The following is a 72,089-nucleotide window of genomic DNA, read 5'->3' as shown; positions in this document are numbered from 1 at the left end:
CCTCTAGAAACCTTGAACACCGAATCCTAGTGTCTTCCTTCCAAGACTATTGTCAAGAACTGCTTTCTTGACTTCTTGTTGCTGCAAAGATCCAATCTTCCAACAGGTAGTGGTGGCAGCTGAAGGAGGAGAAGTCCAGGGACGAAGAGGGCAGAATTGTCTCTTCACTCTGGAGTCTGTGAGAGATCAAATCTCAGATTGCAGGATGTGTTTCTTGCTTACTCAAACCCCCTACTTCAAAATCTGATATTTCTGCTAGGGTTTTCACCTCTTTCTTCTTGATTAAGAAACCTCCCAATATTTTGGGAGTTATCCCAATCCAAATCAGTATTTGGATAGAGGTTAATCTTAATCCTATCTGCAGATTAAGTTAGTTAACTCCTGATCTTATCAGGAGGTTACCAGATTCAAATCTAATTTGAATTTTGTCACTTAGAGTGGATAAGGTCAAAGACCCAATCCTTTTACTAACACTAATCTCAGATTCATCCTATGAACTGGTGATCATATCAGCCCAGTTCGAAATGGGCTTTTGGCCCATTAAGTGTTCAATGTTTAACTAGTTTCCAACCTGCTGCCTAGTTGGGCTTCTTTGTATGGCACGGGACCCAAGCATTGATCTACACACTAGCCACATGGGTTCGGCCTAGCCTTTATTACAAGGCCTAGCCGAATTCACTAAAAGACTCTGTGACCCCCTTGAGCCCATCACATGGACCCTATGGGCCCAACACTTACATTAAGTGGTCCCTGGGCCAAGCCATCTTATAAAAACCCAGGGACTATGGGCAGGTGCAAGATTAGCCCATCAGGTATTATCCTAAATGGTCTTACACTTACCTCTCAGCCCTTGAAGATCAAGCATTGTCTGACAAGAGAAGACCTCTCTCTCGGCTGCAAGGAACAGTGCCGCACTCTCTACTCACATGGATCTCGGGAATTGAAACCTTTTGCAAATCTTTTGAAACTGTACATATACATATATATATATAAATATATATCTTATTTTGCAAAACAAAATTCCAACGATTGAAATCAACTGCCGACAGTTTGGTTTCCAACAGAGAGAGTGCATTACCGATCATTACCATTGTCCGACAAAGGGGCTGATCCTGTCACTATGACCACTCACTCAGATGAATTCTCAGATGATGTGTGGCTCATTGTGACACTAGCAAGTGCACTAGCCGTTCAAGTAATAAAGTAGTGAGTGAAGTATCGTTCCCATGAGGATTTAGGAAACAATTACCAATACTAAATTGAGCACTTCTTATCTGATCAACAAATAAATCAAAACTCTAATGAAAGCTAAGAAATCCTAAATTAAAATCTATCTAAATCATTGGCCCAATTGCCTTCAATTCAGGTTAGAAGAGTAAGCAGTAAATGTCAATCTCAGAATTCAGCAATCTATCAATTTGGATCATTCGAATGAATCATGATTGAGCCTTGGTTTGGTGAAACCCCAAGGTCATGAACAGCCTCTCTCAAGTGCATGTTCATCCTATGCATGAGTGATGGTTCTTCTATCTCTAGCAAGAATCTAATCCCCATGCATGCATTTCTTCAAACACTTCTAAGGCATCAATTCAAATCTGAATTGATCACCAACTGAATTGTGCAAGTTATCTCTAACCTTGCACTCAATTCAGTTCTTGAATAGTAGATCTGAATTCCTAGAGTCTCTCTCAAGCACTCTAGGAATTCCAAGCTGTAGATTAATTCGCCCAATCTGAAAATTGCAGATCTGAATTCTCTTTCAAGCAATTCAGATCTTGCAATCTCAGATCTGAGAATTCAGATCTGAGTTTTGAAGGTTAGTTGGCCGAATTAATCTACAATCACACCCTTATTCAAGAAACTTCAAATACAATGCATGACCATTTGAATGAATCAAAAAGAATTAGATTGCTGAACTGAAATTTTACAAGCTGAAATACATCAAGGAAGAATGGAAACAAGGAGAAAGAAGAAAGAACATATAACTAAGAAACTGAATTCAAATCAAAAGAGAATGAAACTACAAATGATTTATTACAGAAGATCTTTGAATCACAAACTCTCAATTCGAACTCACCTTCTTCTTCTAGCTTGCTTGTCTTGAACTTCCTTCAGCCCTTCTTCTTCTTCTTCCTTGCGCCTAGCCTTCTTCTCTTCTCTTCTCTCAAGGTGGCCGAACCTCTAAGAGTGGGAGAGCCTTCCTCTCAAGCAATTGAACCCCTTTCTCCCCTCCTAGAGGCCTCCTTATATAGTTTTTCAAGGGGGCTCTTGCCCCTTCTTGAAGCCTCTAGAATGGGGTGTATTACACCCCTCATGAACCTTCTAGAGTGCTCCCTCCTTCTCTTCAAGAAACATCTAGGAGTTGCCGCCCCTAGCTCCCTTTGGGCTGCTATTTGGGCTACATCTTAGCTTGCTTTTGAGCTCATGTGGGCTACACTCTAGGCTGTTATTTGGGCTAAAAATGGGCCTTCCTTGCTGGGCCGAATTCTACTCATAGCTAGGCTTTATTTTCTTGGGTTTTCTCAAGGAATTCACTTGCTCTTTTTGGGCCGAAGTGCTCTCTCTTGCTTCCACGACCGGGCTGGAATGAAATTGGTCTTTTTGAACATTCTTTTCTTGCCTTTTTCCTTCCTTTTCTTGGATTGATTATCCCTGAACTTATTTTTAGCATTAAGCTAAATTAAGGCAAAAATTAATAAAACCGGCATAAAAATCCATACTAAAGTCCTCAAAAATTATAGATAAATTGTAAGTTCATCAAATACCCCCACACTTATGCTTTTGCTTGTCCTCAAGCAAAGACATCAGCCATAAACTTAACATTCCCCCCTTCTGTTCTCACCATTTACCTGGTGAACTTTTTAAGATAGAAATGCATTGAGTAGTCGGGGAACTTTTGTAAGTGCTCAACTCTTATTCTTGTAAATTACCATTTAAGATATGTATCAGATCCGAGGAAAAGAGAATATGAATTTCATCATAGTCTAGCCTTCACTCCTAATTCATATATAAATCAGCTCCTTAATTGTCAAGGTTAATAATCAAATTTCACTAAGTTTCACATCTGTAACTAAATCACAATGAGAGTTCAACTTTAGAGTGCCCCTTTGAACCTCGGTTGTCACCACAATTACTTATTTCTAAGGGTGAGTGCATCTTATGCTCCATCTCACCCTTTTCTTTTTTTTTTTTTTTTTTTTTTCGGTGTGAGTGCATTTTATGCTCCATCTCACACACTTTTCTCTCTCTTTTCTTTTCTTCTTTTTTTTTTTTTTTTTTGGTGTGAGTGCATCTTATGCTCCATCTCACACTAGTCACTTACTTGAGGTAGGACTCATGTTCTGAGCTGCTAGTTTTACTATTCAACTCAGAATAGCGGAGTCAATTTGGGCTTTTGTCCTTCTTTGCAATTATTGAACCTCAAGAATTAGCACTTCAGATGTGCATTAGCTCTCTTGACCATTAACAATGAAATCAAGGGCTTCCATACACATGAAGGAAGTTAGGGCTAGTCATGCTGAAAGGCATATTCAGCTCCCCTTTTCTCATGCATATATCAAATTGGGTCATTCACAAGAATAAAAACTTAACAAGTACATCAGTCTCCCTCAACTCATTGAATTCCGTCTTAAAAAAAATCATCAAATAAATAGTAATGAACTTGAGGGGTTCAAGTCTTTTTTTTTTTTTGGTTATGTCATTGCCTGCATATGTGTGTTGGGGTGCATGGTTTCAGCCCCCATACCCTAGCCTCGGGCTCACTCCCCCACACTTAAGATGAACATTGTCCTCAATGTTCCTATTGTTAGGGGATCACAAAAAAAAAAAAACAACAAGAGAAATACCAAGTAAAGAGAAGGGTGTATAGAGGACTTCCTGAAGATTAATTTCCAGATATGCAAGAGTTCTTTTGGTGGGAGCCTCTTCTGCTAGAATTTACTTGCAAGAGAGATCAAGAGCTTTGTTCTAACTAAAAATAATTTAAACCAAATAATAAAAAGACTACTATACACAATTCCAAACAATGTAAATAATTTAACCAGTCTATAATACACAACAGAAACTTACAAGGCCAAGAAGTTTGAATTCTATCTAACAAAATAAATAAATAAATAAATTTTAAAAAAAACAAGATCAAAAGCCAATATAAATATCTCTTGGAATCTGATATGCAAGTGATAAACAAGTGATTTACAAGATTGAAACTAGCCTAGAAGTCTAAGAGTTCTTGAAATCAGCACACTACCAAAGTTATTTGATTTTTTTTTTTTTTTTTTTTTGGTTAGAACTTGACTTTTGAGAACAGTCACTTACAAAAACTCCAAACCTAATATCAATAAGTAGGTCTAAAATCTGTTGCAGTTAGGTCTGAAATAAGTTTGATCCCAAGAACTTAAGACTTCTCTTTCAAGTCCCAACTTAAATGTCTTGTATGCCTCAGACCTGAAATCAGATCTGCAATTTTATAATGAAAGCAGCCTTGATTCAGATCTGAATACCATTACATCAAAAATATGAAGCTCTTTTTGGACCTCACAAACATCAGTCCTAATCCAATACAACCAATTTAGATTGGGTGCAAGTGATTTAAAAGATAACAAAACATCAAGTTCACAAAAATTTCAGATTATGTACTAATACTGCTTCTGATTCTCATGCACTTCAGAACTGATTTTTACCATTCATGGCTTAAATTTTCATCAATGAGGCAAGTCTGATGCATCAAATTGTGAATTGGGTGCTGTCACTACCCGAATTCACATCAAAATAGAGTGGGTTCAGGTCTGAGTTTAGATGAACTCAGATCTGAACCTAGCACAATGCAGTCCTGCAACCGGCTGAACACAGATCTGAACTTCAAATCTGAGTTTCAGATTTGAAAACTCACATGCTATTTTTTCATTGTTTTCTTTTTCTTTTCTTTATCTATTTTTTTTTTCTTTTTTTTTTAATAAATCTAAAACAAAATACAGCAATGCAACCAAAATCTTTTTGGATGAGTGCAGGTCTGATTAATGAATGCAATTCAGATCTGAACTCATTTTTAATTTTTTTTTTTTTTCGGTTGAGTGCTGCAATTCTACTATAGCAGATCTGAGTGCCGAATGCAACTCAGATCTGCAACACTCATGATTTTGTGATTTTTTTTTCTTTTAGAGGGTAATAACTTCAAGATAGAAAGCAAAACAGGTCCCCTTTTATTAAAATTAAACTGAAACAAGGAAAATAAAGTAATCTACTAAAGAGAAAAGAAGCATAACTACAGTAATACAGTAGTTGCATTCAAAGCAAAAATGAAAAACTAAGCAAATTAAACCAACTATGAATGCAATGCTGAAGAACTACATCTACCAGCTACACTAAATCAACAAACAAATATGAAGTAGATCATCAATGGGAAAGAGAGCTCACTAGATCAGCAGTGGAGTTTCATGCTAATTGCTGTACTGTAGCAGCCATGCTACAGCTCTGAATGCTAGTGGAATGCACTGCTGCTTTTATTGAATATGTGAGGCATCACAATTATTCAATCCAAACACACATCCTCAGCAAATTTAGATTGGGTACAAGTGGGTAAAGCCAAGAATTCAGTCCACCCAGAATTCATAGTATGCTCTGTATCAGTTCAGTCCTCACATCATATCAACTGCATTTCAGATTTGAATTTCTCTCATTCTTTGCTATCCATTCACCCTTGAGGCAGGTTGGATGTATCATAGGGTGGATTGGGGTAGTGATGGCACCCAATTCACCTCAAACTTGCATCGGTTCAGATCTGAGTTCAGAGGAATTCAGATCTGAACTGAGCAGATCTGTAACAGCAGAATTCAGATCTGAACTCAAGTCTGAGTTTGGATCTGAATTCTCAATTGCCTTACCTTCAGTTATTGCTACCAAATTGTTTTTGGGGAATAGCAGAAGTGCCCTAGGGTGAATTGGGGTGGTGATGACACCCAATTCCCCTCAAAATTTCATCAGTTCAGGTCTGAGTTCAGAGGAACTCAGATCTGAACTGTTGCAGATCTGCAATAGCAGAATTCATATCTGAACTCAGATCTGAGTTCTGATCCAAATTCTCAATTGCTCCTCTGGTTGTTCAAAAGATCTCCCCCTTTTTTTTTCATTTGTTTTTTTTTCTTTTTGTAATGAAAGAAAAGAATAATAAAATCTGAAACACAAGCGACTCTTTTCGGCTGAGTGCAGCAGATCTGAAATCTGCTGATCTGAGTGCCGAATGCAACTCAGATCTGCAACACTCATGTTTATGTGAATTTTTTTCTTTTTTTTTTTTCTTTTTGAAGGGAACAACACCAAGATTGAATAGAAATCAAATATGCCTTTATTAAAATGAAACTGAAACCAGAAAAAGAAAGTAATCTACTTAAGAAAGAAGAAACATAACTACAGTAGTACAGTAGTTGCATTCAAAACTAAAATGTAAAGTTAAGCAAATTAAACCAACTATGAATGCAATGCTGAATGATACCAGATTAAGAATGCTCAATGTTTCCTAATATTGTTTCTCTAATTCCCCGGCAACGGCGCCAAAAACTTGATGTGTGGCTCATTGTGACACTAGCAAGTGCACTAGCCGTTCAAGTAATAAAGTAGTGAGTGAAGTATCGTTCCCACGAGGATTTAGGAAACAATTACCAATACTAAATTGAGCACTTCTTATCTGATCAACAAATAAATCAAAACTCTAATGAAAGCTAAGAAATCCTAAATTAAAATCTATCTAAATCATTGGCCCAATTGCCTTCAATTCAGGTTAGAAGAGTAAGCAGTAAATGTCAATCTCAGAATTCAGCAATCTATCAATTTGGATCATTCGAATGAATCATGATTGAGCCTTGGTTTGGTGAAACCCCAAGGTCATGAACAGCCTCTCTCAAGTGCATGTTCATCCTATGCATGAGTGATGGTTCTTCTATCTCTAGCAAGAATCTAATCCCCATGCATGCATTTCTTCAAACACTTCTAAGGCATCAATTCAAATCTGAATTGATCACCAACTGAATTGTGCAAGTTATATCTAACCTTGCACTCAATTCAGTTCTTGAATAGTAGATCTGAATTCCTAGAGTCTCTCTCAAGCACTCTAGGAATTCCAAGCTGTAGATTAATTCGCCCAATCTGAAAATTGCAGATCTGAATTCTCTTTCAAGCAATTCAGATCTTGCAATCTCAGATCTGAGAATTCAGATCTGAGTTTTGAAGGTTAGTTGGCCGAATTAATCTACAATCACACCCTTATTCAAGAAACTTCAAATACAATGCATGACCATTTAAATGAATCAAAAAGAATTAGATTGCTGAACTGAAATTTTACAAGCTGAAATACATCAAGGAAGAATGGAAACAAGGAGAAAGAAGAAAGAACATATAACTAAGAAACTGAATTCAAATCAAAAGAGAATGAAACTACAAATGATTTATTACAGAAGATCTTTGAATCACAAACTCTCAATTCGAACTCACCTTCTTCTTCTAGCTTGCTTGTCTTGAACTTCCTTCAGCCCTTCTTCTTCTTCTTCCTTGCACCTAACCTTCTTCTCTTCTCTTCTCTCAAGGTGGCCGAACCTCTAAGAGTGGGAGAGCCTTCCTCTCAAGCAATTGAACCCCTTTCTCCCCTCCTAGAGGCCTCCTTATATAGTTTTTCAAGGGGGCTCTTGCCCCTTCTTGAAGCCTCTAGAATGGGGTGTATTACACCCCTCATGAACCTTCTAGAGTGCTCCCTCCTTCTCTTCAAGAAACATCTAGGAGTTGCCGCCCCTAGCTCCCTTTGGGCTGCTATTTGGGCTACATCTTAGCTTGCTTTTGAGCTCATGTGGGCTACACTCTAGGCTGTTATTTGGGCTAAAAATGGGCCTTCCTTGCTGGGCCGAATTCTACTCATAGCTAGGCTTTATTTTCTTGGGTTTTCTCAAGGAATTCACTTGCTCTTTTTGGGCCGAAGTGCTCTCTCTTGCTTCCACGACCGGGCTGGACTGAAATTGGTCTTTTTGAATATTCTTTTCTTGCCTTTTTCCTTCCTTTTCTTGGATTGATTATCCCTGAACTTATTCTTAGCATTAAGCTAAATTAAGGCAAAAATTAATAAAACCGGCATAAAAATCCATGCTAAAGTCCTCAAAAATTATAGATAAATTGTAAGTTCATCATCAGACTACCCCAACATGTCCAGGTTTTGACCCCCACTAAGGATCTCACCGATTGACACATCAAAGACAGCCCGATCTGACACCTGGTGATGTGACATAATCGAGTCTAGGGGTCAGGTGTAACTTTTCAGTTTTTCCCATCTATCTCCAAGGTCTAGGGCAATACTGGAAATCTGGTCCGGTTCAAGGGTTTAAGCAATCCCATACTACATGTGCCTTGGGTCTTACCCTGATGGCCGAAACAAACCATCCCAACACTTGGTGGCACACCAGTATCAACCTTGGAAGGATAAATCTCCCCAGACTTATCCAATGGCTGTGAACATTTAAAACTAACACAAGTTTCTATTAGTGTCCAATTTTAGGGTGTTACACAGAATTATACCCAACAACATGAATCCAACATGCACTTTAATTTATTTTCACTAAATAACAAAAATACATCAAATCCAATTGAAGCTAAGGGCATACAAGACTGTTTAATAGAATGCACATTGTTATTTAGCCATGGTGTGCGCAAGAGCCACTAATGAGTCATCTTGGGCCAAGTGCTTATGGCCCATGGTCGCAGCACATCAAACATCCACACATCACATGATATGGAAGAATTGATCCCATCAATCACTAGATGTAAAGCTCAATAATCAGCCCAACAAAAACACAACATTAACAATTAATATCATCTAGGTATATGGGCTGAATAGCAGTCAGCAGTTCGGCCCATATAGCTTTTTCTCACAAAATTGGCTTTTGTAGTTTTAACCTTTTAAAATTGGGCTTTACTGGTTGGGCCGAATTAATCCCTGCATTGAACATCCGATTTGGGCCTGATAGTGTGAGAAAACTGGACAGAAATCACTTCCCTTTCGAATCCTAGGTTCGGTCCAAGCAAATTTGGTCCAATCTTGTCCGAGATGGTCCGAAACAGATTTTCAATTCAAGAATTAATTAAAAATAGATCTGAAAATAATATTTCTGATTTTTAGACAATCATAAATCAGATATGGACTGTTTGCACCACCTGCAAAACAGAGGTTAGTCACAAGGGTTGTAGTTTCATAAACTGCAAAACACAGAATGTCATCCCTCCATCTGCAAATCTCCAGCGTCGTCGTCTTCTTCAATCAAGAAAATAAAATAAAATAGAAATCCTATTTTTATTAATTAATTACATCCTTGATTGAATCCTATACATTCATTCTAGAAAAATAAAATAAAAATAATTATTTTACAGACCAAATTGAATAGAAATTACAAAAGGAATGCACAGACAATTTGCGCCAACTCTGCACTTCGATCTCCAGGTACGAACAGTCCATTAAATCAAGAAATAAATCAAGAATCATTCTAAATAAATTTTAGATTTAAATAAAATTAATTTCAGATCAATCGCCCTCAACAAGAAACAGTTTCTTGAAATAAAACAGCAAACAGCACAACACCCGGATAGAACAGCTTCTACCGAATTGCGTTGGTTCAGATCTGAATTCTAGGTTCAAGATTTGAACCTGTGGCTCTGATACCACTGAAAGGGATGGTAGAATCCATCGTATGGACTCCAAAACAGTTGCAGAATAGGTGGGAAAATTTCAAAAATTTTCTACCTGCCTTTCAACTGGGAATCGTTTTCCCTAATTTTAGATTCAAGATTCAATGATCCTATTTGAACCAAAACCGAATCAGATCTGAACCAAAAGTGAAGGAGAATTACACCTGATCCAGAGAAAAAAATTCTCCCAAAGTTGGTGTTCACGCCAAAAGAAGGAACCAAGATTTGCTCCTGCTGAAGTTGACACAACAACTGTGGAACAGAACTAGCAGGGTGCATCTTACACACTGAATCCTTCACAAGAATCCTTTAGATGACAATGAGCACCAAACCGAATCAGCCTTTCAATAAAGACTGATATCAAGAACTCTTCTTGATCTTCCTCTGACAAAGAAAATGAACTGTGACAGGTGGTGGCGGCTGCAACAGGAGGGGGCTAGAGAAACAGATGGCGAACTGCTTTTCTTTTCTCTAGGGTTTCTAAGATCCTATCTCACAAAACTGTAGAGAGTGTTCTGTCTCCCTAGGGTTCAAATTCATGTAATTTGATTAGGGTTTCTCCTAGTTGCTTAATGATTAATAAAGGATTTCCTGATCATATCAGGATTTTCCCCTTATCCAAATCTGTATTTGGATTAGGACTCTTCTTAATCCTATCTACAGATTAGATAAGCTTTTGGGCTCATCCTAATCTCAAATCCGCCCCTTAATAATGACTGATCAAATCAACCCAGTTCGAAATGGGATTTAGGCCCAATAAGATTATGTGCTCAAAAGTCTTCCAAACTGCTGCCCAATTGGGCTTTTTTGTATGGCGTGGGACACAAGCATTGATCTACACACCAGCCACATGGGTTTGGCCCAGCCTCTGTTACAAGGCCTGGCCGAATTCACTGGAGAGCCCAGTAAACCCCCTGAGCCCATCAAATGAACCATAATCGGGTTTAGGAGTCAGGTGTAACTTTCCAGTTTTGCCCATCAATCTCCAAGATCCAGGGTAATACTGGAAATCTGGTTCAACTCAAGGGTTCAATTAATCCTACATTACATGTGCCTTGGGTTTCACCCTGGCGGTTGAGACAAGCCACCCCAACTATTGGCAACACACTAGTGTCAATTTTGGCAGGATAAATCTCCCCAGGCTTATCCAACGGCTATGAACGTTTAAAGCCAACACAAGTCTCATTAAGTGTCCAATTTTAGCGTCTTATACAGAAGTATACCATACAACATGAATCAAACATGTACTTTATTTATTTGCATTAAATATCAAAAGTACATCAAAACTTATTGAAGCTAAGGGCATACAAAAACTATCCAACAAGAGTAAGGATGTTTGAATCGCCATGGATGATGTCCATGGTGAAGATAAGGTGGTCAAAGGAGATATGGGGTACTGAAGGGCTGCATAGACGACGCCTTCAGGAGCTCTATCCCAGAGCTATTAGGCAGTGATACGAGATGGTGGTGTCAAGGACGCGGAGGGTGGAGAGGGAGGGGTTATGAGTGAAGCATATGGGCTTACAAAGTTGGTCTGAGGACATGGAGGAGGTGGTCTGAAAACATGGAGACGGACCACAACTTGTAGACACATGACATCATGGCTAGAGTCTTGGGGTCAAGGTAGTGAGCAACAAGGAGTAGGACTTCCCTTGGAGGAATAAGGTTCGAGAGTTTGTGAGATGCAAACATGTTCACTTCCATTTTCCTTCTCTTCTTCTGGTGTGTTCACTTGATTAGGGGGTGAGCAGTGCACAAGCCAGAAGTACACACGAGGAATTTTGGTCGGTTGTCTCTGTTCATCGTTCGATGGCCAGTGGGGGTCTTCGTCATTAGTCTGGGCGGCTTCCAACTGACGTGCGTCGTTGGTAGGGTGACTATGCATGAGAAGGGATTGTGACGTAAGGTTTCAACAGAAGCAACCAAAACCCGGATTGTGTAGACTGATGTTTCAGAACCGTTGCTTTTAAATGATTCTACAAGCCTTGCCATCATCAATAGCTTCCACGACGGCACTACATGCACTAAAGCCTCTGCTGTCTGTCGGAGTCTCGGATTCTATACCCTCCGGAGGACCTAATCTGAGGTTTAAATCTATATAAAACCCCCGCTTGGTTGAGAACAAAGCCCTACTCTTTTCCGTGGAACCATTGGCCTCATGCTCTAATCCATCGTGGAATTGAGGATTCAATGACAAAGGAGTTATGCGGAGATTTTCTAGCTTAAATAGGTTTTAAGAGAAAAAGTGCAAGAAAAAGAAAATAGAAAAAGTTTAATGGGGTATTTTGGTAATTTTATGCTTTCTATCATCTGATTTAACAACTAAGGGGGTCTTTGTCTAACGGCTAAAGTTTAGGGGGTTTTTGTCGCAAAAAAAATGGTACAGGGGGGACTTTGTCACTACCCCCATAGTACAAGAGGGGTCTTTGTAATTTATCCAAAAATATAACAAAAAATAAGGATAAAACAGAATAAATAAGCGACAAATCCAATTAATGACCAATACATAAAGATAAAAAAAAAGTTCAAGAAAATAATTGGAAATGGCAAAAATAATTGATAAAAATAGATAATTGATAAGAATAAAAGATAAAAAAATGACAATAAAATGAGGTAAAAACTGCGTTGTCTTCAGGAATACACTGCACCATCTTCAATAGAGGTTGGTTTTAGGACTAATTTGAGTGTGAATTTACACTTTGGGATCTGTATTTGTAGCATCCGTATCTATTATACATTTTCCTCTTTGATTGGTTTCAAATTTGATCCAATTTTGTACAAGACCGATCTTGAAAAATGCAATTTCTCAAAATATAGGGAATTTCATTCTCAAAATGATTAGAAAATTTTTAAAATTTCATCCAACTATCTAGTATGATTTAGCCATCCATATGATAAATCATAACCCTTCATAACAGTATAATATTATTACTATTTCGCTGAACGGCAAGTAAATCGACCTTCCTTCAACCAGCAACAAAACTCGACTTTCCTTCAGACAACGAACATAGGAAGCTTTGAGAAATCGAAACGAGGAAAACTCAATGACCAGATTAATTTCAAAGAGAGCTTCCAAGGCTATAACGGATATAATGATAATATTTTTATTCTGATGTGGGGGAACTGAAACAAATTTTCAATTTATTGACTGGGGATGGCATGGGTTTCATATTCCATACTAGGCTCATAGAAATTTCGATTTCTGAAGGGGAGCTGACCGAAGAAACCCCTTTATCTAAAGCATAGTAAATCATCCACTCACCATAGTGCAAGTTGATTTGTGATAAGATGAACTAGATATAACTCAAAAAAATGATTGAATTGGACTTAGATGAGCGTCGTTTTACTAGAAATGTCATAAAACTCTTTCTTCAATTTTTTTAATAAAACCCACGCATCGGATAGGTTCCAACTAGTATTGCAAAAAGAGAATAGAAAAATATCCAAACTTAATTTAATCCAAGTAAACTTTTTTCAGGACCATATCCTTAACGGTCAACACATGGAAAGACAAGTCACCCAACAACCGTCAACTAAACAGGACTTGTGGTTGGTGCTATACCAAAATCAGTTTACCACAATGAAGTAAAACATTGAGCGCATGCTAACATCCCTACAACAAGAGAAAATTTATTTCAGTATATTATGCCCTTACCCCAACCAGAACCTACCTAGAAAGATGAAAATGTCGAAGTTTCACAAGTACGATGGATCCCAAGAGCAACCTCTATTGCAGAGATATTTCAATTTGGACCAGATGAGTGGTATATATATCAGGCCGGGCCCAAAAATTTCTGGGCCTGATGCAGGCCCAAGCCTGTGTCAGGTCTGCAAACAAAACATAGGCCCAAGCTTAAAAATTTTCAGTCCAGGCTAGAAATGACCACCTCTAACTGCAACTAGAATGGGAATGAATTCACAATGACCAACTGTAAAGTGGCATTTTATTCACAACTTATAGGGGTGTATACAGTTCAAGTTCTAAACAACAGTTCCATCTCAGAACGTACAATGGTCTGATCATAAAGATACAACGCTTGTCAATCTCCTAAAGATAATTGCAAGCTCAAGAACAGATCATGGATCAGTTGGTCTGCTGGGAAAAGGAAGAGTAAAATATGACTAAAACAATGATAGAGAGAAGAAATAGAAGACCTGAGGGAATTAATTTACGAGTGGCCACCAACCGTATACCTGAAATGGGGGAAAGGCAAATTAGTTAACAAGTAGAACACATAAAAGAAATGATATTAAATCAGTTCAAATCTATGAAATATAGGACAGCTCAAATAGCAAAGAAACTAAAACAGGTTGAAAGATACCAAATTAAATAAGCAATTATAAATCAAAAGGGTTGTATCCAAATTGGGCTTACCTTGCTACGTTACACACAATGTTAACAATGGTTTACCCTCCGTTGGCTTGCTTTGACTTACTTTGCTAGCAGATCACATAGAAAGAATGCTAAGTAAAGATATTCCTAGTAACTTTATACCCTCAAATTGTTTCTGTGTTCTATTAACAAATTTTGTGACATTCACTAAGAACTTTCCCTCAACCTTCTGTTTCTCTCTTATTTTACACCAAACCAAACACAGCCTGAGGTTAACAACACTAACAGGTCTCACATCAAGAATGGGATTTTCCAAATGGAGTATTTGTGACTTTAATTTTTCCAAGATAAAAACTAATCTTGTACTTTATCTGTCTTATTGTTGAAATCTTTGTTTGGCATTACTAACACGTAAATTCAACTTTCTTTTATTTTTCGTACTATTTCTTCATACCAAATTATCTTTTAATAATAACTCCTATATTACACTACATTCACATTTGCCTACCATAACCAGACACAGCTAACAAAAAGAAAGATTTCAGAAGAAAAGAAGAAGAGAGGGAGAAAAGAAGAAGCAGACGAAGGGTTTGTAGAAAAGAGAGAGAGGGTCAATCATAATGATCTGCCGACCCACTCTTAATATTTATATATGTTGACTAATTGTAAAAGGGCTGAATTGCCCTTATTGCTTATATGGCAAATAAACTAATAAAAAAGATGAAATAACAAGCTGTAACAACAAACCGAAATAACTACCAACTAACACTGACACAGCTAACAAAAAAAATATGATATGCTGCCATACGAACACAGTGGGGACCACAGCAGTGGGGTCCACATAAGTGTTCTCTACAAAACCTAATTTTGGTTGAGAAATGAAGATAGATAACAAAATTCCAAACCGGTATGTGGACCTGATCAAGGATATATACAAGGGGGAACAACCAATGTTAGAACACCTGTGGAGAGACATCAGAATTTACAATTAAAATGGATCTTTACCAAGGCTAGCACTTACTCCTTATTTATTTGCACTAATCATACATGAATTGACTAAACATGTCTAGGAGAAGGTCCCATGTTACTTGTTTGTTGATGACATTGAATTAATCAATGAAACTAAAAAGGAATTAGATGCAAAATTATTTCATGGACAAATACCTTAGAAAAAAGAATGTTTTAAAATAAGTATGACCAAAATAATATATGTTATTTAAATTTAGTAATAATAATAGGAGTGCAAATTAGGGTACACTTAGAATTGGAGACTAGAAGATAACTCAATGTGACATTTTCCATTACCTTGGTTCAACAGTTCATAACAAGGGAGAGACTGAGGATGCCACCCATAGAATTAGAGCAGTATGAGCAAAATGAAGGAGTGCATGAAGAGTCCTATGTGATAGGCGAATACCACTCAGGTTAAAAGAGAAACTCTATAAAACAGTTGTAAGACCAGCAATGTTGCACGAGGCAAAGTATGGGGCAGTCGAGAAAGAAACCTGTCCAAAAAATGAGTGTGGCAGAAATGCACATGCTGAGATGGATGAGTGAAACAAACTAGAAAGGACAGCATAAAAAATGAAGTCATTCAAAGGAACATAATAGTAGCTCCAATAGGTGAAAAAATGAGAGAAAGTAAACTAAGAGGGTTTTGTCACGTGCCTAGAAGACCATCTGCAGCACCTATAAGAAGAAATGATACGTTGCAAGTTAATGGGGCTGGAAGGGCTAGCAACAAAGCCAAAAGGAAAAACAGAACAGAATGGAATGGAAAAACTAGATTCATGTAACCAACTCCATATAGTAGGAAACTTGGAACTAGGCTTAGATGATGATGAAATGGAGACAGAATTCTCCATCTTTTTTGGATGTTTCATGGTAACCAAGCATAGATTTCGTCTTCAGGAATAGACCATATAGAAGCATTTAGGGTGGCAAACAGAGACAAATTTAACAATGGATATGGCACTGAACAGAACAGAATGGAAAAACAGGATTCATGTAACCAACCCCATATAGTTGGAAACTTGGAACTAGGCTTAGATGATGATGAAATGGAGACAGAATTCTTCATCTTTTTTAGATGTTTCATGGTAACCAAGCATAAACTTTGTCTTCAGGAATAGACCATGTAGAAGCATTTAGGGTGGCAAACAGAGACAATTTAAATTTCTCTGTATCTCCCGGTTTTTACTTTTGTACTAGTTCTTGTTTTAAGTCTATAGCAAAGTTCTGGTTTACTAGCTTAGCTTGGCAGAAAACTTTTGATCTCTGTTTCTCTAGATCAGCAGTACTGGTTTGTCCTCAGTCTTTTATGATTTAATCATCATCATCTAAGCTTTATTCCAATTATATGGTATCAGCTACATGAATCCTTTTTCACCATTCCATTCTGTTCAGTGCCATATTCATCATTAAATTTGGGTGCTTATTTCATGATTTAATAGCACTAGCAATCTCCTCCTTTCTGAGGATCACAAATAATATTGGTAGAATCAATTGCTGCCCTGCTTGATGGTGAAAATTGTTATTCTTTCAGGAGTTCCGCATTTGTATATTTGTTCAAGGGACTATCTGGGATTATCGACATTTGACGGATCTATCTTGTATAATAATCTGGATTCTCAATTTGGTGAAACATCAAATTGTACCAAGTCTTGGAGAAAACAAAATTATCAATAAGATGTGGCAGTATTTGAAAGAAATTACTCAAAAAGCAACCAATTTCCTTAATTTCAGTTGAAATATGAAGTCTTGAAATATTGAAAAGGCAATGATGTTGATCATATTACTATGGTTTTATGGCTTTATGGTCTGAATTCAGAACAAGGCACAGATTGTATTAATAATATTTCTGCTCCTGCTTTTGTGGAGGTGGTGCAAGAAAGGAAATGGAATCATGTAATATACTCTCATGAATTTGCAGCCTGTGTTCGAAACAGCCAGGCAAACAAAGTCACTGGGAAATCATTCTGTATATTGATATATCTGCCACATGCTTTGAGAGAAAACATGGCTGCATACCTAGAGCTTGCACCACATGATGTAAGTCACTATTGGTGCAAAAGTGGCATTTACAGAGGCTGCCTTAATGACATTAGGCACTCAAGACAAAAGGAAAATCACATAACCAAAGCCAAATTCAATGCCATAAGTATAGCGAGTTTGAGCATTTGGTCTCAATACTGGAAGCAGAATTTTGTAACTACTGCAAGACACGCAAGCACATTATCTCAGAATGTTGACTTTTGGCTAAGAATAGAGAAAAGATGTTCAATATCTTAAGTTTGAATCATATGGACATCTTTATAATTGCTGATCATTAGGTTAAATATTAATGAGATGGCTAAAGCCCCATTATTTTTGGCTCACACAAGTACTCCTTTCCTCTAACTTGTTTGCCAACAAGTCTGCTTGGTATTAGAAGCAGATTTAGGAGGAACTACACTTATTTCTAGTCATTGTGTGAAGTGAATCCCCTGCTGACATCAGCAGGCTGTATGGGCAGCCAGTAGGTTCTAGAGAAAAAGAAAACTAGATTCTTATAGAAAAAGGAAAAGAAGCTACAATTTAACAAAAAATATCCATACATTCTTAGTAAGAAAATAAGAAAGAACCCGAAACAGAAACACTAGGGAAAATAAAAGGATAAGAAGGGAGTTGAACGAGAAGGGAGCTGAATGAGTTTCTCCTCATGCCTACACTCCTCCTGAGGAGAAACAGGAAAGAAAGGCTCATCCCCAAAGGAAGAAACATCCATGGAGACATAGAATTTCCGAGAAACAGGATCAAAACAATGGTATCCCTTTTGAGTGAAGGAGTAACCAAGGAATAGCACAAGAATCCAATTTCCCACAGGCGGGAGACAAATTTTGGACAAAGCACCGACAACCAAATACACGAGGAGGAATGGAAAGAAGGGGGGCCTTAAGAAAGAGAAGCTGATGTGGGGCTTTGTACTCTAACCAACAAAAGGGCATACGATAAGGAGGTAAGTAGAACAAAGAATAGCCTCAAGCCAAAAACGTTTGAGGACATTCATATGGAGTAGTAAACCCCGAGCCACTTCAAGGAGATGTCGGTTCTTCCATTCAGCCACACCATTTTGTTGTGGTGTTCGAGCACAAGAACTATGGTGAAGTGAACCACGCGAAGCAAAGAGCTCCGTGAGATCACTATGAAAAAACTCTTTCGCATTGTCTAACTGAAAATTTTGGATTTCAGTCTGAAATTGAGTGAAGACCATCCGTTGAAAATCTCGGATAATTTTTGGTACTTCCTCCCTGATTCGCATAGGATATACCCAAGCATATCTAGAGTAATCATCAATGAGGGTAATAAAATACTTGTAACCACTCTCAAATAGTACAGTAATAGGGCCCCATACATCAAAATGAACAATGTGAAAAGGAAATTCAGATTTACTATTTTTTTGAAGAAAATGAGTTCTACAATGTTTACTTAACTGACACGTTTGACAAGAGAAATCTGAAACGGACATTGACTTAAACAGTTTTGAAAGCACAACTTTTAAAGACTCAAAAGACAAATGACCAAGGCGACAATGCCATAAATAAACTTGACTCTTATAGGATTGACTCATAGACTTTGTAACATGAAGACCAGCCTTATTCTCCAGCATGTAAAGTCCATCAACCATACGTCTCCTACCAATCGTCCTCCCCGAGGCCAGATCCTGAATCACACAATGAGAAGGGAAAAAGGTCACTGCGCAGTTTAAGGAATTAGTAACATTACTAACAGAGAACAAATTAATGGAAAATTTTGGAACATGTAGGACATCAGAGAGGGTAAGGCCAAGGGGAAGAGAGATCGTTCCTTGACCAACTATGGAAGTGTATGATCCATCAGCTAGTCTCACCTTGTCTCTTCCAGAAAGAAGGTGATAGGTTTGAAAGTAAGAGGACGTACCAGTCATGTGTTTTGACGCTCTAGAATCAATGATCCATGGAGAGTCAAGGGTGTGAGAAGCAACATGGAAAACTATGGCAGAGTTACCTGACGTAGATGCAAATGAGGTTGAGGGAGGAGCATCCACATCCATCTGATGAATTGCTCTACCATAGAGCTCTAAATGGTCACGGAAGGAATTCATAATATCCTCCCTTGGGTCAAATCCAGAGAGATGTGTCTGAGTCACAGTAGGGATGGAGGGTTGATTCTCCCGAGTAGCCATGTTGGTCATGTTGTATTTCTTTGTACCTTGTTGTCCGGACCTTTTATTCACGTCTGAACCTTGCTTCTTATTCAGATCTTGAACCCATTTTGGTTTCCCATGAAGTTCCCAACAGTTATCTTTGGTGTGTCGGGGTTTTTGGCAATGAGTGCACCACAATTTGTCCTTACCTTTTGTTTTTTTCTAGAGATCTCCTTTCCTGGAAGAAGATCCCATAGTAGTAGAGACACCCCCTTTTGCTGCCAACACAACTGCATCCCCACCAGGGTTGTTCATCAAATTCCTTCTGCTCTCTTCAGATTGTACAAGAGCATAAACTTCCTGAACTGATGGAAGATCCTTAGAACTAAGAATCTGGACTCTGATAGATTCATACATAGGATTCAAACCATGTAAGAAGGCAAATACTCTTTGCTGGGAGGCAAGTTTCTTGTATAGTTTTGCATCCTTGTCACACTCCCAATCCACATTCTAGTAATGGTCCAACTCCTTCCAGACAGAAGTCAAGTCAGAGTAATATACTGATAAACACCTCTCCCCCTGTCTACAAGTAGACGATTCTGCCTGTAATTTATAGATCTTGGCATAGTGTCGCAGTTCTGAATAAGTAGATTTTGCATGTTCCCAGATCTCATTTGCAGTTTCAGTCCACATGAAACTCTTCCTTATTTGAGGTTGCATGGAGACTAAGAGCCAAGACGTAACCATACTGTTCTCCTGATTCCATCTATCATATTCAGCACTCCCAGAGTGTGGTTCTTTAATTCTCCCATTAATATAGCCTATCTTCCCCCTTGCAGTGATGCATAGCTTGATCCCTCTTGACCACTCTAGGTAATTTAAACAATCAAGCAGGACAACAGCCATAGGAAAGGATAGGTCACCACCCCCACTCATTCCATTCAGAATTGAAGAAACTCCAGATGTGGCTGAATCTTCACCACTCATGATTTCAGGTTTAAAAAACAGCACCCAAAGAATGAGCACTGCCTCACAGAGACAGTCACTAAAAAGACTGCCTCACAGAGACAGTTACAGAAGGCACCAGGCACTTCCTGACCTTCAGTCCACTAAAAAGACTGCTAGTGCAGCACACAAACAGGTCCCTATGACCTACGGTTTCACAGGGATCCAAGAACAAACACTGCTGTTGCAGCACATAAACATGTCTGTATGACCTACGGTTTTACAGGGATCCAAAATGCAAGCACTATTGTTGCAGCACATAAACAGGTCTGTATGACCTACGGTTTTACAGAGATCATACGACCCCACAACAAAATGGAAGGAGCAAGGTGAAGTTCACCACACAGACCTGGTACAGTGCCAACTTCAGGGCAGCCGAACAGTCAATGAGAGCAAAGTAAAAAGAAAGAGCCACTTCAGTTCATCAACAGGGTAGCCGAACAGTAGTGACACAAAAAAGAACACTTCAGTCGAATACCAGGGCACCCGAACAGCAGATGAACAGTAGATAATACCTTCTTGAACATCAGATGATAGCCTCTCTATAAACCAGAACTTTCTCTATGCTGGAAGTTGAAAAGTCAAGCAGACTTCTTTGAACATCAGATAGAAAACTCTCTATAAACCATAACTTTTTTCTACACTAGAAGATGAAAAGTCAGACAGGCTTCTACTTGCTTAAGGTCGAACAGCAGATGGATACAGCTGGGAGATAAAGAGACTGATTGCTCGACATTGGAAGATGAACAAATCAGATTCCTAATAAGATTATGAGAGAACTGATCTAATCTGCAGATAAGATAACGACTTATCCTTATCTCTTAAAGAGAACTCCTTATCCAAATACAGATTTGGATTAGGAAACTCCTAATGAGATTAGGAGTTCTCTTTAAGCCTATAAAAGGAGGAGGGGGCGAACCATTCAGTTCATCCCAAGCATCCCAAATTCCAGATATCAGATCTCAGTTTACACTCACCCTTCAGGCCTAGACGACTTGCTCTGATACCATGTTGAACAAGAGAAGAGAAAGAGAGGAGAGGCGAGAGGACTGAGAGCCCAAAAGAATACTGTAGGCGTGTGCAGTATGTTATTATTTATACTAGGATGGTCATACAACATAAAAAATGAAGAAATTACAAAAGTACCATTGCGGTACTAAACATATGTGTACAACAACATCTGTCAACATGGATCAACCCAAAAACCAACTAAATCGAGTAGGTAATTATAACAAGCAGCCTGAGACTTCCTTTAATCGAAGCCTGGGGTGATCAAGATATACAAGGGAGCAACGGCAACCAAGACCAATGTGCCAAAGTCAAGCAATACAAAGGGAGGGGCAAGAGGGTGGTGTCGAAGGACATTGATGGAAGCTCAACAACCTCAAGTTTAGAAGATAGACATTGGGTACTTGGGTCTTCGAACGCTCTGGAGAACCAAGAAATTCCTAGCCAAATTTCTCAGAAACAAGGAGCCATTGTGGCAGTGGAAGGTAGTGACACTCTGGCCCTGGTTTAACAACTGACAGAGGAAATTGAAGAGGTGCAATCCTTCTACATGATTCAACAGAAGCTCAACATCAGCGGGTTGTGCAAGTGTCAACAAGGGAAACAGAGGTGGAGAAAAGCATCATGGACACAACCACAGAAACCTCAATCAAGAACAAAGAATCGGAGCAAGGATTTGATACCCAACCCAAAACAAGCCAAGACCTTGTGAAGTAGAGAAAGATATGATGTCCAATTGGATTCTTTCAAAGCTTCTAAATTTTGGGGAGTTTTTAGGGGTTTCCTTTGAGGTCCTAAAGAATGAAACAAAGGTGCTTCTAATGGCCATAGAGCAAAGAGAATTGGAAGAGAGAGGTCGAGCCGATGCAAGAACTAGAAAATTTCCTAAGGAGACTAATAGGGAGGTATACAAACTTACCTACGGCTTCAATAATAGTAATAAGAGGGTGAAAGAGAGGAGGGGAAGAAGGAAATATGCCAAATGAGGGGGCTGACCTGAAATTAATGACACAGAACGTCAAAGGGCTCTACTTGAGGAGACTGTAAGCAGTCTCCTAATAATATGCTTATATAGGAGTCCACATTAAATCGTGAGGATGCATCTCTAATCAAGAGTATTTGAGGGGAGGGGGTGGAGGTTGTAACTGGAAGAGTCTGGAAGCAGTGGGAACTGCAGGAAGTATAATAGTTATTTGGAAGGCCAGTTCCCTAAGTAGCCAAAACTCTTGGGTGGACAATTTCTTAGTAAATATTAAAGTGGTGATATATGGGAGTTTCAAATCACAAATAAAAGGAGTCTATGGACCAAATGGAGACACCATTAGACCCCAGTTTTGGAGTCCGTTGGACGGTATAAGGCTGAGATGGCAAGGCCCGTGGTGCATCAGGGGGGACTTTACCACCAGAAATCAGTGTTTTAAAAGATGCACAAAAAAAAATCTCAAGGGGCAATATGTGCCCCTGCAAGGCAAAGCACATACCTTTTCAAAGCAAGGTGCTAATAAAGAAAAAGAAATGCCAAAAAAACAAAAATGCAAAATAAATAATATTAATTAAAAATATTAACTTAAATTTTAAAATAATATTTTTAAAAGCTATTATCTAAATTTAAATACATAAAAAAAAGACGTAAAACATATTCAAACGAAATTTTAAAAATAAAATCATACATATAAGATATATTCAAGCATGTAAAACCCTCAATCTCTTTTTCCCAATTGCATTATTTCAAACAGCTAATGTGATGTAAAATATTTTGCATTCCTGATTGTATGACCCATTTTGTGAAGGGATAGGATATCCATTACATGGACGCCCAAAGATTGAGGAATAAGGGGGTGAATTTCAAAAATTTTTCTCTCCCTTCAAAAGGAGTAGGAAGGGATTATACCTGATATGAAGAAACAGTAGGAAGGGATTATACCTGATATAAAGAAACAGTAGGAAGGGATTATACCTGATATGAAGAACCAGTATCTCCCAGTGGAGGTGTTCACGCCCAATGAAGGATCCAAAATCTGCTCCCACTGAAGATGGCGTAGAGCAGGGTGGAGTAGAATCAGCAGTGTTCTTCCAAAAGAACTTGACCCTTCGCAAGAATCAACTGGATGGCTTGTAAATACAGCTCCAACCAATCTTTTCTCCAAAAGATTGGTATCAAGATCGAATCTTGATTGCTCCTGTAGAGAGGAGGAGATCGAACTACTAGAAGCGGCAGCTGTAGGAAGGAGGCGGCAAAAGAGTATTCGCAGGGAGCAGAATTCTCTCTTCTTGTGATTTGAGCTCTAAAGACAGGAGTTCTGTATTGCTTGTCTAAAGGCTGCCGCCCCCTCCTTTTATAATCTTAAAGGGATCAGCTCCTAATCCCATTAGGAGTTTGTGATCCAAATCATATTTGGATTAGAAGTCCCTTTAAGTGATAAGAGATAACCCTTATCTTATCTGCAGATCAAATCAGCCATCTCTTAATCTAATTACGAGGCTTTTAGATCTAAATCTTATTTAGATCTTGGACTCTTTAAGTGGATAGGGTCTGTGCCCAATCCTATCAACTGATCCATCTCAAAATTCGCCCCTTTAAGTGACTAATCAAATTAGCCCAGTTCGAAATGGGCTTAAGGCCCATTTAAGGTTTGTATTCACTTAGCCTTCCAAACTGCTGCCCAGTTGGGTTTCCTTGTATGGCATGGGACCCAAACATTGATCTACACATCAGCCACATGGGTTCAGCCCAGCCTTTGTTACAAGGCCAGGCCAAATACGTTGTAATGAACAGCGCACCCCGTGAAACCCATCTCATGGGCTCTATGGGCCCAACACTTACCCTAAGTGGTCCCTGGGCCAAGCCACCTTGTAACACCCAGGGACTGTGGGCAAATGCAAGATTAGCCCATCAGGTATTATCCTCAATGGTCTTACACTTAACCTCTCAGCCCATAATGATCATACACAGCCCGACAAGAGAGGACCTCTCCCTCAACTGCAAGGAACAGTGTTGCACTCTCTGCTTATATGGATCCCGGGAATTAAAACCTTTTGCAAACCTTTTAGAAATCATTAAATATATACTTTTATATCTCATATAAAATATATTTTGCAAAACAAATCTCAACGATTGAAATCGGCTGCCGACAGTCTTGATTTCTATCAGTGAGAGTGCATCCCCGATCATTACCTTTGTCCGACAAAGGGGCTAATCTTGTCACTATGATCACCCACTCAGATGAATTCTCAGACTGTCCCAACATACCCAGGTTTTGACCCCCGCTAAGGATCTCACTAAATGGTATATCAAAGACAGCCCAATCTGACACCTAGTGCAGTATCATAATCGAGTCTAGGGGTCGAGTGTAACTTTCCAGTTTTGCCCATCAATCTCTAAGGTCCAGGGCAATACTGGAAATCAGATCCAGTTCATAGATTCAATTAATCCCACACTGTCTGTGCCTAGGGTCTCACCCTAGTAGCTGAGACAAGCCACCCCAACCGACTTGGTGGCACCACAGCGTCAGCCTTGTCAAGATAGGTCTCCCCAGACCGACCCACTGGCTGCGAACATTCTAAACTAACACGAGTCTCATTAAGTGTCCAGTTTAAGGGTATTACACAGAAACATACCAAGGAAACATGAATCAAATATGCACTTTCATTCATTTACAATAAACTCATAAAGTACATCATTTTGATTGAAGCTAAGGGCATACAAAACTGTCTAACATTTTGTACCAAGCCCTTTGAGACAAGACTAAAGAAGCCCATGTTGGATCGTAAATTCTTAATCCCCACACAAAAAAATGATTTTATACTTTTAATTGCCTTTTAAGAATATGTTTTATTAGGATCAATGAATGAAAAACATTAGAAATAGTGGGTTCTGGGAGCTTTGGTGAGGAAGTAAAGTGAGTGAAATGCTCAGCTAGGGGCTAAATGCTCAGCCTACTTAGGACTGCCTCTAGGGGCTAAATACTCAGCTAGGGCTACATGGGATTTGGTGCATGAGAGAATAGCAAGAAAGCCGGCCACATGGAAGACAAAGTATCTTTCCACGGGAGCAAAAGCATCTGTACTGAAGAGTGCTCTATCTCGGCTACCTACTTTCCATATGTCTCTTTTACCCATTCCAACATATGTGGCTGATAGGCTAGAGAGACTTCCAAGTGAATTGAAAGGAGGGGAGGGGGGGGGGAGGGGGGGGGGGGAGGGGGAGGGCAAGACTCATCCGGTTGATTAAGGGCAAGTTTGTAAACCTCAAAAGAAGAGAGAGGGTTGGAGGTTAAAAACTTTAATTGGAAATGGTTTTGGAGATTCTGAAAGAATGGTAGGATCCATCTAATGAACGCCAAAAGATGTGCGGAATGGGGGCGAATTTCAAAAAAAAAATTTCGTACCTTCTTCCAATTGGGAATCATATTCCCTAAATTTAGAATACATTATTCAAGGATCCTACTTGAACCATAAACAAACCAGATCTGAACCAAAAGGAAACAGGAAGGATTATACCTGATCCGGAGAAATAATATCTCCCAAAGTTGGTGTTCACGCCCAAAGAAGTAACCAAGATCCGCTCCTGCTGAAGATGACACAATTGTGGATGGAACGGAACCAGCAGGGTGCGTCCTACACACTGGATTCTTCACAAGAACCCTCTGAAAACCTTGAACACCGAATCCTAGTGTCTTTCTTGCAATACTATTGTCAAGAACTGCTTTCATGACTTTCTGTTGCTGCAAAGATCCAATCTTCCAACAAGTAGTGGCGGCGAGTGAAGGAGGAGAAGTCCAGGGACGAAGAGAGCAGAATTGTCTCTTTCCCTGGAGTCTGTGAGAGACCAAATCTCAGATTGCAGGATGTGTTTCTTGCTTACTCAAACCCCCTAGTTCGAAATCTGATATTTCTGCTAGGGTTTTCTCCTCTTTCTTCTTGATTAAGAAACCTCCCAATATTTTGGGAATTATCCCAATCCAAATTAATATTTGGATAGAGGTTAATCTTAATCCTATCTGCAGATTAAGTTAGTTAACTCCTGATCTTATCAGGAGGTTACCATATTCAAATCTAATTTGAATTTGGTCTCTTAGAGTGGATAAGGTCAAAGACCCAATCCTTTTACTAACACTAATCTCAGATTCGCCCTATGAACTGGTGATCATATCAGCACAGTTCGAACTGGTGATCATATTTTGCAAAACAAAATTCCAACGATTGAAATCAACTGCCGGCAGTTTCGTTTCCATCAAAGTGTGCATTACCGATCATTACCATTGTCCGACAAAGGGGCCGATCCTGTCACTATGACCACTCACTCAGATGAATTCTCAGACTGCTCCAACATGTCCAGGTTTTGACCCCCACTAAGGATCTCACTGATTGACACATCAAAGACAGCCCGATCCGACACCTAGTGATGTGTCATAATCAAGTCTAGGGGTCAGGTGTAACTTTCCAGTTTTGCCCATCTGTCTCCAAGGTCTAGGGCAATACTGGAAATCTGGTCCGGTTCAAGGGTTCAAGCAATCCCATACTGCATGTGCCTTGGGTCTTACCCTGATGGCCGAAGCAAGCCATCCCAACACTTGGTGGCACACCAGTATCAGCCTTGGTAGGATAAATCTCCCCAGACTTATCCAATGGCTGTGAACATTTAAAACTAACACAAGTTTCTATAAGTGTCCAGTTTTAGGGTGTTACACAGAATTATATCAAACAACATGAATCAAACATGCACTTTAATTTATTTCCACTAAATAACAAAAGTACATCAAATCCGATTGAAGCTAAGGGCATACAAGACTATCTAACAGATTCAGCTCTTAGACCAATGGGCTGTGGAGATGGATCATCCAAGAAAATCTTGAGTAAGAAACTTCAATTGGGACATAGGAATAGAAAATGGACCTTATGGGTGCTCCACATGAGGGGCCTGGACTAGAGAGATTCCAAGAGAAGTTTCGGTAAGGGCCAACTCTTAAAGTTGATTTTGGAGACAGAATTAGTTTTCACAGAAATAGCTATTGCAGAAGGAAGAACTCTGATGGATAGGCTCCCATGTCTTTTCATTCTGGCTGATAATTAGGTGGCAAGCAGGGCAGACTTGTATGAGATCATGAGTGGCAGGGTCATTTTGGTGTCCCTACCATAGGAGGAACTTAAATGACTGGGAAATAGATAACTTAGAATCCATGATTAGATTGTCGAATTGTAACCATCCCCAACCAAGAGCTATGGAAGATAGAATATGGAGATGGGACATGCCAGGTAATTTTACAGTCAAGTCCTTTTACAAGAAGCTGAGTAATTCATTGGAGATGGAATTTCCTCATAAGAAGGTTTGGATTCCATACATATTGAAGGTAGCCTTTTTGTTATGGACTGCAGTGCAAGACAAATATCTACAAGAGATGGTTTGGTGAGAAGGGGTATTCAGATTACTCATTTAGATGTGTGAGGTGTGAGGTTGACAGGGAAACAGTAACTAACCTGTTCCTTCACTACCCATTGATTAGGGAGGTAAACACTTTTTTTCTATGGAGGATTTAAGCTCTGTAATGTTATCCAAAGTCTTTGAGGAAACATTTTCTGAGATGGACAGTGAAAGGACTAAACAATAGAGGCAACATCTTGTGAAAGATGACCACAGTTGTTGTGCCTTTGTGCATTTGGAGGGAAATAAACCAAAGGATTTTCAAAAACAGACAATGTGATCTAGTGACTCTAATTAGCAGGGTTGTGGGGTTGATCCACATCTGTGGCTCATCATACATGTTTTGAATTTAAATACTTTGTTAGACAGTTATGCCCTTAGCTCCAATCAGATTGATGTACCTTTTGACATTTATTGTAAATGAATAAAGTGCATAATTGATTCATGTCATTGTGGTGTGTTTCTGTGTAATAACCTTAAACTGGACACTTATGAGACTCGTGTTATTTTAGAATCTTCATAGTCGTTGGATACATCTAGGAAGATTTATCCTGCCAAGGCTGACACTGATGTACCGCCAAGTTGGTCGGGGTGGCTTGTCTCAACTGCCAGGTGAGACTTGAGGTACATGTAGTGTGGGTTTTCTTAAAGCCATGAACCGGACCAAAATCCCAATATTGCCTTGGACCTTGGAGATAGATGGGCAAAACTAGAATATTGCAACTGACCCCTAGACTCGATTATGGTATTGCACTAGGTGTCAGATCGGGCTGTCTTTGATATACCAATCAGTGAGATCCTTAGAGGGGGTCAAAACCTGGGTATGTTGAGACGGTCCGAGAATTCATCTGAGTGGGTGATCATAGTGACAGGATCAGCTCCTTTGTCGAACAAAGTGAATGATCGGGGATGCACTCTCTCTAATGGAAACCTAAATTGCCGACAATTGATTTCAACCATTGAAATTTGTTTTTGCAAAATATATTTATATAAAGATATATGTATATATTATTGTTTCAAAATGTTTGCAAAAGGTTTTAATTCCCGGGATCCATGTGAGTAGAAATTGCAGCACTGTACCTTGTTGCCGAGGGAGAGGTCCTCTCTTATTGGGCAGTGTTTGATCATTATGGGTTGAGAGGTTAAGTGTAAGACCATTGAGGGTAATACTTGATGGGCTAATCTTGCACCTACCCACAGTCCTTGGGTTTTCATAAGGTGGCTGGACCCAATGACCATTTAGTGTAAATGTTGTGCCCATTAAAAGCCCATGCTAATGAACTCAGGGGTTCACCGTCTCCTACAGTGAATTTGGCCAGGCCTTGTAACAAAGGTTGGGCTGAACCATGTGGATAATGTGTAGATCAGATCAAGGTTTGGGTCCCATGCTATATAAAGAAAGCCAAATAGGCAGTAGGTTAAGCGGTTAAGTGAGCACATAAACTTAATGGGCCTAAAGCCCAATTTCGAACTAGATTAATTAAATAGAGGCAAATCTAGGTTTGGATCAGTAGATAAGGATAAGAAGATAAGTCTTATCCACTTAAAAAGTCCAGATCTAAATAAAGATTTGGATCAAGAAACTCCTAATCAGATTAGGAGGTTGTCTCTTCAAGGCTATAAATAAGAGAAAAAGGCGGACATGCAAAAAAACAGACAATATACATCAATCTGCAAAGTTCTTCCCTATTCTTCCAGCCCCTACCCAGTTTGATCTCCACTTGTGGGAGTGATCAAGAATTGTTCTTGATTTTGCTTTTTGGTAGAAAAAGCAATCTGAAGTCGGGCTCACCAGCCCTCTACCCCATTTTTGCTGAAGAGCCATCCTGCTGATTCTGCTTCATCTCACACTGCGTCATTTTCAGTGGAAGTAGTTTTAAGTTTTCCCCTTGGGCATGAACACCTTCATTGGGAGTTACTGTTACTCCGTATCAGGTATATCCCTCTTGTTAGACAGTGTATGCCCTTAGCTCCAATCAGAATGATGTACATTATGACATTTAATGTAAGTGAATAAAATACATATTTGATTCGTGTTATTATGCTATGTTTCTGTGTAATACCCTTAAACTGGGCATATATGAGACTCGTGTTAGTTTAGAATCTTCACAGCCTGCCAAGGCTGACACTAATGTGCCGCCAAGTTGGTTGGGGTGGCTTGTCTCAACCGCCAGGGTGAGACCTGAGGTACATGCAGTTTGGGTTTTCCTGAAACCCTGAATCGGACCAAAATTCCAGTATGAAGATAGATGGGCAAAACTGGAATATTATACTTGACCACTAGACTTGCTTATGGTACTGCACTAGGTGTCGGATTGTGATGTCTTTGATGTGCCAAAACCTGGGTATGCTGGGACAATCTGAGAATTCATCTGAGTGGGTGATCATAGTGACAGGATCAGCCCCTTTGTCGAACAAAGTGAATGATTGGAGATGCACTCTCTGATGGAAACCAAAACTGTCGGCAATCGATTTCAACCGTTGAAATTTGTTTTGCAAAATATATTAATATATATATATAATATATATTATGGTTTCAAAATATTTGCAAAAGGTTTTAATTCCCGGGATCCATGTGAGTAGAAATTGCAGCACTGTACCTTGCAGCTAAGGGAGAGGTCCTCTCTTGTTGGGCAGTGTTTGATCATTATGGGCTGAGAGGTTAAGTGTAAGACCACTAAGGGTAATACCTGATGAGATAATTTTGCATCTGCCCACAATCCTTGGGTTTTCATAAAGTGGTTGGACCCAATGACCATTTAGTGTAAATGTTGGGCCCATTAAGAGCCCATGCTGATAGACTCAAGGGTTCACTGTCTCCTACATTCAATTCAGCCAGGCCTTGTAACAAAGGCTGGGTTGAACCCATGTGGCTAATGTGTATATCAATGTTTGGGTCCCACGCTATACAATGAGAGCCAACTAGGTAACAGGTTAAGAGGTTAAGTGAGCATATAAACTTAATGGGCCTAAAGCCCAATTTCGAATCGAGTTAATTAGATTAATTAAATAGGGGGGCGATTCTGAGATTTGGATCAGCTGATCTTTAGGAAGGTTGATCTTTATCTGCAAATAAGATAAGGGATTATCCTTATCTCATAAAGACAGTCCAGATCCAAATAAAAGATTTGGATTAGGAAAGTCCTAATGAGATTAGGAGAACCTCTCCTTAAAGAAGAGACAAAAAGATAATAAGAATGGGATGATTTTTTATGCTTCTGTACATCAAAATTTATAGCTCTCTCTAAGATACAAATTGGGTAATAAATCTCCCTAAATAAAGGAAAAAATAAATTTGATTTCTAAAAATATTTGTATAGCTCACAAATCTCTCAACTACCTAAAATAGCACATAATATAATACATAATTACCAAAATCTTCCAACACTCCCCCTCAAGCTAGCATGAATGTATCACTAATGGCGAGCTTGCTAACTAAGTTCTCATACTGCGCCCTAGGAAGCCATTCGGTGAGAATGTCTACTACTTGGCTCGTGGTGGGTATGTAGGACACGCATATCACACCATTGTCCATCTTCTCCTTGATGAAATGTTTATCCACTTCTACATGCTTTGTTCTGTCATGTAGAACTGGATTATGAACTATGGAAATAGCTGCCTTGTTATCACAATAGACTTTAATAGGTGTTGGTGTAGGAACCTTCAACTCTTCTAGGAGCCTTTCGATCCATAACACTTCACAAAAGCCATGTACAACAGAGCGGAATTCTGCCTCTGCACTACTCCTTGCTACAACACTCTGTTTTTTGCTCCTCCAGGTGACCAAATTCCCTCCTACCAAAGTGCAGACCGGAAGTAGATCTTCTATCATTTATATTACCTGCCCAATCTGCGCCTGTGTAGGCTTCGGCTTGGAGATGACCCCTATTTTTGAACAAGAGTCCTTTCCCCAGAGTTCCTTTCAGGTATCTCAAAATCCTGAACACAGCTTCAAAGTGAGTAGGTTCAGGTGAATGTATAAACTAACTTACTACACTTATTGCAAAGGCTATGTCAGGTCTTGTGTGCGACAAATAGATTAGTCTTCCAACTAATCATTTATAACTTCTCGATCAACCACCTCATTTGTTGTTGTTGCTTTTAACTTCATATTTGGGTCCATTGGAGTTTCTGCAGCTTTACAACCTGTCATCCTTGTCTCCTTGAGCAAATCAAGAATGTATTTGCGTTGGTTGATAAAGATTCCCTCCTTGGACCTTGCAAATTCAATTCCGAGAAAATATTTAAGTTTTCCCAGGTCTTTAATGTCAAATTCAGCCTCAAGCTTATTCTTCAACTTGTTGATTTCAAATAAATCATCTCCAGTCATGATAATATCGTCTACATACACTATCAAAATAGCTATTTTACCTTCGGTGGAGTGCTTGAAAAATAAAGTATGATCAGCTTGACATTGTGAGAAGTCGTGCCACCTCACTACATCCCCAAATCGTTCAAACCAAGCTCTTGGTGATTGCTTTAGCCCATATTGGGATTTCCAAGACTTTTTCAAATCCCGGTGGTAGGTCCATATATACTTCTTCCTTTAGGTCTCCATTCAAAAAGGCATTCTTGACATCGAACTGACAAAGTGGCCAGTTAAAATTAACTGCGAGAGAAAGAAGTATTCTGATAGAGTTAATTTTAGCAACGGGAGCAAAAGTCTCTTGGTAGTCTATACCATGAGTTTGGGTAAATCCTTTTGCTACGAGTCTTGTTTTGTATCTCTCCACACTTCCATCAGCCTTGCACTTCACTGTAAACACCCATTTGCACCCGATTGTCTTCTTGTCATGGGGTAGATCAGTAATACTCCACGTATTACTTTTCCTAAGAGCATTCATCTCTTCCATCACAGCTAACCTCCACTTCAGATCATCTAATGCTTCCTGAACAGTTCTTGGCACATACAGATTAGAAATCCTAGACACAAATGCTTTATGAGTATGTGATAATTTCTCATATGACAAGTATTTTGCAATAGGATGTTTTGTGCAAGCTCATGTACTTTTTCTTAATGCAATTAGAATGTCAAGATTTGAAGAGGATAGATTAGGCAAAGACAGAATAGGAGTAGAAGAAGGATTCTCTGAGTTGTAGGATCTTCACTCGATAAATTGGATTGGATTTCTACTGTAGGAACAACTGGAACAGTAGTACTTTTGTGAAACCTCTTCCTGGTATAAAACTGAAGCTCAGGATGAGGATTGTGATCCGTTTGAACTATTTCTCCCCCTGTCTCTGATAACGTAGTATCTGGCAATTTTAGATTAAGAGTACTATCACTAGGTTCCATTCTTTCAATAATTGTTTCCGAAACTTGCTTATCAGAATTAATCGAAGGTATAAATTCTCCTAGAATAGGTAAAGTTTCCCAAAAATTATCTTCCTTACTTATGTTCTCCCCCTGAAAAGAATTTTTTTGAAAAAAAAGTTGGTCCTCAACAAAGAATACATTCGTACTCTCAAAAAATTTCTTTGTAACTAGATTAAAGCATTTGTACCCTTCTTTATTAGATGCATAACCAAGAAACACACATTTTTTAGCTTTTGGATCCAGTTTTGATCGAAAAACATTTGGTATATACACATAACAGACACAACCAAACACTTTTAAAGGAAGATCCGTGGTTATTCGAGATGTGAGAAAACAATTTTTCAGATTCTATAAAGGAGTTTCATATTTTAAAACTCAAGATGGCATTCTATATATCAGGTAACATGCAGTTAGGAGAGCCCCAGAGATATTTAGGTACATTCATAGAAAACACGATGGCTCTAGCTACCTCAAGAAGGTGCCTATTTTTTTCTTCAGCAATCCCATTCTGTTGTGGTGTGTCACGACAAGTTGATTGATGGATAATACCTTTTTCGGTCAGAAATGCTCCTAAGTATTTGTTAAAGTATTCAGTCCCATTATCTGTTCTTAGAATACCAATTTTGGTTTGAAATTAATTTTCAATCATTAGGAAAATTTCTTTAAATCTTTGTTCAATCTCTGATTTCCTTTCCAACAAGTAAACCCAACATACCCTTGTATGGTCATCAATAGTTGTAGAGTTAACTCGTACACTTGGGATTGATTCCCTAAATCAGAGTACAGTTGTGAGACATTGTCCCATAATTCCTTAGTTGTAGAATAGCAAAGATAATTTGCCCCTATCTCTTCAGTCATGGAGTTAACCAACCACGTCATCACCATGGAATTTTCAGCATCCCAAATAGCATAGGTTGGATCCTTCACATCAGTCTTCTTCGTGTCTCCTGTGATATAGCCAACTTTCCCTCTCTCCCTCTGAGATACATGCGAACAGATTGTGACCACCGGAGAAAGTTGTCAGCATTTAGTCGGATTGTAGTGATCTGAATAGCGTGATTTTCAGGCAGATTCCGGACAATCTGGGGCTCAGGCTGAGAACTGGACATGACTTCAGACATTTTTTAGGCATAGAAACGCAGAAACAAACCCTAGGTCTTTTTTACTCTGATACCATAAAGAAGAGACAGAAAGATAATAAGAATGGGATGATTTTTATGCTTCTATACATCAAAATTTATAACTCTCTCTAGGATACAAACTAGGTAAAAAATCTCCCTAAATAAAGGAAAAAAAAAAACTGATTTCTAAAAATATTTGTATAGCTCACAAATCTCTCAACTACCTAAAATAGCACATAATATAATAGATAATTACCGAAATCTTCCAACACTCTTTAAGGCTATAAATAGGAGAGCAGGGCAAACCCATAAAGACACAACAGAAATCACAGATATTCTGCTGAATTAAGAGAGAAGACAATATACAGTTCGACTGCTTCTATCTTCTGCTCTTGTTCCTGCTCTTGCCACCCTACCTAGTTCGATCTCCACCAGTGGGAGTGATCAAGAATATTTCTTGATATTGCCTTCGCTAGAAAAGGCAATCTGAAGTCGTGCTCACCAACCTTCCATCATATTCTTGTTGAAGAATTCGGTTCTTGCTGAAGAACCGTCCTACTGATTCTACTTCACCTCACACCATGTCATATTCGGTGGAAGCAGTCTTTGGTCTTCTCCTTGGGCGTGAACACCTTCGTTGGGGGTTTACTATTACTCCGTATCAAATATATCCCTCTACTCCCTTTTTGGTTTCAGATCTGGTCCGGCTTGGTTTCAAGATTGATCCTTGAAAATGCAATTTTCTAAAATAAGGAATGTGATTCCCATAAGGGAGAGAGAAATTTTTGAAATTTCGCTCAACCTTCCTATAGGGTTCGGCCATCCATATGATGAATCTCTCATCCCTTCAGTGGTATCAGAGCCAGGTTCAAATCTTGAACCAAAATTAAACCAGATCTGGATCTGCACAAATAGCTAGAAGGCGTTCTACCCGATTTGCGCAATTAGCGTTTTCTAGGAAATTGGTTCCTAGTTTTTTGGCGATTGATCTGAAATAAAATCTTTATAAATCTGATTTATATTTAGAATTGTTCTACATATTTTTCACGATTTTTTGGTTGTTTGTACGGTGGAGATCGAATCCTTTAATGGCGCAAGAAATCTGTGCACCTGTTGTTCTTTTCAGTCTTGGTCTATAATTATTTAATTTTAATTTTTAGACGAAATGTATAGGAATTCAATTCTGATGTAATATTAATAGAAAATAGGTTTTCTATTTTATTTCATTCAAAGATGAAGCAGAAAGCGTAGAGGAGAGATTTTCGAAGATATGGGTTCAGCCATCTGCAATTTGCAGTTTTGGAAACTGCATGCTGCAATCTAATTTTTGTTTTGTAGGGTAGCTGTCCTACGAACAGCCCCCTACTAATTCTTGATTGTCTTGTATCAATTATTTAATTTTGGATCATCTTTCTTGAATTAAATCTTGAATTAAAAATCAAAACCTACACCCATTCGAACCGGATTGGACCGAATCTGTGGTTCGATGGGGGCTGTTCTCAGCCCTAAATTTTCATATATGGGTCCAGGAGCTGATGATTAATTGCAAGATGCAATTCAGCCCACATCTGTAAAACCCAGTTTTAATCTGTTAAAACTACTTTAGTCCAATTCAGCATGAAAGCTATATGGGCCGAACTGTTCTTTGCAGTTCAGCCCATATACCTAGATAATGTTAATCAGTAATATTATGAAATTTATATGGGCTTTCATTATGGGTTTTACAGTTATTTAATTGATTGGATCAATTATGGTTTTCATGCATGTGATGTATGGATGTGTGATGTGCTACGTTCATGGGCCATAAGTACTTGGCCCATGTTGATTCGATAAGTAGCTCTTACGCACACCATGGCTGAATGCACATCATTGCCATGGTGTCCTTAAGATCATTGGATGATCTCCTTTCGTGGTGGGCTCCACACCAGCTTCCTCCCCAAGAGGAACCGTGCGAAACCCTAGCCGTTTAGGGCCCATCTAAATCTAATTTTATGAAAACCAGTGGGAGCCACTATCTTGCTGATTCTGCTTCACCTCGCACCGTGTCATCTTCGATGGAAGCAGTCTTTGGTCTTCTCCTTGGGTGTGAACTCCTTCATTGGGGGTTTACTATTACTCTGTATCAAGTATATCCCTCTACTCCCTTTTTGGTTTCAGATCTGGTCCGGTTTGATTTCAAGATTGATCTTTGAAAATGCAATTTTCTAAAATAGGGAATGCGATTCCCACATGGGAGAGGGAAATTTTTGAAGTTTTGCCCAACATTCCTATAGGGTTCGGCCATCCATATGATGGATCTCTCATCCCTTCACCTCTCCTCTCTTTTGGTTTCAGATCTGGTCCGGTTTGGTTGAGATTGATCCTTGAAAATGCAGTTTTCTAAAATAGGGAATGCGATTCCCAGATGGGAGAGAAATTTTTGAAATTTCGCCCAACTTTCCTGCAGGGTTCGGCCATCCATACGATGGATCTCTCATCCCTTCAGTGGTATAAGAGCCAGGTTCAAATCTTGAACCGAATTAAACCAGATCTGGATTTGCGCAAATGGGCAAAAGGCGTTCTACCCGATTTACGCAGTTAACGTTTTTCTGGGAAGTCGGTTCCTAGTTTTTGGGCAAATGATCTGAAATTAAATATTTATTAATCTAATTTATATTTAGAATTGTTGTATATATTTTTCTTGGACTTTGGGTTGTTCATATGGGGTAGATCAAATTCTTTTATTGGTGCAAGAAATCTGCGAACCTGTATATTTATTCTATTCATTCTTGGTCTATAATTAATTTTATTTTGAATTTTTAGACAGAATGTATAGGAATTCGAATCTGATGTAATATTAATAGTAAATTAGGTTTTCTATTTTATTTCATTCAAAAATGAAGCAAAAAGTGCAAAGGAGAGAATTTCACAGATTCAGGTTCAGCGATCTGCGATTTGCAGTTTTGGAAACTGCATATTGCGAACTGATCTTTGTTTTGCAGGTTAGCAGTCTTATGAACAGCCCTCTTACTGATTCTCGATTGTCTTGCATCAGTTCTTTAATTTCATATCATCTTCTTGAATTGAATCTTGAATTAAACATCAAACCCTAGACCCATTCGAACCAGATTGAACCAAACTGGTTGGACCAAATCTGTGGTTCGATAGGGGGCTGTTCACAGCCCTAAAATTTTATATGGGTCGAGGGATTGATGGTTAATTGCAAGATGCAATTCGGCCCAAATCTGTAAAACCCAGTTTTAATCCACTAAAACTGCTTTAGCCCAATTCAGCATAAATGCTATATGGGCCAAACTGCTCTTTGCAGTTCAGCCCATATACCTAGATAATATTAATTGGTAATATTATGAGCTTTATATATGGCTTTTACAGTTATTTAATTGATTAGATCAATTATGGATTTCATGCATGTGATGTATAGAAGTGTGATGTGCTACGTTCATGGGCCATAAGCACTTGGCCCATGCTGATTTGATAGTGGCTCTTACGCACATCATTGCCATGGTGTCCTTAAGATCATTGGATGACCTCCCTATGTGGTGGGCCCCACACCTGCTTCCTCCCCAAGAGGAACCGTGTGGAACCCTGGCCGTTTAGGGCCCATCTAAATCTAGCCTTATAAAAGCTAGTGGGAGCCACTTTGGTTTGACCTAAATCTAATCTAGGGAGTTTTTTGATCCCTCCATTAAACATAAGTGCATGTGATAGGGAATTTCATATAATGAATTCTCTAAAGGCCTTCCATCATTAGTATGAAGGTTGACTATATTGACGGGTGGGGATGCACCATAAAATTGGGATATCCATCTGCTGATCCAGTTGACTGGATTGCTTCATGAGATGATAGAGGCATCATATACTGATGTGGGAGGGGCCTATCCTAAAATGGAAAAATCTCTCATGGTACCTTGGCGTTCACGAACATAATGGGTGAGCACTTACTAGACAGAAAGGTTTAACCTAAAATGGCTATGAACCTTGTATGATAGAGGCCAAAGGAAAAGCCCATACGATGAGTGGATGAGATCCTTCACAGAAGGTGGTGGGGTTTTGCAGCTGAAACAATTGGCTTCATGCACCCTATGTGGTTTCCCACATTTCCAGAAACATAACTGTCTCCGTCACCGAGATTGGAGGGAATCTCAGAGATGCCCAAAATGGAATTGGAACATAGATTAAAAGCCCTTTCTATGTGATGACATGAATCAATTACGTTGTGGACTTTCAAATCTGCCTTGCCTTCACCAGAAATGGCAAACGGAAACTTCATCAAATTGTTGGATGATAACTCAAAGGCCCTAATTATGCTGACTGGTTCCGAAACCTTATGTTGGTTCTGACGTCCGAGAAATTTGACAAAATTACTAAAAACCCTGCTCCGGATCGTCCAGGTGACAGGGCTAAGTGAGTATCAAGAATGGGAAGAGAAAAACTCTCTTGCCCGGTGTTATATTATAGCCACTTTGGACAATCGGATACAGCGACAATTCGATAAGATCGAAGTGTCTAAGGATATACTAGATAGTCTAAAGACTATGTATGAAGAGCAGAACCGTTCTACTCGACAAAAGGTCTTAAAATTGTTTATGACTGCACAGATGACCGAGAACCAATACGTTCATGACCATTGTCTAAAGATGATGAGTTACATCAATGAACTGGAGGCTCTCGGGTCAGAGCTAGATCATGACACTAAAATTAATGTTGTCCTCAATTCCTTACCTCCGTCCTTCAATCAGTTTATCCCACATGATACAGTTTCCCATGTGCCTGTGGCATTACCGACTTGGCCACATTAATATAGATCAAATCACAAGGTTGGTAAAGGATGGTCTTTTAGATTTTCTAACTGTAGAAGATCTTCCAACCTGTGAACCTTGCATTCAAGGTAAAATGACAAAACGACCATTTTCGAGAAAGCCTGAAAGATCTACAGGCACACTTGACCTGATACATACTGATGTATGTGGCCCCCTGAATGTTAGGACACGTAACAAGCACGTTTATTTCATAACAAATTCAGGGACTGCTTAAAGGACAATGGGATAGTATCACAGCTAGCTCCTCCTACTACACTGTTAAACAGTTTTGTATGCCCTTAGCTTCAATCTGATTTGATGTACTTTTGTTATTTAGTGGAAATAAATAAAGTGCATGTTTGATTCATATTGTTTGGTTTAATTCTGTGTAAAACCCTAAAACTGGACATTTATAGAGACTCGTGTTAGTTTTAAATGTTCACAGCCGTTGGATAAGTCTGGGGAGATTTATCCTGCCAAGGCTGATGCTGGTGTGCCACCAAGTGTTGGGATGGCCTGTCTCAGCCATCAGGGTAAGACCCAAGGCACATGCAGTATGGGATTACTTGAATCCTTGAACCGGACCAGATTTCCAGTATTGCCCTGGACCTTGGAGATAGATGGGCAAAACTGGAAAGTTACACCTGACCCCTAGACTCGATTATGACATTTCACTAGGTGTTGGATCAGACTGCCTTTGATATGCCAATCAGTGAGATTCTTAGCGGGGATCAAAACCTGGGTATGTTGGGGCAGTCTGAGAATTCATCTGAGTGGGTGATCATAGTGACAGAATCAGCCACTTTGTCGGACAAAGGGTAATGATCGGGAATGCACTCTCTCTGATGGAAACCGAACTGCCGGCAGTTGATTTCAATCGTTGGAATTTTGTTTTGCAAAATTAATATATTTATATATATATGTACGGTTTCAATCGTTGGAATTCTGTTCTTGACATTAGTCTTGCAACAAAGACCAAAAGGATTCAGTGTTTAGTGTTTCCAGAGGATTCTTGTGAAGGATCCAGTGTAGGACGCACCCTGCTGGTTCTGTTCCATCCACAGCTGTGTCATCTTCAGCAGGAACGGATCTTGGAGCATTCTTTGGGCGTGAACACCAACTTTGGGAGATACTGCTTCTCCGGATCAGGTATATTCCTCCCATTTATCTTTTGGTACAGATCTGGTTTGATTATGGTTCAAGTAGGATCCTTGAATATTGTATTCTAAACTTAGGGAATATGATTCCCAGTTGGGAGAAGGTAGGAAATTTTTGAAATTCGCCCACCCATTCCGCAACCTTTATGGCGTCCATTAGGTGGATCCTACCCTTCTTTCAGTGGTATCAGAGCCACAGGTTCGAATCTTGAACCAAAAGAAAATCAGATCTGACCCTGCGCAGAAGGATAGAAGGTGTTCTTTCAAGATTTGCGCAGATTGTTTTCTTTTTCAAGAAACTGTTTCTTGTTAAGAGCGATTGATCTGAAATTAATTTTTATTAAATCCAAAATTTATTTAGAATTGTTCTTTATTTATTTTGATTTAATGGACTGTTCGAACCTGGAGATCACAGTGCAGATTTGGCGCAGATAGTCTGCGCACCCTTTTTCTTTCTATTTATTTATATTCGGTTTGTAAATAATTTTTTTTATTTTTAGACTGAATGTATAGGATTTGATCAAGAATGTAATTAATAGAAATAGGATTTCTGTTATTTTTCTTGATTAAAGAAGAAGGAAGAAGAAGGCGGCGCTGGAGATTTGCAGTTGGAGAAATCGCTTTCTGCGATTTGCAGTTTGTGAAACTGCAACCCTTGTGATTAACCTCTGTTTTGCAGGTGGTGCGAACAGTCCATAGTTTGATTTGTGATTGTTTGAAATCAAAATTATTAATTTCAGATCTTTCATGAATTAATTCTTGAATTGAAAATCAGTTTTGGATCCTCTCGGACTAGATTGGACCAAAACTGTTTGGACCAAATCTGGGGTTCGATAGGGACTGTTTTTCAGTCTGTATTTCTCACACTTGCTGTTCCAAATCTGATGTTCAATTACAGGGATTAATTCGGCCCACCTGTAAAGCCCAGTTTTAAAGGGTTAAAACTGCAAAAGGCCCATTACTGTGAGATAAGCTGTATGGGCCGAACTGCCATCTGCGATTCAGCCCATACACCTAGTAGACATTAATTGTTAATGACTTGGATTTCAATGGGCTTTACAGCAGTTAATTGATTGGATCAATTCCTCCTTTACATGTGATGTTTGGATGTTTGATGTGCTGCGACCATGGGCCATAAGTACTTGGCCCATGAAGACTCGTTAGTGGCTCTTGCGCACACCATGGCTAAATGCACATCATTGCCATGGTGTCCTTCAAGGTCATTAGATGACCCCTCTTTGCTTGGTGGGCCCCACAACCCTGAAAAGGGATGCGTACGGAACCCCTAGCCGATTAAGGCCCACCAGAAATCTGACTTTATGAAAGTCAGTGGGAGCCACTCTGGTTTGACCTAAATTAAAACTAGGGCGTTTTTGTTCCCTCTAGCAAATATGAATGCATGTGATAGGGAGACCCATATGATGGACTCTCTAAAGGCCTTCCGTCATTAGCACATTGATGGGTCCTTCAGTAATGAGGAAACGCACCATAAAATTGGGCTATCCATTTCCTGTTGGATCTATTAGAGTGTTCCATAAGACGATAGGGGCGTCATAGACTGATGTGGGAGGGGCTTCACCAGAAAATGGGAACTCTCTCACGGTACCTTGGCGTAACCTGAATATGATGGGTAAGCACTCACTGGACAGAAAGGTTTACCTGAAAACGGCTCTGAACCTTGTCTGACAGAGGCCAAAGGGAAACTCATTTCATGAGTGGATATGATCCATCACAGAAAGGTGGTGGGGTTATGCAGCTGAAACAGTTGGCTTCACGCACCCCATGTGATTTCCCACATTTCCAGAGACATTTCGTCGTCTCCGTCACTGAGAAAGGAGGGAAATCTCAGAGATGATCAAATGGGAATGAAACATAGATTAAAAACCATATCTATGTAGATAACATTAATCAAACTAAGGTTGTGGACTAATGATTTTGCTATTTTATCAGAAAATGGCAAACGGTCAATTTGCAAAGCTTCTAGACGATAACAAGCTAAAGGGCCCAAACTATGCCGACTGGTACAGAAATCTTATACTGGTCCTAACTTCCGAAAAGTTAGACAAGGTGGTGAAAAATCCTGCACCGGAACGTCCGGGTGATAGGGCTTCTAAGGCCCGTAGGAGGGACTACCAAGAGTGGGAGGATAAGAACTCCCTAGCCCGCTGCTTTGTCGTTGCCTCATTAGACAACTCAATACAGAGGCAGTTCGATCAGATCGAACTAGCCAAGGACATATTGGACAGTCTAAGAACAATGTATGAAGAGCAGAACCGTTCTACTCGACAGAAGGTCCTGAAATTGTTCATGACCGCGCAGATGACCAAAGGGCAGAAAGTTCATGACCATTGTCTTCGGATGATGGGTTACATTAACGAACTTGAAGTTCTTGGATCCGGGCTAGATCTTGGCACGCAAGTGGATGCCATCCTCAATTCTTTGCCCTCTTCCTTCAATGCGTTCACAATGAACTACAATATGAATAAGCTGAATGTCAGCGTCCAAGAACTCAGCAATATGTTGTAGAGAGCCGATAATCTACTCAAGAAGGATGAGCCTGTAGTTATGCTTGCTGAAGCTAACAAATCGGGCAAGAAAAAGAGAAAGGCAAAGAAGCCTCAGAAAAAGGCTGCCAATCCTAAGAAGCAGAAGAAGAACAAGGCATCTGATGTCTGTCACTTCTGCAAGCAGACTGGCCACTGGAAGAGGAATTGTCCTGCCTACCTGGAATCTAAGAAAGGTAACATCGAAACTTGTCATAGAAACTAACATGTTAGTTACTTCTGTGTCCTGGTGTGTTGACTCCTGGGCTTCAACTCATGCGTGTAACTCACTGCAGGGGTTCAAAGTTAGCGGAAGGTTGAGTGAAGGTGAAGTGACATTATTCTTGGGAACAACTGCAAGTGTTGCAGCAGCGGCAATAGGAACCGTAGAATTAGTTTTTAAAGAAGGAATGCTTGTACTTAAAGATTGTCTTTATGTACAGAACTTGAGAAGAAATTTAATTTCTGTTTCAAAACTGTGCGCTGATGGATATACTGTTTATTTTAGTAATATGATTACTGTTAAACGGAATAATAAATTCATCGCATGCGGGGAACTAGAGAACGGTCTCTATGTTCTACATCCTTCTCTGGAAACTAACTTAACCGAAACTACGTCGGTCAAAAATCCCAAGAAAAGGAATCGTGATACAGTAAGTCCCACGTGCCTCTGGCATTACCGACTTGGCCATATCGGTATTGACCGAATCACAAGGCTGGTAAAGGATGGTCCTTTGGATTTTCTAACCGTAGAAAATCTTCCCACTTGTGAACCTTGCCTTCAAGGTAAGATGTCTAAGCGGCCATTTGACGGTAAGCCTGAAAGATCTGAAGGCACACTTTACCTAATACATACTGATGTATGTGGTCCCCTGAGTGTTAGGACACGGAACCAACACGTGTACTTCATCACCTTTTCAGATGATTTTTCACGATATGGTTACGTGTACCTAATGAGACATAAGTTTGAATCATTTGAAAAGTTCAAAGAGTTCAGACAGGAAGTCGAGAAACAGTTAGGGAGAGAAATTAAGGCCCTTCGATCAGATCGACGTGGCGAGTATCTCTCTGACGAATTCAGGGACTACTTAAAGGCCAATGGGATAGTGTCACAATTAGCTCCTCCTGCTACACCTCAACTCAACGGTGTTTCAGAGAGGAGGAATAGGACCTTGTTAGACATGGTCCGGTCACTTCTCGTACGCTCACAATTACCCACATCCTTTTGGGGATACGCATTAGAGACTGCTATCTACGTGCTGAATCGGGTTCCAACCAAATCAGTTCCGAAAACTCCATATGAACTTTGGACCGGAAGGAAGCCAAGTGTAAGACACTTGAAGATTTGGGGTTGTCCTGCACACGTTAAAAGAACAAGTGCGGACAAGTTGGAATCTAAAACCAGTCGTTGCCTGTTTATAGGCTAACCAAAGGATTCGGTGGGTTATCTATTCTATGACCCGAGTGACCAGAAAGTGTTCTGCAGTCGAAACGCCCAGTTCTTACAATCCGATTACATCCTGGACACCCATCGTCAGGAAATAGTTCTTGATGAGGAGAGCTCAGGAGCAGTGGGAGATGTCCCACAAATTCCAGGTAATTACCAACCTAGAAGAACCACCCGGGTATCCAGACCACCAGTCCGATATGGTTATGACCAGGATAGTTACCTGGTGGAAACGTTGACTAGTGAAGAGGATCCCGTGACTTACGCGGAAGCTATATTAGACATAGACTCCCAAAAGTGGGTGGAGGCCATGAGAGCTGAAATGGACTCAATGGAGACCAATGGAGTCTGGACTCTAGTGGATCCGCCCCCTGGGGTAAAAACAATTGGTTGCAAATGGATCTACAAGAGGAAGAAGGGCCCCGATGGCAGGATTGAGACCTTTAAAGCTCGCTTGGTGGGGAAAGGGTATACTCAGAAAGAAGGCATCGACTATGAGGAAACTTTTTCGCCCATGGCCATGCTTAAATCCATTAGGATCCTGCTAGCTGTAGCAGCGTACCATGACTATGAGATTTGGCAAATGGATGTCAAAACCGCGTTCCTGAATGGAGATCTTAGTGAAGATATCTACATGCAGCAGCCGCAAGGCTTCATTGCTGCTGGTCAGGAACACATGGTATGTAAACTTAATAGATCCATATATGGACTTAAGCAGGCCTCTAGGAGTTGGAACATCCGTTTTGATTCTGCAGTCAAAACGTTTGACTTTGAGCAGAATCCGGATGAGCCCTGTGTTTACAGGAAGTTCAGTGGGGATAAGATCACCTTTTTGGTGTTGTACATGGACGATATCCTACTCATTGGGAATGATGTAGGAATGTTGACTTCGGTCAAGGTATGGCTATCACAGCAGTTCTCCATGAAAGATCTTGGAGAAGCTTCATACATACTGGGTCTTCGACTCTATAGAGATAGATCGAAGCGGATAATTGGATTATCCCAGGCTGCTTATATTGACAAAATTGTCAAGAGGTACAGCATGGAGAACTCCAAGAAAGGAAACGTTCCTTTCAGGCACGGAGTCACTCTCTCCAAGAAGATGTCTCCCAAGACTTCTGAGGAGATTGAGAGCATGAAAGACGTTCCCTATGCCTCAGCCATAGAGAGCATCATGTATGCCATGCTGTGCACTCGCCCTGACATTGCTCAGCGGTGAGTGTGGTAAGCAGATTCCAGGCAAACCCAGGGCAGGAGCATTGGACTGCTGTAAAGAACATACTCAAATACCTTCAAAGGACAAAAGAGTTTTGTCTGGTATTCGATAGTAGTTCACTGCAAGTTCTAGGGTATACCGATGCCGATTTCCAGTCGGATCCAGATGATAGAAAGTCTACATCTGGGTATGTTTTCATGATAGAACGTGTGTTGTTTACTGGAAAAGCAGCAAACAGGGGTCCACTGCAGACTCCACAACTGAGGCCGAGTACATTGCCGCAAGTGAAGCTGCCAAGGAAGCCGTGTGGATGAAGAAGTTCATACACGAATTGGGAGCGATTCCATCCAGCACATCTCCCATCCCGTTGTTGTGTGACAACAATGGAGCGATCGCCCAGGCTAAAGAGCCTCGGGCTCACTCGAAGTCGAAGCACATCGAGAGAAAGTACCATGTACTGCGGGAGATCGTTGGTAGAGGGGACGTCCTGATTCAGAAGGTAGCATCAGCGGATAATGTGGCAGACCCATTGACTAAGCCACTGACACAGAAGGTGTTTGAGAAACACGTGGAAAGTATGGGACTCCGGCTTGTACCAGATTGGACCTAAGTGCAAGTGGGAGTTGTTAGACAGTTTTGTATGCCCTTAGCTTCAATCTGATTTGATGTACTTTTGTTATTTAGTGGAAATAAATAAAGTGCATGTTTGATTCATATTGTTTGGTTTAATTCTGTGTAAAACCCTAAAACTGGACATTTATAGAGACTCGTGTTAGTTTTAAATGTTCACAGCCGTTGGATAAGTCTGGGGAGATTTATCCTGCCAAGGCTGATGCTGGTGTGCCACCAAGTGTTGGGATGGCCTGTCTCAGCCATCAGGGTAAGACCCAAGGCACATGCAGTATGGGAATACTTGAATCCTTGAACCGGACCAGATTTCCAGTATTGCCCTGGACCTTGGAGATAGACGGGCAAAACTGGAAAGTTACACCTGACCCCTAGACTCGATTATGACATTTCACTAGGTGTTGGATCAGGCTGCCTTTGATATGCCAATCAGTGAGATCCTTAGCGGGGATCAAAACCTGGGTATGTTGGGGCAGTTTGAGAATTCATCTGAGTGGGTGATCATAGTGACAGAATCAGTCACTTTGTTGGACAAAGGGTAATGATCGGGAATGCACTCTCTCTTATGGAAACCGAACTGTCGGCAGTTGATTTCAATCGTTGGAATTTTGTTTTGCAAAATTAATATATTTATATATATATGTACGGTTTTGAATTGTTTGCAAATGGTTTTAATTCCCGGGATCCATGTGAGAGGAGAGTGCGGCACTGTTCCTTGCAGCCGAGGGAGAGGTCCTCTCTTGTCGGGCAGTGCTTGATCATTAAGGGCTGAGAGGTTAAGTGTAAGACCATTGAGGATAATACCTGATGGGCTAATCTTGCACCTGCCCACAGTCCCTGGGTTTTTATAAGATGGCTTGGCCCAGGGACCACTTAATGCAAGTGTTGGGCCCATAGGATCCATATGATGGACTCAAGGGGTTCATTGAGTTTTTCAGTGAATTCGGCTGGGCCTTGTTTTAAAGGTTGGGCCGAACCCATGTGACTGGTGTGTAGATCAATGCTTGGGTCCCACGCCATACAAAGAAGCCCAACTGGGCAACAGATTGGAAAGTAATTAGACACTGAACACTTAATGGGCCAGAAGCCCATTTCGAGGTGGGCTGATATGATCACCCATCCTTGGGGCGAATCTGAGATTAATGTTAGTAAAAGGATTGGGCCTTTAGCCTTATCCACTCCTGGAGACCAAATTCAAATTAGATTTGAATCTGGTAACCTCCTGATAAGATCAGGAGTAAGCTAACTTTATCTGCAGATAGGATTAAGATTATCCCCTATCCAAATACTGATTTGGATTGGGATAACTCCTAATTAGGAGGATTCTTAATCAAGAAGAAAGGAGGAAAAACCCTAACCAAGAAAGAGAAAATATCAGATTTTAGGATCTCATTCATACTCCAAAAAAAAAAAAGAAAAGAAAAAGGCAGTTTAGCCCTTTCGCCTTTCGAGTTCTCCTGCCGCCGCCATATTTTTTGCAAGATTAGATCTTTGCAGAAAAAAAAAAGTCAAGAAATCTGTTCTTGACATTAGTCTTGCAACAAAGACCAAAAGGATTCAGTGTTTAGTGTTTCCAGAGGATTCTTGTGAAGGATCCAGTGTGTAGGACGCACCCTGCTGGTTCTGTTCCATCCACAACTATGTCATCTTCAGCAGGAACGGATCTTGGAGCATTCTTTGGGCGTGAACACCAACTTTGGGAGATACTGCTTCTCCGGATCAGGTATATTCCTCCCATTTATCTTTTGGTACAGATCTGGTTTGATTATGGTTCAAGTAGGATCCTTGAATATTGTATTCTAAACTTAGGGAATATGATTCCCAGTTGAGAGAAGGTAGGAAATTTTTGAAATTCGCCCACCCATTCCGCAACCTTTATGGCGTCCATTAGATGGATCCTACCCTTCTTTCATACACAGCTAAACGGTGTGTCAAAAAGGAGGAATCGGACTTTATTGGATATGGTCCGATCACTTCTCGTCCACTCAGAGTTACCCACATCCTTTTGGGGTTTGGCTTTAGAGACTGCGATTTACGTGTTGAACCGAGTTCCAAGCAAATCCATTCCTAAGACTCCATATGAGCTACAGACCGATAAGAAACCAAGTGTGAGACACTTGAAGATTTGAGATTGTCCAGCACATGTTAAAAGAACTAGTGCTGACAAATTGGAATCCAAGACCAATTGTTACCTATTTATAAGTTACCCCAAAGGCTTTGTAGGTTACTTGTTCTATGATCCAAAAGAGCAAAAGGTGTTTTGTAGTCGAAGTGCCCACTTCCTAGAGGAAGATTACATCCTGGATAATCATCATCAGGAAATTGTTCTTGATGAGGAGAGCTCAGGGGTAGTGGGAGACGTCCCACCGGCTCCAGAAAATAACCAACCTAGAAGATCTACCTGGGTTTCCAGACCTCCAGTTCGTTACTGCTATGACCAAAAAAGTTACCTGGTGGAAGTCACGACCGAAGAAGAGGATCCCGTGACTTATTCAAAAGCTATGTTGGACATAGATTTCTTGAAGTGTGTAGATGCCATGAGAGATGAGATGGACTCAATGGAGACCAATGGAGTCTGGACTCTAGTAGATCCGCCCCCGGGATAAAGGCAATTGGTTGCAAATGGATTATTTATAAGAGGAAGAAGGGCCCTAATGGTAAAGTTGAGACCTACAAGCCTCGTCTTGTTGTGAAAGGGTACACTCAGAAAGAGGGAATCGATTATGAGGAAACCTTTTTGCTTATGGCCATGCTTAAATCCATTAGGATTCTGCTAACTGTAACAGCTTACCATGACTACAAGATTTAGCAAATGGATGTCAAAACCGCGTTCCTTAATGGAGATCTTACTGAAGATATGCAGCAACCGCAAGGTTTCATAGCTGCAGGTCAGGAACACATGGTATATAAACTCAGTCGTAGGGAGCATCAGGTATGCCATGTTGTGCACTCGTCTTGACATTTCTCAGGCAGTGAGTGTAATAAGCAGATACCAATCTAACCAAGGGCAGGAGCATTGGACCACTGTGAAAAACATACTAAAATACATTTGAATGACAAAAGAGTTTTGTCAGGTATTCGATGGTAGTTCACCACAAATCCAGGGGTATACTGATGCTGATTTCCAATTAGATCTAGATGATAGAAAGTCTACATTAGGTTATATCTTCACGATAGGATCATGTGCTGTTAGCTGGAAAAGCAGCAAACAGGGGTCCACCACAAATTCCACAACTGATGCCGAATACATTGCCACAAGTGAAGCTGCTAAAGAAGTCGTTTGGATGAAGAAGTTCATTCAGGAATTAGGAGTAACTCCATCCAACACATCACTCATTCCATTGTTGTATGACAACACTGGAGCCATTGCTCAGCTTAAGGAGCCACGAGCCCAATCGAAGTCAAAGCACATCAAGAGGAAGTACAATGTATTGCGGGAGATATTTGGGAGAAAGGACGTCCTGATTCAGAAGGTAGCATCAGCGGAAAATGTAGTAAACCCATTAACTAAGCCACTGACACGGAAAGTGTTTGAGAAACACGTGGAAAGTATGGGACTTCGGCTTATACCCGATTGGACTTGAGTGCAAGTGGGAGCTGTTAGACAGTTATACCCTTAGCTCCAATCAGATTGATGTACATTTTGACATTTATTGTAAATGAATAAAGTACATAATTGATTCATGTCATTGTGGTGTGTTTTTGTATAATACACTTAAACTGGACACTTATGAGACTTGTGTTAGTTTAGAATCTTTACAACCGTTGGATAGATCTGGGGAAATTTATCCTGCCAAGGCTAACACTAATGTACCGCCAAGTTGGTGTTAGACAATTTTGTATGCCCTTACTTCAATCAAAATGATGTACTTTATGAGTTTATTGTAAATGAATAAAAGTGCATATTTGATTCATGTTCCCTTGGTATGTTTTTGTGTAAAACCCTTAAATCGGACACTTAATGAGACTCATGTTAGTTTAGAATGTTCATACCCAGTGGGTCGGTCTGGGGAGATCTATCCTGACAAGGCTGACACTATGGTGCCACCAAATCGATTGGGGTGGCTTGTCTCAGCTACCGGGGTGAGACCCCATGCACATACAGTGTAGGATTAATTGAATCTTTGAACTGGACCAGATTTCTAGTATTGCCCTGGACCTTGGAGATTGATGGGCAAAACTGGAAAGTTACACCCAACCCTTATAATCGATTATGATACTGCACTAAGTGTCGGATTAGGCTGTCTTTGATATACCAATCAGTGAGATCCTTAGTGGGGGTCAAAACCTGGGTATGTTGGGACAGTCTAAGAATTCATCTGAGTGGTGATCATAGTGACAGGATCAGCCCCTTTGTCGGTCAAAGGTAATGATTGAGGATGCACTCTCACTGATGGAAACCAAGACTACCGGCAGCCGATTTCAATCGTTGAAATTTGATTTGCAAAATATATTTTATATGAGATATAAAAGTATATAAATTATGGTTTCGAAATTATTTGCAAAATGTTTTAATTCCCGGGATCCATATTTGAGAGAGTGCAACACTGTTCCTTGCAGCCGAGGGAGAGGTCCTCTCTTGTCGGGCAGTGTATGATCATTATGGGCTGAGAGGTTGAGTGTAAGACCATTGAGGATAATACCTGATGGGCTAATCTTGCATCTGCCCACAGTCCCTGGGTGTTACAAGGTGGCTTGGCCCAAGGACCACTTAGGGTAAGTCTTTGGCCCATAGAGCCCATCTGATGGGTTTCAGGGGGTGCACTGTCCATAACAGTGTATTCGGCCAAGCCTTGTAACAAAGGCTAGGTTGAACCCATGTGGCTGATGTGTAGATCAATGCTTGGGTCCCACGCCATACAAGGAAGCCCAACTGGGCAGTAGTTTAAAAGGCGTAATGAATACATAACCCTAAATGGGCCTTAAGCCCATTTCGAACTGGGCTAATTTGATTAGTCTTTAAGGGGCGAATTCTGAGATAAGATCAGCTGATAGGATTGGGCCCACACCCTATCCACTCAGAGAGTCCAAGATCTAAATGAGATTTAGATTTGGAAACTTCCTAATTAGATTAGGAACTGGCTGATCTAATCTGCAGATAAGATAAGGATTATCCCTTATCTTAAAGGGACTTCTAATCCAGATATGATTTGGGTTAGCAACTCCTAATGGGATTAGGAATTGATCCCTTTAAGTCTATAAAAGGAAGAGGGGGCGGCAGCGTTTAGACACAACATCCAATTCAATAGACAATCAGCAGTCTTGTCTTCAGAGTTGAGATCACAGAAGAGAGAATTCTGCACCCTGTAAATTCTCTTTAGCAGCCTCCTTCCTGTAGCCGCCGCCTTTTGCAGTTCGATCTCCATTGCTTGGGAAAAATCAAGATTGGATCTTGATTCCAATCTTTTGGAGAAAAGATTGGTAGTTGTATTCACAAGCCGTCCAGGTGATTCTTGGGAAGAATCAAGTTCTTAGGAAGGACAATGCTGATTCTGCTCCACCTTGCACTGCGCCATCTTCAGTGGGAGCAGATTTTGGTTTCTACCTTGGGCGTAAACACCTCCATTGAGAGATATTGTTTCTCTGTATCAGGTATTATCTCTCTCTCCTCCTTTTGGTTCAGATCTGGTTCAGTTTATGGTTCAAGAATGATCCTTGAAAATATGATTTTCTAAATAGGGAATTCGATTCCCAGTTGAAGGGAAAGAAAAATTTTTGAAATTCGCCCCCTTTATTCCACAATCTTGGGCGTCCATATGATGAATTTCCTATCCCTTCGGTGGTATCAGAACCATGGTTCAAATCTTGAACCATTATGTTTCAAATCTAAACCTGCGCAAATAGGGAGAAGGCATTCTACCCAATTTGCGTAGATATGGGTTTTGGGAAATTTGTTCCCAAAACAGATGGGCAAATAATCTGAAATTAATTTTAAATAAATCTAATTATTATTTAGAATAGTTCTTTATAATTTTCTTGATTTATGGGTTGTTCGTACAAGAGGAGATCGAAATCTTGGTTTGCGTAGGGAGAACTGCAAGATTTGCAGTTTATTGATTTTATTTATTACATCTGGTCTGTAAATAATTTTTTTTTTTAGACTCAATGTATAGGCATTCGATCTTATGTAATAATTAATATAAATAGGATTTCTATTTATTTTAATTTTTGGATTGAAGATGACGGCACAAAGAAGGAGATTTCGCAGATGGGAGATTCGCTATCTGTGATTTGCAGTTTGAGAAACTGCAATCTGTAATCTAACCTTTGTTTTGCAGGATGGAGTGTGCGAACAGCCCTGATTTTCTATCCCTTCAGTTGGTTGGGGTGGCTTGTCTCAGCTGCCAGGGTGAGTCCTGAGATACATGCAGTGTGGATTTTCTTGAAGCCCTGAACCGGACCGAAATCCAAATATTGCCCTGGACCTTGGAGATAGATGGGCAAAACTGGAATGTTACACCTGACCCCTAGACTCGATTATGGTTCTGCACTAGGTGGCGGATCGGGTTGTCTTTGATATGCCAATCAGTGAGATCCTTAGAGGGGGTCAAAACCTAGGTATGTTGGGACAGTCCGAGAAATTATCTGAGTGGGTGATCATAGTGACAGGATCAGCCCCTTTGTTGGACAAAGTGAATGATCGGGGATGCACTCTCTCTGATGGAAACCTAAACTGCCAGTAGTTGATTTCAACCGTTGAAATTTGTTTTTGCAAAATATATTTATATAATGATATACGTATATATTATGGTTTCAAAATGTTTGCAAAATGTTTTAATTCCCGGGATCCATGTGAGTAGAGAGTGCAGCACTGTACCTTGCAACCAAGGGAGAGGTCCTCTCTTGTCGGGCAGTGTTTGATCATTATGGGCTGAGAGGTTAAGTGTAAGACCACTAAGGGTAATACCTGATGGGCTAATTTTGCATCTGCCCACAATCCTTGGGTTTTCATAAAGTGGTTGGACCCAATGACCATTTAGTGTAAATGTTGGGCCCATTAAGAGCCCATGCTGATGGACTCAAGGGTTCACTGTCTCCTACATCCAATTCAGCCAAGCCTTGTAACAAAGGCTGGGTTGAACCCATGTGGCTAATGTGTATATCAATGTTTGGGTCCCACGCTATACAAGGAGAGCCAACTAGGTAACAGGTTAAGAGGTTAAGTGAGCATATAAACTTAATGGGCCTAAAGCCCAATTTTGAATCGAGTTAATTAGATTAATTAAATAGGGGCAAATCTGGGTTTGGATCAACAGATAAGGATAAGAAGATAAGTCTTATCCACTTAAAAAGTCCAGATCCAAATAAAGATTTGGATCAGGAAACTCCTAATTTGATTAGGATCAAGCTGATCTTAAACTGTAGATAAGATAAGGGATTATCCTTATATGTAAATCAGTCCTCAAAAATTAGGTGTAAATTTGAAAATTAGAGAGAAAAATGAAGAAGTAAGAGCAACAGTACAAGAGAAGAAGATGGCGAAAAGAGGAGGAAGAAGAAGAAAGGTTCAAATAATCTTCCCTTTCTTCTCTAATCCCTTTTATTAAGAATTCATTGTTAAAGTAATTACAAGTATGCCCTTAAGTGGGCAGCCAGCTAGGCAGTAACATAAAGAGATCAAACAAAAAGAAATAACAGGCCCATTAAGAGAGGTCCATTAGCTAACAAGAGAAAGAAAAGATATTACAAGAGAAGATACTAGGACCCATTCGGCCCAGTCTCTTTACACTCCCCCTCAAGCTGAGTATAGATGTCAATCATGCCCAGCTTGCTTATATAGTGTATCATTTTCCCTCTTAGAACTCCTTGGTCAAGATATTAGCCAATTGTTCGTCTGATGTGATGAATGGCAAACAACCTTCTCCTGAGGAAACTCTTTCCCTTATAAAATGTCTATCAACCTCAATGTGCTTAGTTCTGTCATGTTGAACAGGATTATGTGCAATATTGATAGCTGCTTGGTTGTCACAGTAGAGCATCATTGGCTTCTCGTAGTCAACCCCCAATTCTTCTAAAAGGGATCGTAGCCACAGTAATTCTAACACACCATGTGACATTGCCCTGTATTCTACTTAAACTGAGGATCTAGCAACTACAGACTGTTTCTTACTCCTCCATGACGCAATGTTCCCAACGACCAGAGCACAATAACCTGAGGTGGATCTCCTATCATCAGTACATCCTGCCCAATCAACATCAGTAAAAGCTTCCAGCTTCATGTGTCCATGTTTGGCAAATAGAATACATTTCCCTAAAGTACCTTTCAAGTAACACAGAACCCTTTCTGCAGCAGCTAAATGAGTATCTCTGGGAGAATGAATAAATTGACTAATAACAATTACTGCATAGGAAATGTCTGGCCGAGTCATGCAAATATATAACAACTTCCCAAGCAGTCTCTGAAACACCCCTTATCAGAAAAAATGTCACCATCTGTAGCAGAAAGTTTATGATTGGGATCAATAGGAGTGGAGATTGGTTTAGCTCCAAGTTTACCAGTCTCAGCAAGGAGGTCAATGACATATTTACGCTGAGAAATAAGATACCATCCTTAGATCTAGCAACTTCAATGCCCAAAAAATACCGAAGATCTCCCAAATCCTTGATCTCAAATTCAGAGTTGAGAAATCGTTTTAGTTTACTGACCTCTCGAGTGTCATTACCCATGACCACAATATCATCAACATAAACTATCAAGGTCACCAGAGAGCCATTTCTCTTCAAGAACAGGGTATGATCAGATTGAGTTTGTGTGTAACTAAAGGAGACAAGAGCAGCCCTGAACCATTCAAACCAAGCCCGAGGAGACTGTTTGAGACCATAAATAGATTTATGTAGTTTACACACCTTGCCTTGCATTTCCTTCCCATACACCCCTGGAAACAAAGACATATAGACCTCTTCATGTAGGTCTTCATTTAAGGAGGCATTTTTAACATCAAACCAGTGTAGTGGCCAATCAAAAGTAGCGGCTAGAAATAACAAAACCCGGACTGAAGTCATCTTAGCTACAGGAGCAAATGTCTCAAGATAGTAAGAAGGCGAGAGAAGGCTGTAAGACAGGTGTTTGGAGATACAATGGATTGTACACTTCCGCTTGCCCTTGTGGAGAGCAATAGGAAGGTTAAGGTCTGGGAAAGATGTAGTTGAGTCAGAAGAATGATGACCTGTTACCTCAATAATGATGGGAGGAGCAAGAGACTCTTCTGTAGGAGTGAAAACAACATGCCCATGTCTGAATCTATGCCTTTGGTACCACCTTTGGAGAACAGGATGAGAAGGAATTATAGGAGAATGAGGTAGAGGAGGAGGAATAGGAATATCGGAGGTAGGTCCAGTGGGAGAAGTAGACACCTCATGAGAGGACTCAAGAAGAACAACTGGAGACATAGCAAACTCTTCAGATTTCTCCCCCTCAGGAGAAATACTAAAGAAAGGAGTCAACTCAGCAAATGTAACATCCCGAAATACAAAGTTGGTGCCACTAACTGGATGAAAACAACAATATCCCTTCTGTGTGGAAGCATATCCCAGAAAAACACATATACGAGCCTTAGGTTCAAACTTGTGTCGTTGATGGCTGTGAACATGCACATAGCAAGTGCACCCAAAAACACGGAGAGGAAGAGAAAAAATATCCTCATCCGGGAAGAGAAGGCTAAAGGGGGTTTTGTAGTTAAGAACCCGGAAGGGCATACGGTTGATCAAAAAGGTAACAGTAAGAACAGCATCTCCCCAAAATTTTATAGGAACATGGGATGCAAACAGGAGGGATCTGGCAACTTCAACCACATGTTTGTTCTTCCTTTCCGCCACTCCGTTCTGTTGTGGAGTGTAAAAACAAGAACATTGATGAATAACTCCAAAAGTTTCAAGATAGGCGGAGAGGGTTTTCTCAAAATACTCCTTGGCATTATCAGAACGGAATATTTTGATCCGAGTGTTAAATTGGGTGAGGAAGAGTTCATGGAATTTTTGCACAATAGTTGGTACTTCATCCCTGGATTTCATGAGATAAATCCAAGTGTAACGAGAGTAGTCATCAATAAAAAGGATAAAGTACCTATAACCCCCCATAGTTGGCAAATGATATGGCCCCCACACGTCAAAGTAAACAATATGAAAAGGAGAAAGAGATCTTTTATTGCTTACTGAATAAGAATGTCTACAATGCTTTGCCAGTTCACACGACTCACAATGAAGACTCGATAAAGACACTCTCTTAAACGTATCTGGAAACAAATGGCTCAAAGCAGAAAAAGACAAATGACCAAACCAAAAGTGACATAACAAGACTTTGTCAACAGACTCTGACAAAACTGACTCTAAGGCAACTCAATGAGGTGGTCCAAAAGCTCTATCCGGTGTGTCCAGCAAAGTATATTCCGTTCACCTCATGGCCACTCCCAATCATCCTCTGAGATTGCAGGTCCTGAAAAACACAATGAGTGGGAAAAAAGGTTATGCTACAATTCAAGGATTTAGTTAAGCTGCTAACAGATAAAAGGTTTGTATTAAGTTTAGGGACATGAAGGACAGAGGATAAATAAAGGGTGTCAGAGGTCTTTAAATTTCCTTTACCAGAGATGGGAGCAAGAGACCCATCAGCAAGGGATATTTTCTCTTTACCAGAGAGAAGGTGGTATGAGCAAAAGATATTAGACAGGCTGGTCATATGGTCTGATGCACCAAAATCAATAATCCAAAGGATTTTATGATTACCTGAAACTGAAGCATGATTTGCAGAAGCACGAATACCTGAGTGAGAAAATGAAGATGATGTGTTTTTGGAAGAGTGAGATGAAGAAACAGTAGATTCCAAGTGATTTAGCAGCCTCCCATACTTTTCAAATCCGCCTTCATTGCTGCCAATTAATCAATGGTTGATTTTTCTCACTCTCCTTATTTCCTCCTTCAGGGTACTATAGCAACATTAGTTGTCTTAGGCTTTCCTACCTGATTGCCCTTCTTAGAGCTGTTGTTATTCTTAAACCTATCAAGAAGAAGCTTAGGGTGAAGCTTCCAACAAGTGTCCTTTGTATGCCTCGGTTTCTTGCAATATTCACATATCTGCTCATTTTTCTCAGTAGGACCCTTTGGCTTTATTCCAGCATGTGGAAAGTATTCTGTAGGTGGACTCTACAACTGAACATGCTGCCTACTCTCCCCACTGCTTATCATAGCATGTGCCTAGGAAAGAGTAACATCATCTTTGGCCAAGATATTTTGCCTAATGATGTCAAATTCAGGGTTGAGTGCAGTGAGAAAATTCAAACACCCTATTTCTCTCCACCAACTTCCTATACATTTCAGTATCATTCTTACTCTCCCACACAACTGTCTCCATAACACCAATTTCTTGCCATAGGGATTTCAGTATAAAGTAGTAGATTGCTACACTCTTCTCCCCCCTATCTTAGATTATTCACGTCACTTTTCAACTTATAGACTCTGGCTACATTCAACTTCTATGAATAGGTCTCAGTAACACTATCCCATATCTCCTTAAATGAAGACATCCAGAGGTAATGCTGACTTATATGAGGTTGCATAGAATTGACCAACCATCCTATGATAGTATAGTTCTCCTGCATCCATTTCTCAAATTCAGGGTCTGTCTCTTCGGGTTTCACTTTACTACCTGTGAGATACTCGAATTTTCCTCTACTACAGACATAAATTCTTATAGATTGTGCCCAAGCAAGATAATTTGTCCCATCTAGCTTGATTGTGGTCACACCAGTCAAAACGGAATCTACCGAGCCAAGGCCGGAAATCGGCACTTGCTTGAACTCACTTCCGTATGGCTCCATTAATCAAACGTAAATCAAAGAACCAGAAATTTTGTCTATATAAACTTACTTGAAGTCAAACCAGACCCAGATGCTTGAAAACTAGGGTTTTACTCCGTCCAACTTTTGGAAAGGAAGAGAGAAGATGCAGCCACTCCTACCAGAGCTTTCCAATCTCTTCAAAACCTGAACCGCCCTCCTTTAGGAGTCAAAAGACACCTCCCAAGCATAGAGCACCACACCCAAAGCTCGACCTTTACCTGTACCTTCGAAAATCTCTAGTTGACTAGGGTTTTAGGCAACAACAAAATAGCACCACTTCTTGGCAATATCCAGCCAGATTCAAACTCCCCAAACCCTCTACCAACTAGGCCAAAGATCCTCTAAACTATAGAGAACCTATCTCTCCATACACTCTCTTAATTTAAGGGTGTATGGGAAAAGATGAAGAAAATAAAAGAAGAAAGAGACTTGCTCTGATACCAAGATGTAAATCAGTCCTCAAAAATTTGGTGTAAATTTGAAAATTAGAGAGAAAAAGGAAGAAGAAAAGTAAGAGCAACAATACAAGAGAAGAAGATGGCGAAAAGAGGAAGAAGAAGAAAAGTTCGAATAATCTTCCCTTTCTTCTCTAATCCCTTTTATTAAGAATTAATTGTTAAAGTAATTACAAGTATGCCCTTAAGTGGGCGGCCAGCTAGGCAGTAACATAAAGAGATCAAACAAAAAGAAATAACAGACTCATTAGCTAACAAGAAAAGGAAAAGATATTACAAGAGAAGATACTAGGACCCATTCGGCCCAATCTCTTTACATCCTTATCACTTAAAGAGTCAATATCCAAATAAAGATTTGGATCAGGAATGCAATTCCTAGATGGGACCCATGCAGTTTTCTAAAATAGGGAATGCGATTCCTAGATGGGAGAGAGAAACTTTTGAAATTTTGCCCAAACTTTCTGCAGGGTTCGGCCATCCATACGATGCATCTCCATCCCTTCATACTTATACCCATTTTTCTCAGAAAACAAGTTAAAAGACAAAAATACTCCCATCCCAAAACAACAGTTCTCAACCAATTTCACTCCATGGATTCTAAAGGGGCATTTCTACATAACATTTTCCTTTTTCTCCATACTTATTTGACATAAATGAACAACTAAAATACATGGCAAATGCCATTTATTCCTACACAATTTCACTGAGTAACAAGATAAAGTTCTAGACGTTTTTCTATAGGAATACAATGTCAAAACTCAAAATATATAAACTACATTAATATTATATAACTTTCTATACACATGTTCCCAAATCCATACTTTTTCATGTTGCCGAGTAAAGACTCCCAGGCATGCATCATATCCCAATTCCTATGTCCACCCTATTCAACAGTGTATGATTCAGTGCCATGAACACACCATCATTGAAAATGGTCTATGGTTAGCTTAAAGAATGGAAGGTAAACAATCAAGCACAATATGCTGATTAGAAAAGTTTGTACCAAATACAGAAGTGAAAAGGAAAGCAGATCCAAAACCAAGGACATAACCAAGATCTTTGTCGCAGGCACTTGAATCAAATAATAAGCCTGTGAGTAATCATGCAAATCATATCCCAATTCCTATGTCCGCCCCATTCAACAGTGTATAATCATGAGCACCATGAATGCACCATCATTGAAAATGGTCTATGGTTAGCTTAAAGAATGGAAGGTAAAAATTCACACACAACATGTTGATTAGAAAAGTTTGTACCAAATACAGAAGTGAAAAGGAAAGCAGATCCAAAACCAAGGGCATAACCAAGATCCTTTGTCGCGGGCACTTGAATCAAATAATAAGCCTGTGTGTGAAACAGCAAACCTCCAATAAATACGAAATTTCTAGCACAAGGTTAACAAAAGGAAAAATCCAGCAATAACAACAGGTATATAACCAGCAACTGCAAGCTAGTTTTCATTCCAAAAACAATCTTTTTGATAGGCTTAGATGCAAATAATGAAATTTCATCCAAAAATGGGAGCTTATTGATCTTCCCCTCTCTGTTGCCAAGTATACTTTGACCAGTAATCAAGAGAAGCCTACTCTAGTTCGACTGACAGGTTCTTAATTTCAAATGAGTGGGAGGAGCTCTTCCCAAAGACCTCACAGGAAGCTCTTCCTAGAGTCATTTCTGACCATATGCCCCTTTTGTTGGATACAGGGGGAGTTCACAGAAACCCTAGTCCCTTTCGTTTGGAACACTGTTGGTTGGAAGAGAAGGAGCTGATTCAAAATATCACTTCTTGGTGGGATGAGGTACACTTCAAAGGCTTGGTAAGTTTTGTGTCATTTAAGAAATTGCTGTGGCTGAAAACCAAGATCAAAGCCTGGCAAAAGGATAAAGAAAAACTGGCTGAAAGGCAAAAAGCATAATGTTGGAAATAATAGATGACTTGGATAAGAAAGAGAAAGAGAGGGAGTTAAGTGGTGCACAGAGAAAGAAAAGGTTGGAAGCTAAGAATGATTTTGATTCTCTAGCTTACCAAGAAGAAGTTACATGGCAGCAAAGGGCAAGAATTAAATGGTTGAAGGCAGGGGATAATAACACAACCTTTTTTCATAAGAATTAAATGGTTTTGGATGAGTTGGAAGAAAAGAAGTCTCCTGGGCCAGATGGACTCACTATTCTGTTCTTCAAAAAATTTTGGGGGTTGCTTAAATGGGACGTGAGGAGGTTTCTGGATTGTTCCATGAGAAGGCTTCCTTTGTTAGAAGTTCGAATGCTACGCTTATCTCATTGATTCCAAAGAAGGGAGGGGCGACAGAAGTCAAAGACATCAAACCAATCAGTTTGATTGGTAGTGTTTATAAAATACTTGCCAAACTGCTATCTCTAAGGTTAAGGAAAGTGATGAGCTCTCTAATATCTAAGTACCAGGGTGATTTTGTTCATAATAAACATATCCAAGACAATGTACTGATTGCAAATGAGCTTATTGACTAAGGCAAAGAAGTGGGGACCAGGGGGTAGTTTTAAAGGTTGACTTGGAGAAGGCATATGACCACGTAAATTGGGCTTTCTTGGACACCATGATGAATAAAATGAACTTTTGGACAAAGATGGAGGAATTGGATAAAAATGTGCATGACAACTCCCATTTTCTCTGTTTTAATCAATGGTTCTGCAAGAGGAAATTTTAAAAGTTCAAGAGGATTAAGACAAGGGGATCCTCTATCTCCCCTTTTGTTCCTTTTAGTTTTGGAAGGGCTGAGTCAAATGACTAAGAAATCCATTGAAGGAGGTCTACTGGAAGGGTTTGAAATCGAAAGTAATGGTTCAAAAATTGCTTTGCAGCAGTTTGTTGGTGACACTTTGTTTTCTTCGATGAAAAGTTAGATCAAGCTTTCAACTTGAGATATCTCCTTAGCTGGTTTGAGGTTGTTTCAGGTTTGAAGGTTAACTTGGCAAAGAGTGAGATGGTAGCAGTAGGTGAAGTAGCTATCATTTCAAATCTAGCTGAGGTGTTTGGGTGCCATGTGAGGAATTTCCCAACCAAATATTTGGGTTTACCCCTTGGTGCATTTGGGATTCAGTGGTGGAGAAAGTCAACAAAAAAGCTTGCAACCTGGAAAGCCCACTATCTTCCAAAGGGGAGGGGGGGCAAATTAACTTTAATTTGGGGTGTTGTGTCAAGCCTTCCAGCTTATTTTCTATCTATCTTCCCAGTTCCATCAGAGGTGGCAGATAAGCTAGAAAAAGGCTGAGGGATTTTCTATGAAGAGGCTGGAAGGATAAAGAGAAATTTCACCTGGTGAGCTGAGATCTAATATGCAGGCAGATTGCAAATGGTGGGCTTGGAACAAGGAAAGTTAAAAGTTTCAACTATGCTCTTCTCGGTAGATGGTTCTGGAGATTTGGCTCAAATCCTAATGAGTTGTGGAGGGACTTGATAGCAGAGAAATATGGCTTAATGATAATGGTTGAGATGCAAGGCTTCCAATATGTCCTTTGGCTGTGGAGTGTGGAGGGGAATTTGTAAAGCCTTTCCTGCCTTCTTAAGAGGGATAAAGCTCCTCTTGGGCGATGGAGCTAGAATAAGATTCTGGTTGGACCCATGGTGCGATGTGTTGGCTTTGAAGGATAAGTTCCCCAAGCTATTTATTTTGGCTGGTAACAAAGAGGTAACAGTGGCTGAATGCTTTCAAGCTGATGGACCTTCGGGTGCTTGGAATCTTGCTTTCAGAAGAAATTTTTTTGGCTGGGAGGTGCAATCTGTTGCAAACCTGATGTCTCTTCTGAACAATCAGCAAGTTAAGATGAATGGTCAAGATTTAAGGCAGTGGAGATGGTCCAAGTCAGGGGAGTTCTCAGTCAGCTCTTTTTATGCTAGTTTGGTGGGTGAGCAGGATAGTTCATTTCCTTGTAGAGAAATTTGGGGAAATGCTTAACCAAGGATTTGCTGGTCAGAAAAGGAGCTAACCTAGCAACCATATGGAAACTGTGAATCATATCTTCCTTCACTGTAGCTTTTCTTCTAAGTCTGGAATCATTTCAGAAATTCTGTTCCAGCTGCTGGATGTTTCCCAAGCTCTGTGAAGGTCCTGTTAGCTGGGTGGAGGATTCAAGGAATGTCCAAGAGAGGGAAAGCTTGTTGGGAGGTGGTTCCTCTAGCTGTGCTGTGGGCAATATGGTCTGAAAGGAATAGTAGAATTTTTTAGCAGAAATCGAGTCCGGAGGAGGTAGTTATCAATTTGGTAGTGGGCATGTTGAGAGCTTGGGTGTCAACTCTTACGTGTTTGTTTCAGTCCTGATGAACTCTCGTCCACTTTCTTGAATGTAATTTTTTCTCAGTTAACTCTCAAAAACAAAATGAAATTTCACATCAAAGCAATCAATAATCTCTACATGTTGGACAACCAAGATTTTTATTCTGATCTGTAAAATAGCATATAAATAGAGAAAACAGAATATATAGCGGAAGAAGATAGAAACAACACAGAAAAAAGAATTGAGAAAACATGGGATAAAAAACTCACTCTCCTAGTTGTCCCCATCAATTCTATTAAGAAAAACGGGCCTAAAAATGGGTTAACCACTAAAAATAAGTGATGTAGGCACTTTTAGCAGGCCACTGGCACAACAACACGTGGCCGAGGGCAGAGCCAATCAGTGCGTCCGCAGGGCGGAGGCCGGCACCCAACGTGGGACCAATGGCACGACCACACGCGGCAAGCTCGGATCGCTGCCCGCCCAAGGCCGTACCACATCCTGATCGTCCGCATGGTCTGCTATCGGACAACCTCGAGTATAAATAGGGCATGCCACCCCCAAGGTAAAGGGTCTCTCTCTAGCCACCAGGCTTTCATCTCTCCAAACTCTCTTGGTCCCTAGCTTTTTGCAACCTTATTCGAGCTCCTCGAACCTTGTCCGCCCTCTTTGTTACGCCCTCACTAACTTGACCGTCAGAGTCTCCGCTTCAAGTTATCACCCGGGGCCTCTAACGTTCCCTTCCTCGCAGATACTCGACCTCAGCCGATCTCGGGCAGACTTCGTTGACCCTCGGCCGTAGCACACTTCGGGCTCCTCTAGCCCTCGGCCTCGGCACGCCCTCGGATCCATCCACTAGCCAGCCCGTCTAAGAAGCTAAGCAAATTTACTATGTTGTCCTTGGCCAATCCAAGCATCAACAATAAGGAAATTACACCAATGCCCTTAATCTCATAACTAAGAACATATTCCAATACTCCCTGAAGCTGGTGAGTATATATCATATAATTCCAACCTCAAACAAACAAAATTTACCCAAAGATAACTCAAAGACCTAGTGAACAAATCTGCCAACTGATTTTCAAGCTTAATGTAGGGAATTACTACCATAGAAAGAATCAAAAGCAGTCACTTGTCCGGTCCCTATAATTTCTTCTCTTAGGTTTTATATTTCTGTTTTACTCAACTTTTGTTATTTGTTGTAAAACCCATGTAATTTCATGTAGTTAGTCTTTATTCCCTCACAAGGGCTAACTTTTAATTGTAAATATTCAGCCCTATATATAATACAGACCTGTTGGGGGTGGAGTTGACTTCTGAAAGACACCCCAACCCCATATATCTCTTGTTGTTCATGCTGCTTTGTTCTGGCTCTAACATCGACTGAAGCACTGAAACTTAAGAAGTTTGTCCACAGACTCCGCACCACCAGTGCTGAGCCGCTTTTGTCACCACTAGATGCCTCTGAGATGACAAGTCCCAATCCTCCATCACCTAACCCTGCTGTTTTCTCTGACTGGCATTTGCCCATTGCCCAGAGAAAAGTAAATGGCATTCTTCTAATGGTTATTGAATCTCCAAATACCTATCCTGTAATCTTTTGCCTCCTTATTAATCTTTTCTAGTTTCTACTTCAGTACCTCTACTGACTTTATCCCTAAAAATGTACAGAAGCATTATCCCATCCTAAGTGGAGAAAGGCTATGCAAGCTGGAATGGATGCTCTCCTTAAAACCAGACTTGGGATATTGTTCAGTTTATCTCTCTTTCATTTAACTAAATTTTACTATTCTGGGACGTCTTCCATGGTAAGATTGATCATATCGTTAATGAGATTTGCAATTTAAATGAACATTGGATTTTGGTTACCTCAATAAACAGTAAGTTATATAGATAAACTATATACATAACTGATAATACATAGAATCATATTAACCACACAAAAGAGAAAATTTTTCTAATGTTGAAGCATTTTGTTCTTAGCAGAAGAACAAGTTGTGTACTTACGACTGCCATTAGAGCAGCTCCTGATAATCCCCCATACAGAGATCCCTTGCTTCTAGATCGTGCATCTGAAAAAATAAAATGAAAAAAAAATGAAGTACTTTGCAACCGTGTAGCAGGAGAGAAGGCGATGAAAAGGGACTTACAGGCAAAGAGACCGCCACCGAGAAGCAGAGCTCCATAAGCAACGGAGGTAGCAGGAGCCAGCTCAGCCAACTCAGCTTTGCAGTGGTGGGATGGAACCTGTTTCGCGCCTCTTTTCCTCTTTGGAGCAGAGACGGTCACGCCAAGATGGAAGATGCCAGTACGAATTCCGGAGGCAATGCCGGTGCCGGCATGACGAAATGATGCATCCGAGGACCTCCGGCACCGCTGCAGATTACCGGAGGCTGTCGGGAGAAACATAAGAGAAGAGACCATCGTCGCCATCGTTGAGTTGAGTCCCCTTGATTGCTATGGTCTAAACCTGTCAGAGAACAAAAGACAATCCACTGACAGACTTGCGGAGGCCTTAGAGAGCCTTTGCTTCAAATTTCGATTTGACATTCGACAGCTCGTGTGAGGAGATCAAATCAGCCCCCCTCAACGTCTACAGTACATTCCCGCCGTCTATCGGTTACATCACCCGATGACACACGGCAGCGATGTATTGTAAAATGTTGTGGGGCAATCTTGTGGGGACTGGTTTTTTTATGGAAACCAAGAGGGGCTGATTTGAACTCGTGTGAGCGTTCCCGCTGCATCACTATGCTTCCCTGCATGTGGGCCATTTGGCTAGCGGTGACAGATACTATAGAGAAATCCTCTTTTTCTTGCCACGTGGAAAAATGTAAGGCAAATATAAATCGTCTAACGGATGGAGGAGCCTCCAGATCTCGCCACGTATCTTTCGCATCAAACCCATTTTCGGTTTTACAGGTCAACTTGTTGATTCATCAATTATTTTTTTAATTTTCGTTTGATTTGTGTTGTGGAATGAAAAGGGAAATTTTGGAATATTCTAAAATATTTTTTTCATGTTTAGTTTGTCTGATGTGATGAGATGGGATGAGAAATGTGGCATTATATATCTCAATTCTTTCGATGTAGAATCCTACCATTTTGGATAAGAAACAAATGAAAATGGAGAGAGAAACTTGTTTAACAAAAAAACACGTGTGCATTTCTAAGCGTTAATATTAGACTTACGACCCATTTATAAATTATTAATTATTTAATAGTATTAATAAAATAATTAATGAATAAATTAAAATAAATAACAAATAAAATATTAATCAAATAAAAATAATTTAATAATTAATTAATATTTTAGAATAAAATTTTAAAATTATTAAATAACTCATATGTATTAATAAAATATAAACTAATAATATTTAAAATATTAATTCATGTTAATAATTAATAATAAAATACTAAATCATAAAAACATTATTAATTAATTAATAATTAAAAATGCTTAATCATTAATTAATTAACTAATTAAGAAAGAATTGAATGGTCATTTTATTATTAATAATTTAACAAACATACATTAATAAATAAATTAAAGAAATAATTAACAAGTTAAAAATAATTTAACAATTATTATTAAATTTATTAATTAAGTAATAGGTATATTAATAAGTAATAATAAATTATAAATAATAATAATTAAAATATTAATTAAATAATTAATAATTAACAAATAAAGAATAAAGCATAAAATAATTAATAATACAAAAAAAATTATTAATTAATAATAAATATTAATAAAATAAAAAATAAAATATTAATTCTTAGTTTATAATTAATTAACTAATTTTCAATATATAATTTATTAAATAATTAATTAATAGTAAAATATAAAATAACAAAAATATTACTAATTACATAATTATTTAATAATTGTAATTGGTGCTAACTTTCCCACTATTTTCCCTTTTGCATCCAAACAATGGAACATGAAAATTTTCCACGCATTTTCCTTTTTTCACCCCATCCCATTCCATCCTTTCCCATCTCACCAAAATTTGTCCTCCTCAAACCAAATGCAGCTTTAAGTTTCAAGTGATTCCAATGGTATGTTTTAATGTTGATGAAGGATGGATGATAAAGGAAAATTTGTTTTCTCATTTTAGCATCATGTACTTAGTTCCCAAAACCAATTATTAGAAAAAAAAATTGCTTTCTAGTGTTTAATTGCTAAAAAAATTAGCAATATACCTAACTTTGTTCCATTTTGATAAATTAAGGCATTGCTTATCCCCAAAACACAAATTTAAAATTTTATGAGATGATGTAGTATAGTAATGACCAAAACATGTCATATGCATGGCATCAATTATCATGGTTAATGTGGCAAAATTAAAAACCATGAAAATTTGAAAATGCGGTCTATTCATGGTTTTTTCGGTTAATAAAATGGGGCCTATAAGAGTCCTACAAGTACAAATCCGTTTAACACTAAATGTCATAAGAAATCTCACTACGATGATAACAAATAGATAACTATAAATGTTATTTAAATAAGTATACAAGTGGCATAACTATCAAACTAATCACTACTAAAATAAAAATGACCATGGATTGCGAATGGGGTTCTAATAAGCATATATTTGTACATATTTTCATACCTCTAACTTGATGATTTTGGTAATAATGTTTTTGGAATTATCATGGTATTGCACTAATTATGATGAAATTGTCTTGCAAGATGATTTGGAACTTAATTGTGCAATTTTAAGGAGGAGTTCGATTTAATTGATCAAGATAATCATAGAGGAAGGACCATGCAGCAATGATGCTCCATGATGTAGCCATGAAGGAGAGAATCCATTGAAATCGGATTTGATATATATGCACAAAAATTGAGAAACTTTCTATTTTGATATAGTTCCCGTATTTTATGCATAACTTTCTGCCTACAACTTGGATTGAGGTGATTCAAATGGATAATTAAAGCTAAAAGATAGGGTTACAACTCTTGTGTTTATCACTCAACCTAATTCTACCGCCATCCAATTGAAATTCGAGCTAAAAGTTTTTAGGTCTAACAGTTGATAATGCAGAAGAGATAGAAATTCAACTAAAATAAAGACTAAGAGACCTAATTTGTGTTGAATTAGGAGTCTGCATTGAGAAGCAATTGAGGGGAGACTGCACTATAAAAAGGACCATAGACTCAAGACAAGGGAGCACATCCTTAGAAAGAATTCAACAGAGAAGAGAAGAAGAAGAAGTCTCAACACATCAGAAGATAAGAGGAAGCAATTTTAGCATGCCAGAGAAAGAATGGAAGAATCTGAATTCAAGAGGGAGAAAGGCTTAATTGCTGCACCTGTCTTCTACCTTCAAAGGCTAAAGTTTTCTTATTATTCTATTTATTCGTTGATGTGTTCTTGTTGTGCTTCTCCTTTAATTTTCTTGAGTATGTTGAATTAAATGATGTCTAGCTAAATTCTCTTAGCTAGGGTTTAGATAGATTTTGATCTTAAGATTATATAGTTATTTGTTTAATTTAATTCAAGACCTTTATTATTTGCATAAGGAATTTATATTGCTATGTTTAATGCTTTACAAGAATTGGCCAATATTTTAATGATTTGATGATTCATGCATGACTGACCAAAGGATTGTTATGAATTAGATCCCTAGGCAATAGAAATCGCATGATAGACTACGATATCGAAAGTTGATTAGTTCATGTGTGGGAATCAAGGAAGCTTAGTGAGTCAAACCCCCTTCTAGGATTAGAGGTTTCCAAAGAAATCAATGCTTATTTTTCCTTTTGACAATCACTTAGAAATTTGATGGTAGAATCGGATTAATAAAGGATTAATATGATTTGAGAAAGCTTATTAATTAATTTAGGGAAATCCACCATCACATGCAAATAACTTTAATATACCTTAGGGTAATTTTGGTCTTGAGTTTGATTAAATAGGTAATTATATAACATTGATTCAATGAAATCTAAACCCTAGTTGCACTCATCCATCAATTCAGGGTAATTTCCTTCAATTGATTCACAAGTTCAACTTAGGTTCATTTAAAATTGATTTGGTACTGTGATATAGTCTCTATGGGATCAACACTTTTCTCATCATTATATGCACATTTAACTAAGGTACACTTGCCTGAATTAACTATGCATAAATTACACAACAGGTTCTTTCACCTCTTGTGTCAATACCCTTTCTATTGGTGTTAGAGGTATTACCAATTATTGAGTGTTGTGATATTGGATCAATATTATGTTGGTATCATTGGAAAATTGAAACATTGCTTCTTCATAAGTTCTAGAGAGCAAAAAATTGTTCCACTAAATTTATACACTTGGGCATTACATTCTACCCATGTGAAGTAAATTCTAGGTCAATGTCCTTTGAACACAACATAATATTTAGCCATTTCAATACATGTAACACACGTAAAATACATATTCTACCAAGCCTGTACATAATTCACATTCCTTCATACCTATAAAAAACTCATCTATTCCATCAAACTTGTAATTAATCTCACATCTAAAATCACCTAAGAAAAACAAATAAACCACAATGCCCATTGGATTAGTATAATGGTTAATGTGGTTTCATCAACCACTTGCATAATAAACCTATAAGAAAATCATATATTCCATCAAATATGCAAATAATCTAAAATCCAGCACCACCATAATAAAAAAGAAAAAAAATAATCAAATTATCCATTAGATTAATCCTATGTCTATAAAACTTACAAATAATTCATTCAACAATCACGAATGTGTTCACTTCATTGGTTTTACCAACCACTTGCATAGTAAATCTATGAACAACTCAAGTACCCCCCAACAAGCATATAATTAAGTCTCATTTCATATTAAAGTTCATGTAACTAGTTTGTATTAAAATCATTCAGCCCATAGAAGTGTTATAAACTAGTGCATATGTTCATACCATCATCTTAAGTCAAATCTCTCATGCGTCAAAAAAAAAAAAAAAAGCAACTACAAAATGATGTAACGTAAGTTGTAGGCCAACCACTACAAACAACAAAAATATTTTGTGTTGGGTAAGACTTAATGGTTGAATGAACATGCAACAAAAATATTTTGTGTCAGGTAATTAGACTTAATGGTTATAGAATCTTGCTACATCTATGGAGAAAACCTTTACTGGTATATGCTTGTCATCAATTGCCCCAACATAATCCTACCAAGCATCATTTTGATGGTACTTTAATGTTTATTACCCAATATCATTTTAGATGAACTACCTATAGAGTGAAGACATTTCCATTACTTTAAATTATAGCCAAGGTCAAATTGATTCATAATCTTAGAAAGTGTTTGTACACCGGTTTGTTGGATTAAATATCTACACTTTAAACTTAAAACTACATCTAAAACCATGTTGAAGTGATGACTCATGGTCTCTCCAGATCTATTGAACCCCATCATTCCATTCCTAATATTGTGTGCTAAAATGTGTTAGAATCTAGCAACATATTCCTCCATGGAACTCTTAAATGTGACATTGGGTCTTTCAGTTTCACGTAGAATTTTGCAAAATCTATAGAACGACTGCTTCCTCATTTTCAATTGATTGTACCAATCAACTTGCCTTCCCCTATATAGTCACATAGTCCATCCATTCTTATATAATGGTCTGTGTCAATGCAACTATAGTAGTTGTAGGCCAACCACTACAAACAACAATTCTTTGTGCATCTATCAATGCAAATATATGTAAAAAAGAGTTAAGCTCTAAACACTTAGAAAGACAACATTCAACCAAACACTAATCAAGAGAGAGAGAGAGAAAGAGAAGGCACTTTCATCATTTCAGCACACTTCATCATATACCTTGTGGTCCCTTTTGGTACCTTATTTCCACCATTTCAGCACACTTTCATCATATATAATATATAGAGATAACACTAGACTGAGGAGAAGAGGAAAAGAATATCGAATTGAATTTAAAGCCCCAATACAAACTTTATTGTCTGCATACATGTGCACATTTTGTAGAAGCATGAAAACTGAGTTAATTTTATAAAAAGAAACATTTCTTTTTAAAAGGTGACAAGATCAAACAATATATTATAACTTCATAAGAATTATAAATTTTAAAAATATTTCCTCTCCATATGAGCATGGCTTGAAGCATACATTAGAAGAAAAATTTAAGTATTTCTCTGAACTACTCATTTTAGGTTGGTCCGAACGACAACAATTGATTGGTTGAACTCTAGAAAAAACTACGGTTTCTAAGTAGGATATGTTATGGGGTATTCCTACGCCTGGGAGTGACTTGTAAAATTCTAAACAAATAATTTTTTGTAATGCCAAATATGTGCCATATTTATTTCCCTTGATTTTGTTTTGTAAGGATGGTAAAACTTTTATTAGCCAATAAATACAGATTTATTTTGTTGATTATCAAAAAGAATTAATCAATAAAAGATTAAAGGATCAATTTTGTCAATCAAGAGTTTGTGCATTGCTTTCTAAAGGCATTCCAAAAATACATAAAATTCAAGAATCACATCCATAGACTCTAATTATTATTTTTTTGGGTTAGGGGTGTAACTCGAGTACCTAAATCAATAAAAATAAATTGAAAGAACAATGATATTTGATTAGGAATATTGGATTCTTATAAAAATCTAAATTAGAAAGTAATATTTAATTTAGATATGTATTCTTATAAGAATCCAACTCAAGGATATTTGATTAAGAAATCATATGTCAAATAATATCAAATAAAAAAATCAAGTATACATTGGTTGTATAATCATAAACAAATCAGGTGTCTTAAAATATTTGATAGAAGAATCTTAAACATAAAAAAAAAAAGAATCATATTCGGAAGGAAGCAATGGTTGATGCAATTGCATAAGAATTATGTGGCTAAATGCCCTGAGAATATAAAAGGAAACCAAATAAATTAGAAACATTGCCAATAATTTTTTTGAAACCATGCTTTTTTTTCTTAATTTTAGTCTTTGAATCTTTGAATATGTCAGCAAAGGTCTCAAGCTTAAGTTGATTTTACTATCTAATTTTTTTATAGTACAATGTCAATTTCTTTTATACCTTTTATTTAATGGTTATTGATCCTTTGATTTCTAGCAAAAACATAGGTGTAGGCCTTAACTAAATTCTGCCTCAAGGCTAAAGGCGTGTATGCCTTGGTGAATTTGAAAACATAGGCCTTGGTGGATATGGTTGAGGCCATTGATGAAAGATGATCATCCATTGATCATAATGTGCTAAAAATCCAAGCAACAAGAAAGGTAGAATTTCAAAAATTCACAAAACCCTAGAGTTGAAATCACATATATGAGAAAACTGATTTTTCTCATAGGACCAATTGGGTTCTTGGACCATGAAAGATTAGATCATTTTTTATAAAGATCGAGTCCATTAACTAATGTTGAAGTTCACAAATGTAGAATTCGAAGTGTTATTCACACCTACGCTTGAATCCTCCCAGTAACACTGCAACAAGTTGAAGATGGCACAGTTCTATCTTTGTAGTCTTGAATTTCTTCTCTAGAATGTACAACAGAAATGGCCTGACCTTTGTCACATTTTTTAGTGATTTTCTTGACCCAAAATAAGGTTGGAATAGTGCTTAAACCAATGGATATAAGCTCTGGTTGAATGGGGTTCAAAACCCTAGTTTTAATGTCTCCAGGGGATCGAA

At 39.1% G+C, this 72,089-nt stretch overlaps 1 protein-coding gene across 4 annotated transcripts; it reads right to left on the bottom strand.

Moving 5' to 3' along the window:
• Positions 1–13,055: 13,055 nt before the first annotated feature.
• Positions 13,056–65,176, bottom strand: LOC148852822 (Transmembrane proteins 14C). 4 transcript variants are annotated; one of them, XR_016099155.1, is made up of 6 exons: positions 64,563–65,099; positions 64,420–64,484; positions 59,418–59,505; positions 15,353–15,552; positions 13,870–13,908; positions 13,056–13,327 (listed from the first exon to the last, which is right to left on the bottom strand). XR_016099155.1 is itself a non-coding variant. In XM_088944416.1 (5 exons), exons 1-5 carry the CDS (start codon positions 64,843–64,845, stop codon positions 13,442–13,444), a joined length of 576 nt encoding a protein of 191 aa, XP_088800542.1. In that variant the 5' UTR covers positions 64,846–65,099; the 3' UTR covers positions 13,056–13,441. The 4 variants fall into 4 exon arrangements, 3 of the variants coding, with proteins under 3 accessions (XP_088800542.1, XP_088800544.1, XP_088800543.1); XM_088944416.1 differs by lacking the exon at positions 15,353–15,552 and having other exon boundaries at positions 13,056–13,542; XM_088944418.1 differs by lacking the exon at positions 15,353–15,552.
• Positions 65,177–72,089: the final 6,913 nt, after the last annotated feature.

The sequence above is a fragment of the Nelumbo lutea genome, chromosome 5 (genome assembly GCF_056320005.1).
Source record: "Nelumbo lutea isolate HS-2025 chromosome 5, American lotus-T2T, whole genome shotgun sequence".
NCBI classification, from domain to species: domain Eukaryota; kingdom Viridiplantae; phylum Streptophyta; class Magnoliopsida; order Proteales; family Nelumbonaceae; genus Nelumbo; species Nelumbo lutea.
This window is presented reverse-complemented; position numbering and strand designations above follow the sequence as displayed.

What these genes read in the sequence shown, in the direction of transcription:
- LOC148852822 (XM_088944416.1), bottom strand. Translation starts at nt 64,845, where the DNA reads ATGGCGACGATGGTCTCTTCTCTTATGTTTCTCCCGACAGCCTCCGGT. An exon ending in CGGTGGCGGTCTCTTTGCCT is followed by an intron (nt 64,485 to 64,562) that starts GTAAGTCCCTTT and finishes TTATTTTTTCAG; the next exon opens with ATGCACGATCTAGAAGCAAG. An exon ending in TCGTAAATTAATTCCCTCAG is followed by an intron (nt 13,543 to 13,869) that starts GTCTTCTATTTC and finishes TTTTGTTTGCAG; the next exon opens with ACCTGACACAGGCTTGGGCC.